General features: G+C 55.2%; 1 protein-coding gene and 1 long non-coding RNA gene across 5 annotated transcripts; one reads left to right on the top strand and one right to left on the bottom strand.

Moving 5' to 3' along the window:
- Positions 1-39,104: 39,104 nt before the first annotated feature.
- On the top strand, positions 39,105-69,046 carry WNT4 (Wnt family member 4). 4 transcript variants are annotated; one of them, XM_070458884.1, is made up of 5 exons: positions 39,105-39,334; positions 55,509-55,744; positions 64,746-64,877; positions 64,993-65,135; positions 66,074-69,046. In XM_070458884.1, the coding sequence occupies exons 2-5, from the start codon at positions 55,597-55,599 to the stop codon at positions 66,539-66,541; spliced, it is 891 nt and encodes a 296-aa protein (XP_070314985.1). In that variant the 5' UTR covers positions 39,105-39,334; positions 55,509-55,596; the 3' UTR covers positions 66,542-69,046. The 4 variants fall into 4 exon arrangements, with proteins under 4 accessions (XP_070314985.1, XP_070314983.1, XP_070314984.1 ...); XM_070458882.1 differs by lacking the exon at positions 39,105-39,334 and adding an exon at positions 40,117-40,420 and having other exon boundaries at positions 64,788-64,877; XM_070458883.1 differs by lacking the exon at positions 39,105-39,334 and adding an exon at positions 40,125-40,420 and having other exon boundaries at positions 66,173-69,046.
- On the bottom strand, positions 60,264-64,750 carry LOC139032215 (uncharacterized). Its single transcript, XR_011484740.1, has 2 exons — positions 64,485-64,750; positions 60,264-62,790 (listed from the first exon to the last, which is right to left on the bottom strand). It is a non-coding gene; the product is annotated as an uncharacterized lncRNA (long non-coding RNA).
- Positions 69,047-70,129: the final 1,083 nt, after the last annotated feature.

Here is a 70,129-nt window from a genome sequence, read left to right as displayed (position 1 = left end):
AATTTTCCTCCTTGCTAAGACTGCTCAGACTCTTTGAAAGAGCGCTTTCCTGAAAACTTTTTCCCATCCTATGGCTTTCACTTATACCTGATTGGCTACACTTAGGTGCAAGGGGGTTGGGGAATGTGGCCTTTCATCAGAGCACGTAACTGTCTGAAAGAAAATCTGGCTGCTGATAGTAAGGAACCAGAGGAGGACAGCTGTAGGGGAGGCCACGGACAGGCTCTAACACAGATGGGAGAACTTTCCAGCAAAGAAAAGAAATGATAGGTTAAATTAGATAAGGCATAAAGAATTAACCTATTAGCAATGAGGTTATTGACATCCTTCTGCAGGATGAGGGGAAGGGCAAGTGGTAATGCCTTGAAGCATGAAAGAGGGAAATGAAGGCATGTTAGTGACCAGACTTGAGAGGTTCCAGGTAAAGGGATGAGCTTAGTGTCTAGAGATAAGACACAGGATCAAGGGTCCTTTATTTTGAGATATGAGGAGTTAAGCATAATAACCCAGGCTACAAGGACTGAACCGGAGAAGTGGGGTGAAGGGGTCAGAGAGAATGGGAATTATTGAAGGTGCAAGACCCCAGGGGAAAAGAGAGAGAAGAGAGGTCTAGAAGACAGTGGAGGGAGCAGCCACCACCAGACAGACGGTCTCAACCTGGGGGCTGGATGGTGGTGGGATTGGGCAGGGGGACGGGCATGGGCCAAGCCTTCAGGGAATGTGGAGGGTGGCAGGGAGGTCAGGGAATAGCAATGAGGAGGATCCCAGCCTGCCAGAGCATGGCAGGGTTAGGGAGGAGTGTGCCCAAGGGAAGCAGGGTCCCAGGAGGGGAAGGGAGCTGGTGTCAAGCTGAGGAGGGGGTGGAGCAGCTGTGAGTTGTAAAGACACCCAACACCTGCACAGAGGACCAAAGGTCTGGCCAAGGACAGCATCTCTGGTGAGGGCAAGGCAGGCAGCAAAGTGGGAGAGTAAGAGGAAATTGAGGTTTTAGGACCGACTGCGTTACCTCCATTTTACAGATGAGAAAACAGAGGCCCAGAGAAAAATTACCCACCCAGAATCACACAAAAAGTGACCGAACTAGACCCAGGCCTTCGCTCTGGCCACTCAAGTGTGCACAGGTTCCTTCCCATCTGTAGGCCTCAAGTTTTCCCATCCATTAAACGAAATCAGCTGATGTGGTGACTGGACATTAGCTGTGACCCATGAAGATTTGGGGGCTACACAGAAGTTCTTGGGGTAAGAGATCCCCTTCCCCCAGCCCTGCCCTTTTAACTGAGTCACCTCCGAAATGACATAACTTTTAAAATTCCTGGGCTTCCCTGGTGGCTCAGTGGTAAAGAATCTGCCTGCCAATGCAAGAGACGCAAGTTCGATCCCAGGTCCGGGAAGATCCCACATGGCTTGGGGCAACTAAGCCCGTATGCCACAGCTATGGAGCCTGTGCTGCGAGCCTGGGAACTGCAACTCCTGAGCCCACACGCCACAACTCCTGGACTCACACGCCACAACTCCTGGGGCCCCACATCCTAGAGCCTGTGCTCCTCAACAGGAGACGCCACCACAATGAGAAGCTCATGCACTGCAGCTAGAGGAAAGCCCGCGCAGCAACAAAGATCCAGCAGCCAAATAAAGTTCTTGGGGTGAGACTGTGTTGGGTCCTGACCTTAGGGGGACCGAGGCACAGGGAAGGTGGCTAGGCAGGAGCTGGTGGCTGATGCAGGTGAAATCGGGCTGCCGCCAGGACCTTCACACAGGTGCACCCTTTCACAAGAACTGTATCACACCTGCCGCGGTCACCCGCCACAACCAACTCTGCACAGTGAGTGGTCCTCAAAGCCGAACGCTGATTCCCCCCTCCCTCCCTGTCCCCATCCAGTTCCTCTCCAAGCTTTTCAAGCCATCTTCCCACGGCCAGTTTGCTTCTGGTCCCTCCCCTGTTCTAAAGTCTTCCATGGCTCCCCACTGACTACACAAAAAATCAAGTTCTCATCTAGCACTCCAGGCCTGTGTGTCCCAAAGCCACTGCCCGCAGCAGCAACACGCCAGCCAAGAGTCCTCCACTCCAACCCTATGCTTCTCAACTCCAGCCCTGGGTCACACCACTGCCCCAGCCCCACCCCTACCTACTAGGGAGTGGCTTCTGTTCTCTGCCGGTTCAAATCATACAAACCTAAAACCATACATCCAATGTCACCATGTCATCTAGGTTCAAAATAAAATCATTCAGAACCCTATGCCCTGTACTTTGGAAAGTCCAAAGCCCTTCGTGAAATCTTCAGGACCTTGTGAGAAGGTGTACGGCTCCTGCTTCCTCTCATTCCTAACTCTACCCTTGGCATGAGCCACATCTCCACTGCATCCTGATGTCTTTAACATACACACACACACCCCTGCCGCCCTGGTTTCCTCATCCCCAAAGGCTGTGCATGCAACAGACCTCACTGAAGGGTCAGGGAAAGGAGAGAGATTTCTGGACCCAGCTGGCAGCAACACCAAAGTGACTGTTCTCTTACTGTAGGGAAGGTTCCCTGGCTCAGGCTGCCCCCACATTCCCAAGCACCTCTCTACCAAGGAACCGACTGCTCATCGCTACTCTGCTCTGAGTCCTGGGCCTCCCAGAGTCTCTCTTCTGCAGGCCCGGAGATGACTCCCAAACTTTGCTCCTCATGGTGTGATCACTCACCTATAGCCAGACATCCTCAAATGCAAAGTCAAGTGGGCCTTAGGAAGCATCACTACGAACAAAGTTAGTGGAGGTGATGGAATTCCAGTTGAGCTATTTCAAATCCTAAAAGATGATGCTGTGAAAGTGCTGCACTCAATATGCCAGCAAATTTGGAAAACTCAGCAGTGGCCACAGGAATGGAAAAGGTCAGCTTTCATTCCAATCCCAAAGAAAGGCAATGCCAAAAAATGCTCAAACTACTGCACAATTGCACTCATCTCACATGCTAGCCCACTCCAGTGTTCTTGCCTGGAGAATCCCAGGAATGGGGGAGCCTGGTGGGCTGCCGTCTATGGGGTCACACAGAGTCAGACACAACTGAAGCCACTTAGCAGCACACGCTAGCAAAGTAGTGCTCAAAATTCTCCAAGCCAGGCTTCAACAATACGTGAACCATGAACTTCCAGATGTTCAAGCTAGATTTAGAAAAGGCAGAGGAACCAGAGATCAAATTGCCAACATCCATTGGATCATCATTAAAGCAAGAGAGTTCCACAAGAACATCTACTTCAGCTTTATTGACTACGCCAAAGCCTTTGACTGTGTGGATCACAACAAACTGTGGAAAATTCTTAAAGAGGTGGCAACACCAGACCACCTGACCTGCCTCCTGAGAAATCTGTATGCAGGTCAAGAAGCAACAGTTAGAACTGGACATGGAACAACAGACTGGTTCCAAATCGGGAAAGGAGTACGTCAAGGCTGTATATTGTCACCCTGCTTATTTAACTTATATGCAGAGTACATCATGAGAAATGCTGGGCTGGAGGAAGCACAAGCTGGAATCAAGTTTGCTGGGAGAAATATCAATAACCTCAGATATGCAGATGACACCACCCTTATGGCAGAAAGTGAAGCAGAACTAAAACCCCTCTAGATGAAATTGAAAGAGGAGAGTGAAAAAGTTGACTTAAAGCTCAACATTCAGAAAACTAAGATCATGGCATCTGGTCCCATCACTTCATGGCAAATAGATGGGCAAACAATGGAAACAGTGACAGACTTTATTTCTTTGGGCTCCAAAATCACTGCACATGGTGACTGCAGCCATGAAATTAAAAGACGCTTGCTCCATGGAAGAAATTATGACCAACCTAGACAGCATATTAAAAAGCAGAGACATTACTTTGCCAACAAAGGTCCGTCTAGTCAAAGGTATGGTTTTTCCAATAGTCATGTATGCATGTGAGAGTTGGACTATAAAGAAAGCTGAGTGCTGAAGAATTGATGCTTTTGAACTGTGGTGTTGGAGAAGACTCTTGAGAGTCCCTTGGACTGCAAGGAGATCCAGCCAGTCCATCCTAAAGGAAATCAGTCCTAAATATTCGTTGGAAGGACTGATGCTGAAGCTGACACTCCAATACTTTGGCCACCTAATGAGAAGAACTGACTCATTGGAAAAGACCCTGATGCTGGGAAAGATTGAACGTGGGAGGAGAAGGGGACGACAGAGGATAGGATGGTTTGATGGCATCACTGACTCAGTGGACATGAGTTTGAGTAAACTCCAGGAGTTGGTGATGGACAGGGAGGCCTGGCATGCTGCAGTCCATGGGGTTGCAAGGAGTCAGACATGACTGAGTGACTGAACTGACTGAACTATTCCTTGTTTAATCTTCACAATAATCCCATTTTACACCCAAGGAAACTGAGGTTCAGAGAGCTGAGATGATCAGCTCAAGCTCTTGCAGCTGGTTAGGCAGAGCTGTAGATTCGAGCCTGGATCCATCGGGCTCCAGGTCAAGGCTCTTTCCACTCCCCAGGCTCTCACTGCTCCCCGCTTCTGCTGGGGACGGAACGGGGGCCACCAAGACCTGTGCCTGCCTCTCTTCTCTACCTCCTACCAGCTTTAGGGCCTGTTTTCTTTCCCCACTCATGGGTTCCCTTCTGGGCACCCATAACGTGGTTATGGTCATGATGACAGTCTAGATGGGGCAGCCCCTCCTTGCCCTCCCCCGCGCCCCACCATCCCCACCCTTAGGTGTCGGCAGAAAGGACTGGGTGTGGGGCCAGGAGGGTAAAGTCCCGACTGCCTGGCTCAGCCTACCCCCGGAGACGGACCCTGGGCACCATCCAGGGACTGAACAGCTGGTTCCTGTGGTCCCGTCCACCCCCACCCTCTCCTCCCCGCTGGGGCCCTGGCTCTCTGCTCCTCTATCCCAGGAGTTGGTAGCTTTGCAGGGTCTCTCCCTTCACTGCCAGCAACACACTCCAATTTGACTCCCTTAAGCTTGCAGGGTGGTTACTGAGGGAGAAGGAGGGGAGAGCTCATGGAGTGAAGGGCTGCTGGTGAGCCAGGTCCTGACTCAAGTCAAGAGAAGGAGGGCTTGGGTCTGTCCAGCAGCCCCTGCAACATCTCATCATGTGCTCTGAATGGACCAGTTTCTGTGGCTGAGGGAACACGCACGAAGACCAGGCTGGCTCAGGTAGCTCCCAGGTTCCACCTCTCAGGGGAAGAGGCGCACGAAACAGTGGTCTAAGAAGGCACAGGAGGATCCCGGGGACTCCGGGTGCTGGGTGCTGGCTGGGCCCAAACCCAACCCACTGCTTCTACAAGGGACTTCAGACGTTGTTTCTTCCATCCACGCAGAAGAGGCTTCTCTGGCTTGGTACTAACGCCTCAAGCATCATACCAAGAGTTCCCCTCGAGCAGGAAGGCTGTGCTTCCACGGTGGAGACAGACAGGGAGGAGACAGGGAGGACAGAAGGTGTGCTTTTAAGCACTGGCGATGCGCTGAACACACAGCTGGCCTCTTCCACACGGGGTTCCTTGCAAGTGAGGGAGGGCGATCCTAGGAGTGCAGACAGCCTGTGCAAAGGCGCGGAGGAGTGACTCAGTACAACTGCCCAGCAGCTCCTGCCTGGAAACTAGGGCGGCTGGGCAGGGGAGGAGGTTGGAGGGGTGGGTCAGGGCCCGATGGGGAAGGCCTGGAACACCATGCCAAACGCTGGCCTCAGGACTTCCCTAGTGGTCCAGTGGCTAAGACTCCATGCTCCCGATGCAGGGGGCCTGGGTTCAATCCCTGGTCAGGGAACTAGATCCCACATGCCACAACAAAGAGTTTGCAGGCTGCAAGGAAGGCTGAAGATGCTGCATGCCACAACGAAGACCCGGAGCAGCCAAATAATAAATAAAAATAGATAAGTAATTTTTTTTTTAAATCTGGCCTCTCGCCAGAAACTAGGCAGCCAGCCATTGGGGCTCGACACAGTCTCCTCCATCCCAGTGAGGCCCAGGCTCTAACCACAAAATGAGACCCTCCTAGTAAGTTATCTTGCCTGGACCACAGTCGGGGGCTCTTCCAGAAAACTCCCCATCACCCAAGTTCATACCCTCCACCTAGTGAGGCCTTCATCCGGACGCAGCCGATTCCGGTGCCTGGAAGGGCTGAACAGACAAGTGAGGAGAGACAGGTAGCGAAGGACACAAGCCCAGAGGCGAGCCTGTCTGAGAAAAGCAGGCAGGCAGCACTGAGCAGAGATGCAAAAACAACAGTGTTAATTTTTAAACTACTTTTATGGAGCTGAGAGTGAGCTGGGAAGCAAAATAACCACTGCTTTTTTTTAAGACATACAATATTATTCTTAGTTTTAACACAACTAAGACGATGATTTGCCTGGTGGCCACGGATCTGTTTTTTGATTTGATTGGTGTGTTAACAAGTGCCAGCCCCAAATCCCTCTGCAACTGAGCTGTATAGACGCCCACACATCCCCGTAGATGTGTCATCTCTCGGCCCAGTCTGCCCAAGATGCCTGTGACCTGCAAATGTGCTACTGAGGTGTACACAGCCCTGACCCAGTAGGGCAGGACAATCAAGCCCTGGGGTGTGGAGTGAGTGGGACTGGGATGGGCCCTAAGGAGGGGCTTCAGGACATTATCTAGAGAAAGTGAATGGCCAGGGGATCACCTGGATTCAAATCACAGCTCCACTTATAAGCCATGAAAACTTGGCCAAATCACTTCACCTTTCTGAGCTTCAACTTCCTCGGCCGTTAAATGGGACTGACAACATAGACCTAACTTGGAATTGTTGCAAATATTAAGAAATCGATGTAGGGCCTTCCCTGGTGGTCCAGTAGTAAAGAATCTGCCTGCAATGCAAGAGACACAGGTTCGATCACTGGTCTGGGAAGATCCCACATGCCTCGGGGCAGCTAAGCCCACCTGCCACCACTAGGGAGCCTGCGCCCTAGAGCTGGGAAACTGCACCAGGTGAGCCCATGTGCCAAAACTATGGAAACCGTCATGCCCTAGAGCCCGTGCTCCGCAACGAGAAGCCACCGCCACAAGAAGACTGCACGCGCAACAAAGAGCAGCCCCTGCTCTCTGCAGCTAGAGAAAGGGCCCACGCAGTGATGAAGACCCATCACAAGCAAAAATAAGTACAATTATTTTTTTTAAAAATCCGTCTCGCAATGCAGAGGATGCTGGTTCAATCCCTATGTGCTTAGTCACTCAGTCATGTCCAACTCTTTGCGACCCCATGGACTGTAGCCTGCCAGGCTCCTCTGTCCATGCGGATTTTCTACGCACAAATACTGGACTGGGTTGCCATGCCCTCCCTAGTTGGGAACTAAGATCCCATGTGCAACTAAGCCCACGTGCCAAAACCAGAGAGTGCACGTGCTGCAACGGGAGATCTCCCATGATATCATTAAGACTGACACAGCCAAATAAATGAAGAAAGTATTTTTAAAAAGAAAGAAATTGGATGCAAAGGCCACAAGCAAGATGCAGCACACATAGTTGTTGTTTAGTTGTTCAGTCGTGTCCCACTCTTTTGCCACCCCATGGACCGTAGCCCACCAGGCTCCTCTGTCCGTGGGATTCTCCAGGCAAGAATACTGGAGTGGGTTGCTGTTTCCTTCTCCAGGGGATCTTCCTGATGCAAGGATCAAACCCATGTCTTTTGCATTGTCGGGTGGACTCTACCCACCGAGCCACCGGGGAAGTCCAACACACATAGTTAGATCCACAGAAAATGGCCACTTTTCTTTCCTTAATCAGCCCGACTGGTTGGCTGAATTTTCTCGTCTTACCCAGCATGCCCACCCCACCCCCTCCCAAGCCCCATCCTCAAAGCCAGTGGGGGATCCCATCCCCTCATACGGTGACTACTGGAGGAGGCTCGCTGGGTGGGTCCAACCAGCCTCAGAAGGCGTACCCCCAACCCCCACCTGGAGCCCATGGCGTGAGGTGCCGAGGCTGCCCCCAGAAGGTGGCCTGCCCTGGGTCACAGGCACAACAGAGCCTGCAGCTGCCCCCGGCCATGGCCCCACCGTCGGGCGAGCCCGTGCACCTGCAGCATCTCGACAGAGCCAGGGCTGCCCGCGCCGCCAGGGCCGCCAGGGCACCTGATGGAGACTGAAGTCTGAACCTGCCAGGGCTCGCAGGAGCCAGAACCGCAGGGCTCCACTCCCTGGGCAGGGCCACCCGGGACTTCAGAGATGCTGGAGGCTGCTGCAGACGGCAAAGGGCTCCATCCTCCCCTCCGCTCGGGGCAGTCACCGCGCGGCTCACCCCGCCCCCTGCCCCTCGCCTGCTTTCTCATCAGCTCCAGGCCCTTCCCTCCCTTGCGCACCCACCAGGGGTCACAAACTGCTGAGTCGGGGGCCAGGTCCAGCCTGCAGCTGGGTGCCGTGGATAAACACAGGGACTCCGGAAACAGACTGGCCGGGGCAGGCATCTCGCTCCGGCCCTGACTAGCCACCTGTCCCTGGATGAGTTACACGGCCTCCCTGTGCCCATGTCCTCACCTCCCAAAGCAGAGGCAGACGCCTCATAGAACTGCTGTAGGAAAAGGAGCTTGGAACCCGCAGTAAGTACTACCAAATCGTGCCTTTTTAAGTTAAGCCAAGAGTTTAAAATAAGGACATTTCACAGAAAAACCCGGATTTCTCACTTTTCTTGAAAAATCAAAAATATGGGAAGACACATTCCTGCAAGGCACCAACTGGTATTCCTACTGGACCAGTGACTCTCCGTGCTGGCTATACCTTAGAGCCACAGCGTCACCTGGGCAGCTATTAAAATATGTTGCTGTCCAGACCCCACCCTGGGCCAATTAGGTCAGATTCTTCGGGGATGGGGTCCCGGAATCCTATGTTCTAAAATGCCCCTGGTGATTCTGGTGGGTAGCCTCATTTGTTTTAGGCAGACCATGGACTTTCCAGTTGGCCATGAGGACATTTGCACTTCATCGTTTCACCATGGTTTGTTTTATTAATAATTAGAGAGCAATTACTGGATCCCTGCCCTTTTTAAAATGGGAAATAGCAGCAGACCCACAGAGCCATAAGTTTCCTCTCAGAGACTTCCCTGGTGGTCCAATGGTTAAGAATCTGCCTTCTAATGCAGGGGCCACGTGTTCAATCCCTGGTCGGGGAACTAAGATCCCACATGCCGCATAGCAACTAAGCCCACAAGCCACAGCTACTGAACCTGCAAACTCTGGAGTCCACAGGCCATGGGCCACAACCAGAGAAGTCCGTGTGTGGGAACAAAGACCCAGCACAGCCAAAATTTTTTAAATAAATAAATGGGCTGAGATAAACTCCTTAAAAAAAAAAACTCTCTCACATCTGACCAGCTTAGCTCAGTCATGTGCCTGCCTGACCCCCAAAGGCAGCAGGCTGTGACCCTGGCCTGTGCTTGGAGAGTCTCCACGGCAAGCTGCATCCCACATGTCACCTCAGGACAGGCGACTTCCAGGTCTTCACCTCTAATCCAAACTCGTCACGTCAGGAACACATCATGAACTCTTCCTGTTCAGTGCCTTCACCTTCAATGCCTCTCCTGCCTTCTCTCCCAGCAAACTCCTATTCATCCTTCATGGCCCTGCTCAAATGCCACCTCCTCTAGGTAACCCTCTTCAATCTGTCATGTTGAGTTGAAGTCTTCTTCTTCACAGTTCCAGAAGCATATTGTTCATCTCCCTATCTGCACACTGAGGCCCAGTCTTCATTCCTTAGAGATCTGATCCCACTACACTGGGATCTAATGGGAGGCTCTGATGAGGTTCTCTGTGGAGTCCCTGAAGCTAGCTGAGGACCTCGTTTCCTGCACTCTCATCCTCTTCATTCACACAGCTTCCCTTGCTCATGACTCCCCTTTGCACAGCCCCTCATGGCCTCGCAGCCTCTCTTTATCTCCTCCAGCTTCATATCCCTCTCCTGGTTGCCCCGGCCTCTGCTCATCTCAGAGCTGAAGTATGGGATCTGCTCAGGTCAGTTCAGCTCCTCTCATCAAGTCACAGCGAAAGACTGGCCCTGGATTGGCTGCCTTTGGCTCTGGGTCCATTCTGGTCCAAATCACTGTGGTGGGAGGATCAGGGGTGAAAACATGAACTCCTTGCGCAGGGGTGAGGATGGGAGAGCTCCCTCTCCCTGGAGTCATGACCACTGCAGGCTCAGTGATGCCCCTGCTGAGTACACGTCCCTGCAGGGCACCCGGGCCCGTCTGCTGACACCCTCAGTGACTCCACTCCCCTCTGCTCTTCTCCCCCGCACTTTCAGTCTCCCCAGTCACCTCTCACACCTCCAGGCTCCCTGCCCACCCACTGACAGCTCGCCAAGCACCATGCCTGTCTCCTCCTCCTCACCTTGTGAATGAACCTGTCCAGAGCAACTTCAGAGGAAGTCTGGGGTAGGTTTGCCAGGTTAAATACAAGATGCTCAGTTAAATTTGAGGTTCAGATACACAAGAATGATTTAGGACAAGTAGGTCCCAAATGGTGCATCAGTTCAGTTCAGTTACTCAGCTGTGTCTGACTCTTTGTGACCCCATGGACTGCAGCACGCCAGGCCTCCCTGTCCATCATCAACTCCCAGAGTTTACTCAAACTCATGTCCATTGAGTCGGGGATGCCACCCAACCATCTCACCCTCTGTCGTCCCCTTCTCCTCCTGCCTTCAGTCTTTCCCAGCATCAGGGTCTCTTCCAATGAGTCAGTTCTTCACATTAGGTGGCCAAAGTATTGCAGTTTCAGCTTCAGCATCAGTCCTTCCAATGAATATTCAGGGCTGATTTCCCTTAGGATTGACTTGTTGGATCTCCTTGCAGTCCAAGTGATGATCAAGAGTCTTCTCCAACACCACAGTTCAAAATCATTAATTCTTTGGCATTCAGCTTTCTTTATAGTCCAACTCTCACATCCATACATGACTACTGGAAAAACCAAGGCTTTGACTAGACAGACCTTTGTTGGCAAAGTAATGTCTTTGCTTTTTAATATGCTGTCTAGGTTGGTCATAACTTTTCTTCCAAAGAGCAAGCGTCTTTTAATTCCATGGCTGCAGTCACCATCTGCAGTGATTTTGGAGCCCAAGAAAATAAAGTCTGTCACTGTTTCCATTGTTTGCCCATCTATTTGCCATGAAGTGATGGGACCGGATGCCATGAGCTTAGTTTTCTGAACGGTGCATGAGATATACTAAAAAATAATAATAATAATAAAGAAGAAGAAGAAGAATTTGCTGTTTATCTGAAACTCAAATTTAAGGAGCTGTCCTGCATTTTTATGTGCTAAATCTGATCACTCTAAAATGAGTCCGAGGCGAGTCCCAGTTGGAATTCTCTCTCCTCCAGGAAAGCAAGTCCCTTGATACATCTCAGTTGAATTACACCGAATGTGCCTTTTTGGAGAAGCTGGTCTCTCTGGGGTGATAACAACTAGCTGGGTGTCAGAATTCCAGAACCGCCTCTCCTATGTGTCCATTAGGACCCTTGAACAACTTAAGAGAAAGGGAATTCTTTGGCTCCAGTGATTGAGGAACCCAGGGATGAGCTGGCTCTATGAGGCCCCATCAGAGGCTCAAACCGACCTCTGAAAGCTCCTCTCTCTCCAGCTCAGCTCCCCTCTCCTGCATGCCAGCCCGACTCACGTACAAGTTTCCCTTCCAAGCGCAACACTGCAGGCCGCTGCGGCTTCAAGTTTAAATGCTTCAAGTCATAGTGTGTAGGTCTTTCCCAGAAATCTCAAGGAGATACCCATTGCATCTCATTGGCTCTAAGGGGGTCACTTTCCCATCCCTGAGCCAATCCGTGCTTCCAGGGAAATCCAATGTTCTGATTGGCCAGATCTGAGTCACACGCCATCTCTGGAGTCAGTGGGAGGAGCCAGTCTCCCAGAGCTCTATCAGGGTGCAGTCCCGCAGGAAGAAAAAGTGGGTTCTTGAGGCAGGAAGGGCAGGTGACCACCAAAGTCCTGCAGTGCACACTCTCTGCTCATCACACTCCCACATCTGTGATTCTAACAGTTTCAAGAGGAGCACGCCACTGCCACGTAAATATTTTTCCAGCTTTTACATTCAATACTGGTTAGATGATACACCACCTAATGGTTTTTTAAAATGTAAATTCAGAAATGACTTGAAACAAACTTGTATTTTATTAATCACTTCAGCATCGTTATATATGTATGTATTCAGCCTGCAGACAACGCTTGATGCCTGACGACGCACTATGACTTTGAGGACACCCTTCACAATTACCAGTTTGCCTTTCCAAGAATGAACCCAGACAGTGCACCTACAGAGCCTTGGGGGAATCCTCCAGCCCTGCATTTGACAAGGCTTCTCAATGAATGACAGACGCCTCTCCCACCTTGTTGCAGCCTCTTCAGCAGGGGTATCACTGAGGAGTCTTTGGTGGTAGACGGCAGAAATGAATCTTGTTAGCTTCAGCAAAAGGAAAAAATGTTGGAAGAACAGCTCCCAGGAGGTCACAGGATCCACTGGAGGCCAAAGTCCCCGGCTTGGGACCCAAGGATACCGTGGCAGTTAGATAGCAAAAGGAACATCAGGTTCACGACGGGAATACTATGGTGAGGACCTCAACACAAGAGATGGTGGGCCAGCCTCTTCAGCTCAAGATTTGATCTCAGTAAAGGAGCTTGTGTTTAGCCCACCTTTGGCTCAGGAAAAGGTGAGACCCCTGCCATAATTCCAGGAAAGGAAACCAGAGTGCTGGCCTGCGGGGGAGGAGATGCTGACAGCGAGAAGAGAGGAACACACCCCCAGGGATGACACACCCTTCAGGTGGTGTGGACTGGGGTACGCCTTCCTCAACCAGGAGTGTGGCAGTCAATTATTTTGCTATTAGAGTTGCCACCACTTTTTTTTCTTCTTCTTTTTGGTTATTCTGGAAGCATTCATTTGGATTTTTCCCTGCTCTGGTTTTCTGTATGTTTCCATAATCTTTCGGCTCCTGGGTGGTCTGGTTTCCGACAGGCAGCAGCGTCAGCTGGTTCTCACAGAGACCATGCGCTCATGGAGGAAATGTGGCTTGAGCCGATGTCACCACACCCACAGGAAGGAAGTGACAGCTGTGCGAGGTGGAGAAATGTATGTGCTGCGTCCGTATGGGTGACTTTGGTTACCAGGAACAGAAAACTCAATTCAAACAGCCATAAATAATAGAGGCAATTTACTGGCTCACATTGTTTGGAACGTCCTTCAGGAAAGGCTTGATCCAGCAGCTTAGCAAGGACCCAGGCGCTTTCTCTTACACAACTTGCCTTTTTCAAGATTGGCTTCTTTTACAGTCCCAAGACACCTCCCAGCAGTTCCCAAGAAAGAGACTGCCTCATTCGTGATCAGGAGGGTATCAGAGAGGCATCTTTGTTCCAGAATTCCCAGGAAAAGTCCTAAGATTCACTCTGAAGTGACAAGTCTAGATCACATGCCCAGCGCTAAACAAGTCACTGAGCCAGATGTTTGAAGTGCACTTATCGACTTAGCCCTGCTCCAACCTGACACCAGGAGTGGAATCAGTCCGTGCAATTACATGGCTCCCCAAACCAAAATTAAGGGTATCTGAGAGGGCAGGGGAGTTCTGGGAAAGCCATGCACATGGGCCCACTGCACTGAGCAGCCACATACATGAAAATGAGCTGATTAATCGTCGTAATTGCAGCTCCCATCATGAACTGCATTAAGCACTTCACATGCATGAGTTATGCAATTTAACAAATCATCACTGAACCCTGGGAGGTGGCCTTTTCATTCTATTTTGCAGAGAAGGAAGCAGGTTAAATGAAGTGACTTGAAGCATCATAGCTGTTATGAATCAGAGACAAGATTGTTGTTGTCGTTGTCGTCGTTGTTGTTGTTCAGTCACTGAGTCACGTCTGACTCTTTGTGACCCCATGAACTGCAGCACACCAGGCTTCATTGTCCTTCACTATCTCCCAGAGTTTGCTCAAATTCATGTCCACTGAGTCAGTGATGCCATCCTACCATCTCATCCTCCGTCGTCCCCTTCTCCTGTCCTCAATCTTTCTTAGCATCAGGGTCTTTTCCAATGAGTTGGTTCTTCCCATCAAGCAGCCAAAGTATTGGAGCTTCAGCTTCAGCATCAGTCCTTCCAATGAATACTCAGGACTGATTTCCTTTAGGATTGACTGGTTGGATCTCCTTGCTGTCCAAGAGACTCTCAAGAGTCTTCTCCAGCACCACAGTTCGAAAGCATCAATTCTTCGGCGCTCGGCCTTCTTTATGGTCCAACTCTCACATCCATACGTGACTACTGGAAAAATCATAGCTTTGACTATACGGACCTTTGTCTGCAAAGTGATGTCTCCACTTTTAAATATGCTGTCTGGGTTTGTCATAGCTTTCCTTCCAAAGAGCAAGCATCTTTTAATTTCATGACTGCAGTCACTGTCCATAGCGATTTTGAAGCCCAAGAAAATAAGATCTGTCACTGCTTCCACTTTTTCCCCTTCTATTCCATGAAGTGATGGGGCCAGATGCCATGATCTTAGTTTTCTGAATGCTGAGTTTTAAGCCAGTTTTTCACTCTCCTTTTTCACTGTAATCAAGAGGCTCTTTAGCTCCTCTTTGCTTTCTCACATTAGAGTGGTATCATCTGCATATCTGAGGTTATTGATATTTCTTCCAACTGTCTTGACTCCAGCCTGTGCTTCATCCAGCCCAGACACAAGATATGAACCCCAAAATCTATCTGATCCCAAAATCCATGCTCCTGTACCCCACCCTGCCTCTTAATAATGGTCTGGGCACTTCCGGAGACTCAAAAAAGGGGTACATTTATTTAACTGGACTTAACTGAGACCTACAATGCATCAGGCATCCTGCCAGACTCTGAGAAGTCAGAGGTCAGTGAGGTGTGGTCCCTACTCTCTTAGTGAGGCTCATGGCCTAGAAAGGGACACAGGCACAAACCTATAAACACAACCCAATGAGAAGCACTGTTCTTTGATGTGACGGGCACTTCACATACATTATCTCATTGAATCCTTAAATATACTCTGGGGAAGATGGTCTTATTGCTTCTGGATTTCTGAGTTAACAGATGGACAGTAAGGGCAAGCCACTCCAGGTCACTCAGCTGGCTGGGCAGCTCTACCTGGTCTCGCTTTCTGGAAGCTGAGGGGTCACCTGCAGAGGTCAGCTCAGCAAGAAGACAGCCGCATCAGGTCCAAGTTCACTGAGAATTCGTGCCCTGGAGGATGGGGGATGTGCTGTGGATTGGGATGGGCTGGAGAGAAATAAATTTTGCAGAGCAGAGAGAGTCAGAGTACATATTCAAGGTGGGTGGGCTAGCCACTGGTGCCAGCCACTCCCCCCATGTGCCCTGGAGAATTGTCTTTGCAATATTCCCACCTCAGGGAATTCCCATCCCAGAAACCCAAATAGGAAAGCATGTATGACTCTCTTGATATTGCTCAACCCCCAGGGTTGGCATAAGAGAATTTTAATAACAACAATTCATACCCCTTCTCAGTGCCAAGCCTTCATCTGTCTTCATCTGTCTTGGAATCACCCTGCAAGGCAGGCATGGGGAGGAATGTAGACATCATTTTACAAGCAAAGAAACTGAGTCCTAGAGACAGAACTCAGAAGTTATGGGGGCTGGAATACAATCCCCAGGCCTGGCTCCAGGACCCTTGCTCATCCTGAGACAGACGGTCCCCAGGCTGTCATGGGTGGAGAAGGCTGTGTTCATCCGGAATCACCTCTTCTAGGCTTCTCTCGGTCTAGCCCACTGACTTGGGCTCCTGGCTATGGGCGTTCTAGAAGCTTCAGGCGGTTCATTGCAGGTGTTGCACCAGGAGGGAGCTAAGCCCACTAAGCATCTATAATCCTGCTCCGCATTTCTCAAAACCTTCATGGAAGAGATGATTGCCGAGAAAGACCAGGGAGAAGACGAACACAGGTTTTGAAGACAGGCAGACTTTGAACCCAGGCTCGACAGCTCACGTGCTGTGTGACCTTGGGCAGGTCGTCTCTTGTCTCTGAGCCTCAGTCTCCAGAGCAGTTAAATGAGAGCTGATAACCCCCACTCCATGGGTTTCTGTGTCAGCCAGAAATCTGGAAGCCGTCCTTCAAATGTTTATCTCCTTTCGCTCCTCTCCTACTCAGTCTAGTCCCAAATTTTGTTCAGCTCCGAAATGTATTTCACATTCATCCTGTCTCCTATGTCCCTGCCTTCATTCGCGCCACCGTCAGCTCCTGCTACAGCCAACCGTCTCTCAGTGCCTGCTTGTCCCCTTCAGTCATTCTCCACAGTGTAGCCAGAGAGATCTTTATAGAACACGTATTCAGTGATATCACCCCCGGCTAGAACTCTCCAGCAGCTTCCTGTTGCTCTCAAGGAAGCACCGAAATTCTCACTGCTGCCTCCATGCAGAGGCCGTGGGCTGACCCTGTCAGCCTAGCCTCCCCAGAGCACTCTGCACCCGGCTTCACAGCCTTCTGCTCCTTCTGCCTGCGACCCTTAACCAGAAACTGGTTAACTTCCACCTCTGTGTCACACCCTATTCAGAGGCTAATTCCTCAGAGGGCTTTCCTTGATTTCTCGGGCCTGATCAGACTCCCTCATTGACTGACCTCACCCTGTATCTGTGGCACCAGTCACCGTTACCACTCAACTGGTCCTTGAACGTCTGTTTTCTCAGTCACGAACAAGGTATATTTGCCTCTTCTTCAAGAGAATGCCGCCTCCCCACACACACCACCAGTGGTCTCAGAAGTGGGTCCAGGAACTTTGCTGGAGGCTCAGTGGTTAAGAATCCACCTTCCAATGCAGGGGATGTGCGATCAATCCCTGGTCAGGAAACTAAGATCCCACGTGTTGCAACTAAAGATCTAGCAAGCTGCAAAGAAGATCAAAGATTCCCCGCGCTGCAACTAGGACCAGGCTCAGCCAAATATATATAGGCTCCCTCTGGGAAGAAGGCCACCTGCCGATGCAGGAGACATAAGAGACTCGGGTTAGGTCCCTGGATCGGGAAGATCCCCTGGAGAAGGGCATGGCAACCCACTCCAGCATTCTTGCCTGGAGAATACGCATGGACAGAGGAGCCTGACAGGCTACAGTCCATACGGTCACAAAGAGTCAGACATGACTGAAGTGACTTAGCATGCACGCATGCACATATGTGTGTGTGTGTGTGTGTGAGTGAGTGTTAAAAAAGAAAGAGTACATAGGTAACCAACAAGGGCCTGCTGTGTAGCACAGGAAACTACCCTCAATATATTGCAATTAGCCTATAAGGGAAAAGAATCTGAGAAAGATTTATATATATATATATATATATATATATATATATATATATATAACTTTATATATGGATATATAAAGTTCTAACTTTATATATATATATATATAACTGAATCACTGTGCTATCCACCTGAAACTAACACAACATTGTAAATCAACTCGGCTTTTTCTTTTTACTTTTTTTTTCTTTCTTTTTAACTCGACTTTAATAAAAAATTTTTAAAAAGAAAGGTGAGGGTCCTCTTCCTCTCCCATCTCACAGATGCAGCCAGGTTGAGCAGAGAAGTGCCTCCCTGATGTCCCAACTCCAGGACCCTCCTCCCTGGCAGGGAGACCCTCCCGCCCCCGCGGGGCCCGCCTCTGGGACAGCAGACTCCCCTCGGGCCCTCCTGCTGGCGCCCGCCCCCCTCACTCTTGGAACCCAAGGCCTCTCGTCTCCCTCCTTCAGTTCCCGGAATATTCCAGAGCTGACCTGTCACCCAGGTGCACACCCACGTAGCCACGGCGACTGTTTACCCTCTGCCCTTAGAAACCATCTCTGGCTTGCGGCAGTGGGCACCCAACACAGCTGCCCTCTGCCCGCAGCCTGGCCGAACAAGCAAAGGTGTTTCCTGCTGAGGTTGGCCTTGCCAGGCTGGGTTTCCTATCCGTCCACACACTGCCCTCCCCCACGCCCCCCACTGCTCCTGTCCCCCCCTGCCCCGGCTCCCCACAGCTCCCAGAGCATCACACATGCACACTCTGGCCTGTCTGGGAGCCAAGGGGAGAGACAGTCAGAACTCACCTCTTCTGGCTCCTTCGGTCACACCACCCGAGGCATTGGCAAACACCAGGCGGACGGCAGAGGTCAAGTCCTTGAGCTCCAGAGGCACGGAGACCTGGGTCCCGATCCCCTCTGCAGCTGCCGCTCTGTGACCTCGAGCCAGGCGCCCCACCTTCCCGAGCTTCCATTTGTCCCTACGTAGCACGAGGATGCTAAGCACAACCATCCCTTTGAGCTGTTGCGACAATGAAATTGGCAAAGTGCCTGGCACGCGACTTAACACTGACAGACTGGAGGGGCCCCGGTCCAGAGGTCAGCCCTTTCCTGCGGGGGGGAGGGGTGGACAGTGAGGGTCAGTTCTTTCCTGGGGAGTGGGAGTGCTGTGCTGGGAGAGTCCAGTCTCACCCTGGGCTAAATTCTGCTTTTAGGGGTGGCCACCTAGTTGGAGGAGGGCTTCCCAGGTGGCACTAGTGGTAAGGAACCCGCCTGCCAGTGCAGGAGATATAAGAGATGCGGGTTTGATCCCTGGGTCGGGAAGATCCCCTGGAGGAGGAAATGGCAACCCACTCCAGTATTCTTGCCTGGAGAATCCCATGGACAGAGGAGCCTGGTGGGCTACAGTCCACCGGGTCGCAAAGAGTCGAACACGACTGAAGCGACTGAGCATGCCTGCACGCACCTGGTTGGAAGGGAACCCACGAGTTTGAGCTGGAGCCTAATCTGTGTAGCCAGGACCCTGTATTAACTCCACCTGTGTTATCTGGGGGGGGGAGCTCTGGGATGGCCAATGGGATGGGGGTCTAAAGAGCCCCCAGGTTGTCCCAGGACACCGCTGACAGATGCCTCTGCGACTGGGCCCTGTCCTTGCCCTTTCAGGATCTTCAGAGCCATACCCACCTCCTGGCACCACTCCAGAAACACCACACACACACACCCGATTTCCCCAGAGTTCTGCCCTTTCCTAAAGAGTCTGTTCACCAACCTGTGAACCCGGGCTTTGGAGTCAGCAAGCACGCGTGTTCTACTGTGTGGCCTTGGACGAGTCACCTCGCCTCTCTGAGCGTCATACGACAGGGAAAACATTACCTAACCCCCTGGACACCCTGAGGATTAAACATGGAAACTTAAAGAAGCTCTGGACCCGGCAGGCCCTACATAAACGATGAACATACGTGGCCAGGAAATGACACATTTTCGTCCCGCCACCCTTCCCTCACTTGCTGTCTAAGGAGGGTGCAGGCTTAAGCCAGAGAAGCTGGGGAGAAGTGAGACATGAAGGAAGCTAGTGGCCAGGCCCAGAGTGGCCTGGGACCCAAGTGGGCACAAGATGAAGCTCTGCAACTTGCCCGCCCCGCCTGGCCCCTTCTCTTTCCACTCTGGGCTCGATGTGGACACCCCAGCTGGTACGTCCAATTTCTGTCCACACCCCCTGCTGCCAGACATCTGCTCTGTGGCCATCTCGGCCTCGCAGGGCTCATAGCTGCAGTGCAGCCCATCCTCGGGAGAACACGCCCGGGGAAGGGGCCCCCAGAGACCCCAAGAGCAGGCTCAGAGCTCTTCAAGCCAGCCGGGCATTCCAGGATCTGGAGGATGGTCCACCAGGGGATAGAGTATGGGCTATGAGTGGGCACATTCCCATTGGTCCCTCACTCTGGGGGATGGAGTGTGAACCAGAGCAGGGTCCAGCAGCAAGGTCAGCACTTGGCTAACGTAGGTCTATGGGCAGTTAAAACCTGTCTCAACCCCTGCCCTCGGGATGCTTATAGTCTAGCAGAGAGAACAGACATTAAGCAAGCAATTACTAGAAAGTGGGATCCATGGACTTCCCTGGTGGTCCAATGGTTAAGACCCCGTGCTTCCACTGCGAGCCCCATGGGTTCAATCCCTGGTCGGGGCAGTTCCACACATTGCATGGGAAAATGCATTGCAGCCAAAAACAAAACAAAAATAAGAAAAGATCCCTGATACAGATGTCTGAGAGAAGAGAGAGCCTGGCTTCACCTGGAGGGAGGAGGGTCCACCCTCTGCTACCCCATGCTGCTGCTGAGGTGCTCAGTCGTGTCTGACTCTTTGGACTGTAGCCCACCGGCTCTTCTGTCCATGGGGATTCTCCAGGCAAGAATCCTGGAGTGCCATTCTGGAGTCCCAGAATACTGGGTTGCCATTTCCTTCTCCAGGGGAATCTTCCCAACCCAGAGGTCAAACCCAGGTATTCTGCATTGCAGGCAGATTCTTTACCACTGAGCTACCAGAGAAGCCCCTGCTACCCATTCTGAGGGTCCAAGGCCACTCCTGCTACACAGCTGCCTCCTGAGACACCCCAGGACAGAAGGCGGGGGGGGGGCACACCCACAGCTCAGCACCCATCCTGCCGTGCTCTGGGCCCTCTGCCTAAGGCCAGTATTTCCCAAAGGATGGACCCCGCCTCAGACCTGCTGCTGATGCCTGTCCAGACCCACCAAATCCCATTCTCTGGGGCAGGACCCAAGTCAGTACGGTGAGGAAGAGCTCTGGAGCTCTGAAGCTCCTCGACATTTGGGAACCACTGTTGGAGGGAACACACCCCATTCCTGCACTGATTCAGAATTCTTTGACAGAGAACCTCCAGGGGGCCCAACACTGCCCTAGGTCCTGAGGATAAATCTGTGAATGGACACAGCCCCTGACCTTGGAGCTGCATCCTGGTAGGGGAGACAGTAAGACAAATCGATGCACGACGAGATCATCCAGACGGTGGTCAACACTGTGAGAACAGTAAAACGGGGGCAGAAACAGCAGGGAAGGCTTCCTGGAGGAGGTGACCTCAGAAGTGAGACCTAAAGTCTTTCTGCATCCTCACCCTCTCCACTTGGCTGCACTGTCTCCCTTGCATGGTGGGCCTCCCAACTCTGAGAAGCCAGGAAAAGCAAGAACGATGGTGGAAAGAAGAGCATGCTCCACCCCGAGAGAGAAACCTTCACAAACTCAGCGTGGAGGGAAGTGGTGATACAATGCCCACCACATATAAATAGGCCCGTCCGCTCCAGAGTCACCCTGGAAACCTGCGGTCAGTTTGGACTTTGCTTAAGGCCGAGCTCGCTTGCCACCAGGAGCCCAAAACGGCTGAACAAACTTCAAGCTTCACATGGGGCCGGCCTCTGATGAGTTCAAGGCCAGAGCATTTCTCCAAAGTCAAAACCGCAACAGGAAGACACAGAAACGGGCTTCTGAGGAGGCCCGGCCTGGTGCAAGGGCTCTGGTCAGGTTTCCCGAACGCCGCATGGAGTTGCAAAGAGGGCAGCTAGAAATGACCCCAAGCTCTGAACTCTCTGCTCTGCCCAGGTGTGCCACCTTGCCTGAAATCTCCCCACGAGAAGCTGCGGATTGGGGGTAAGCATTGCCCTGCAACCCCCCTCCTGGAAGAAGCCATGCATTTAGCCCCTGAGATTGGAGGGGACGGGGGGCAGGGGGGGTTACCGTGCAAGAGGAAAGGCTCGAGGGTTTGGTTGTGCTGACTCGTGTCTCAGATTTTCTGTGATTATTTTGATGTCAGATCATTTGTTCCCGTTTCCCACGGGAACTAGCTTGTGACTTGTTCGGATGGTAGGATCTTCCTGGGGCTTCCCGGGTGGCACAGTGGTAAAGCATCGCCTGCCAATGCAGGAGGCACAAGAGAGGCAGGTTCTATCCCTGGGTCAGCAAGATTCCCCTGGGGAAGGAAAAGGCCACCAACTCCAGTATTCTTGCCTGGAGAATCCCAGGGTGGTGGTGGGGAGGGGAGTGCCAGAGGAGAAGGGGCCCTGGGCGGGGCTCCTGGAGCCCAAGTTCTCTTAACTCTGCCTCTGCCACTGGGGTTAGCCTCTCTTCCTGTCCCTGAGCCTCAGTTTCCTCACGGTGGGGACTGTGGCCTGAATCAAGTGCAGGGTCCCCAGGCTGACTCTCTCCTCTGATCAGGGGGAGGGATGTGGGCTCCGGAATGCAGGTGGTGGCGGCCCTGAGCAGAGGGAAGGACCCTGGGAGCGAAGTGTCGGGAAGCGCGGACTGCCCAGCACCACAGCCACCTGCTGCCCAGCCGCCCACTTCCTGCCCCCTTCCTGCCCACGGGCCCCCGGGGAGCTTGACCCAGAGCAGAGCTGAGCCCACATTCCCACCGGGGTGGCCGCCAAAGCCAAGCCCCAGGACACGGCAGCCTCCTGCAGGGATAATGAGAGGCTTAGGCAAAGCTGCCGGGGCCATCACACGACCTTGACTGGCAGTGGACAGAGGGACCAGCCCAGAGGCCTGGGTACTGTTTATGCAAGAAGGAACACAGGACGGGACCGGGCTTGGAATCGTCCTCTGTCTCCTATTCACGCTGTGGCCTTGACCAGATCTTTGGCCTCGGAGCCTCAGTTGCACCGTCTTTAGAGTGGGTCTAATCCCCCTTAAAGCCCATGCGAGGCTCCCAAGAAGTCACGCGCCAACTCTGCTTGCCTGGACACCCAGCACACAGGGTGCCTTGTTTTTTGGGTCTCTGTTGCTCCAGGCGGCTTTCTCTAGTTGCAGCAAGCGGGGCTGCCCTCTAGTTGCAGTGTTCGGGCGCCTCACTGCAGCGGCTTCACTTGCGAAGCAGAGGTCCAGGCTCTTAGGCTTTAGTAGTTGCAGCTCGTAGACTGTCAAGTGCTGACTCAGTAGCTGTGGTTCCTCGGCCTAGTTGCCCTGTGGGATGTGGAATCCTCCTGGACCAGGGACTGAACTCACATCCCCTGCGTTGGCAGGTGGATTCTTAACCACTGGATCCTGGTTAAGGAAATCCAGTAGGAGTTTTAGAAAAGAAACATTCCCCTCTCCTTATAAACAGAAGTTGAATTGTGCCCTTGATCCTGGTTCTTAACATTTAACTCCAAGGACTAAGCTTCCTCCACAAGAGAAAGTGGACTTAATTCAGAAATAAATCACCACCATCACCCTCATTTCTGCTACCAAATCTCTGCACATTTGTCACCAAGTAAGGACTTCCCTGTGGCTCAGATGATAAAAGCGTCTGCCTACAATGCAGGAGACCCGGGTTCAATCCCTGGGTCGGGAAGATCTCCTGGAGAAGGAAATGGCAACCCACTCCAGTATTCTTGCCTGGAGAATCCCATGGACGGAGGAGCACAGTAGGGCTACATTCCATGGGGTCGCAAAAAAGTTGGACATGACTGCAGGTCCTCTCCAGTCACCGTCATCAATAGTGACTACCATCTGTGGCCCACCTACTATGTGCCAGGCACTTCTGTCACTGCCCCATCATTTTCAGATCAACCCTTCCTTAGGCCGAGGAAAAGCCCATTTTACAGAAGTGAAAGCCCGTTTTATATCTGTTGGATCACAGAAAAAGCAAGTGAATTCAAGAAAAATATCTACTTCTGCTTCACTGACTACACTAAAGCCTTTGACTGTGTGGAGCACAACAAACTGTGGAAAATTCTTAAAGAGATGGGAATACTAGACCACCTTACCTGCCTCCTGAAAAACCTGTACGCAGGTCAAGAAGCAACAGTTAGACCCGAACATAGGAAAACAGACTGGTTCCAAATTGGGAAAGGAGTGCATCAAGGCTGTATATTATCACTATTTGTTTAATTTACATGCAGAGTACATCATGTGAAATGCCAAACTGGATGAATCACAAGCTGGAATCAAGATTGCCAGGAGAAATATCAGTAACCTCAGATATGCAGATGACACCACCCTTATGGCAGAAAGTGAAGCAGAACTAAAACCCCTCTAGATGAAATTGAAAGAGGAGAGTGAAAGAGCTGGCTTAAAATTCAATATTCAAAAAGCTAAGGTCATGGCATCTGGTCCCATCACTTCATGGCGTATAGATGGGGAAACAATGGAAACAGAAAGACTTTATTTTCTTGGGCGCCAAAATCACTGCAGATGGTGACTGCAGTCACAAAATTAAAAGACTCTTGCTCCTTGGAAGGAAAGCTATGACAAACCTAGACAGCATATTAAAAAGCAGAGACATTACTTTGCCAACAAAGGTCTGTATAGTCAAAGCTATGGTCTTTCCAGTAGTCATGTATAGATGTGAGAGTTGGATCATAAAGAAGGTGGAGCACCGAAGAACTGATGCTTTTGAACTGTGGTATTGGAGAAGACTCTTGAGAGTCCCTTGGACTGCAAGGAGATCCAATCAATCCTAAAGGAAATCAGTCCTGAATATTCATTGGAAGGACTGATGCTGAAGCTAAAGCTCCAATACTTTGGCCACCTGATGTGAAAGCTGACTCATTAGAAAAGACCCAGATGCTGGGAAAGATTGAAGGCAGGAGGAGAAGGGGACAATTGAGGATGAGATGATTGGATGGCATCACCAACTCGATGAACAGGAGTTTGAGCAAGTTCCAGGAGGTGGTGAAGGACAGGGAAGCCTGGTGTGCTGCAGTCCATGTTATCACAAAGAGTCGGATACGACCGAGCATCTGAACAACAACGACAGATGTGAAAGCCAAGGCTCAGAGATGTGACTTTTCTTCTCAGGGGCCACAAAGAGATGGAAAGGAACTCAAGTCCTGCAGTCCACCTGCAAAGCCCAGGCCTCCACTGCTAGGCTACCCTGCCTTCCAGGTGGAGGGAAGCCTCCTCTCTCTCATTGCGGCAGCAGGAGCAGCTGGGGAAACTCCGCAGGAGATTGCAAGGCCTGAGTGTCTCCCCTAACAAATCAGCGTGGGACAGTTTCACTCAGACTCAATCTCCCTCCATCAAGGACTCCCCTCCTCCATTTTCTTTTTTTTCCAAAAAGAAAGACCTATGTTTCAAGGTGGATCCCAAGCCTGCTCTGAAGCCTGGAGGGGCTGGGAATGGAGCTGTCATGGAGGCACCTTTCTAGAGTGATCACATTTGCCAAATCCAAAACGGACACATGAAGCCCGCTGCAGACGAGGGTCCCCCTTCATTTGGGGCCATTGTGGCTCTCGGGGTCCTGGGGCCACTATAGCCAACTTCCTGGGATGCCTCCGCCCTCTCTGGGAAAATGCAATTACGCCTCCAGGCTGTAATTCAGTTGACAACATGTGTGGGCCAGTCAAGGTGATCAGGGCCGTGTGGTCGCTCCAGCCCCTTGGACACCCTGGCTGGGCCTGGGAGCAGGTTGGGGAAGGCTTATTAGAGGAGGGAGGGTGGACAGAGAGGATTGGGGCCAGAAGAGAGAAGAGTACATCTCCTCCAAAGGGGCACCCTAGCCCGAAGGACAAGGTCCGTCTTCGTGGCCAAGCAGACCTGCGTCTGAATCCTTAGACAGACGGATAGATGGGTGAATGGATGGACAGAGTGGATAGATGGGTGGATGGATGGGTCGGTGAGTGAATTGGTAGATGGACAGGCTAGAAATAGATGAAGGGCTAGAGAAATAAAAGAAGGAAGGAAGGAGGATCAATCAGTTCATCCCAAGGCTGCAGTCTCTTTTGCTGTCCCATCGCGTCCCCCCTCCAGAATCCATCCAGCAAGATACATGGGTTATGTCACAGCAGCAAACAGCTCCAAAACCTTAGTGACTCCAAACAATGAAGGTTTAGTTCCTGTTCACACTACATGCTTATGGGACGGTGGGGGCTCTGCTCCATGTGGTCCTCAGGTCGCAAGCCGCTACCATCCTGCTGGTCGCTGGGGGCTGTCTCATCTCATTGGCCAAAGCCTGTCACATCATTATGCATAACTTTAAAGGAATGGACAGGGCATTCGCACTACAGATTTAGAAAGAGGGAACCCTGGATGTTTGTGAACAGCCCTAAGGCCGCCACACGTGCCGTGCCCTGCTCCAGCTGCCCGGGAACACTGGCCCAGGGTTAATGGGATGGAGTCCAGGTAGAGCCGGGGGAAGAACAAGCGCCCTGGCGGCATCTCCCTGAGCATCTTCATTCCCCAGCCCCTCGGCCCTGCCTGCTGTGGGGGGAGACTTCAGAATCAGCTGTGAGCACTTGTCTGCTTTAGAGGCTGGAGTATAAATCCTTCCTGGTCCAGTTTCAAACAAATGTCCTGGGACCTTCATTCCCAATTATGCCTTTGTGGGGGCCATGGGGCTCCTGGGAGAGGGATACAGGGCATCCAAGCTGAAGCTTCAATACTTTGGCTGCCTGATTCAAAGAGCAGACTCATTGGAAAAGACCCTGATGCTGGGAAAGATTGAAGGTGGAAGGAGAAGGGGACGACAGAGGATGAGATGGTTGGACGGCATCACCGACTCAATGGACAAGAGTTTGAGCAAGCTCCTGGGGATGGTGAAGGACAGGGAAACATGGCATGCTGCCAGGTCACAAAGAGTCAGACATGACTTAGTCGGACACAGTCGGACACGACTGAACAACAACAAGCTGAAATGTTCCCTGAAAATGAAAGTCAAAGTCGCTCAGTCATGTCCGACTCTTTGTGACCCCATGGACTATACAGCCCATGGAAATCTCCAGGCCAGAATACTGGGGTGGGTAACCTATCCCTTCTCCAGGGGATCTCCCCAACCCAGGAATTGAGCCAGGGTCTCCTGCATTGCAGGCGGATTCTTTACCAACTGAGCTACTAGGGAAGCCCTCATGTTCCCTAGAGGTTATCTAGTCCAACATTTTCATTCACAGAGAGAAACTGAGGCTGAGGGAGGGGGAGCTGGATTCCCATGGCCCAGCATGCTAAGGGCAAAGCTGGGTCTCCAGACACTCTCTCCAGAGTTCCTTCCTCCCTCCACCTGCAGGCAGGCATCTTCAAAATGGGAAGCAAGGAACAAGGGTGAAATGCCTGCCCTTCCCCAGGCCAGAGTCCCACTGCTGAACTTGCATGAAAACATGGAGTTCAGGCCTGGGAGGCCCTTGAGCCCCTTGCCAGCTGCAAGGGAAGGAACACTGGACTTGAGGCTGGGCGGTCCTGGGTTGCAGGGCCTGTGTGGCCACATCTCAAATGAAGGTCCTTGCACAGGTCCCTTCGCCTCCCTGGACCTTCTCTTCCGACTTTGTGAGATGATGAACAGCCCTGCCTAACTCACTGAGCTCTCAGAAGTGTGGAAATGTTTCTTTCATCATGACATGTCACACAGATGTGTACAAGGCACTGCTTTCATCCTCGTCATCTCCCCAAATGGCCCCATCATTCCGGGACCCCCAGCTGCCAGCGCAAGTCCTGCCCAGAATAGTGTTCAGGCAATGTTTGCATGAACTGAATTTATTTGTTCTTGGTTCATTTCAGCAGGTACCTGCCAAGTCCAGGGCCAGCACTCTGGGTGACCGGATGACAAAGCCCATCAGTCCTGGGAGGAGTCCAAACACATCCGCTAAAGATGCAGGAGAACAGGAGGTCCCAGGTCATCTCGGATGCTGGAGGCTCATCTGTGCATCACTTGTTCACTGATTCATAGCCCATCTCCCCCACCAGGCTGTGAGCTCCATGGACACACAGACCCTCTAAATCTCCAGCACCTTGCATGTGGCTTATCTTCACTGTGTATTGACCAAATAGAGAGGATCTTATGGATCCCAGGTCTGTTCCTCCTGGCAGTCTGTCTCTTGAGCCTCAGGTTCCTCATCTGTAAGACGGGAGCTTGGGAAAACAAACTCAGGAAACATAGACCTTAGTCTGCAAAGTTCGTACATATCACAAGCCTGCAGTGGCATGGCTGTTGGCATCACCGCTATGATTTTTACTAAGGCTTTACTATGATAGAGATGACAGTGATCGCTCCAGGGCTCAGAGGGCTGGAGGGGGGCGCTCCAGCCCCACCCACAGTTAGCCCTGAGAGATCACTCACGTTGCAGTCTGCTGCCGCACTCACAAGTCCATTTCCACCTCCCAGGCTGTGGTTCTTCTCATCTTTTCAATGAGACAACTCGGGGTCAGCTCAATAAGAGAATTCTCCCAGGTCACGTAGCACCTAAAGAGATCTGACCCTGGGAGAGGGCATATCCTGAGGGTCTGCAGGAGGCTGGTCACGGCCAGGAGCAACACTTGCGTTTGCTGCGTTTTCTCATCCCGTCTTAAGGGGGGGGCGGGGGGGGAACGCAGAGGCTGTGGGGCTTGCCTGAGGGCCACAGCTGGCGAGCAGCACCTCCCGCCCCTGCGGAGGGCCTCAGCCTCAGCCCTCCATCCGCCCCCCAGGGCACTCGGATCTGAGCCGGGCCCTGGCCACCCTCTGCTGCTCCCGGAAGTGCCCTGTGTCTGCACCTTGATCTCCGCACCCACGATGCCAGGAAACCCCAGCGGGGCGGCCGAGCTGCCGGGTATTTATAGCGAACACGCAGCAAAGCTGCCACCCCCATCTGTTTACCCAACAACGCTGTGCTAACTGGACACTTTCAGCCCCGCCGGCCACAGACAGACCCTCACCGCCGCCTCATCTATTTTTTGCTCCCCACTTAATTTTGCATCATCCCAGCTTCCAAAATAAACTTCCCCCAAACCAGCCGGGCTCACTCTGGCCCAGAATCCCTCATGGAGAGCCCCCTGCAGCCCCAGCCCCCACATCAGCCCTCAGGGCAGAGCCAACCAGACCCAGCCCGGCCCCTCGGCTGCCTCTCTGGCCTTGATTTAGAAGCAGCTGCTCCTGCCCCGGCGGGTTTCTGACACTCCAGTGCCGGGGTGTCTGTGTTTGTAGGGGATGCTGACTGGGCATCCGCGTGCAGGGTTCCCGGTTGGTGGTCACGGGGGCTGCCCCGGCCCCCCTCAACTGCCCCCTTGCAGACTCACACACATACACACATGTGGGTGTCCACAGGCACATGCTCACACACGCTCACACACGCTCATACACGCTCACACACGCACAGTACATCCTGCAAGCTGCAGTCGCCTCCAGGGCATCCCTCACGTGTTGGGGGGGGGTCTCCTCTCTCTGCTCTCATGCTGACCCACGCTGACCGCTTCCACCTTCCTCACAGGACCCACTCCACCACCACGCGCCACGCTGACCTGCTTCCGTTCTTCAGACACGTCGTGGCCTCTCCCCTCCAGACTCCTGCATCCGCTCTCCCCTCAGCCTAGAACAGTCTCCCTCTCACCCTTGGCTGAGCTAAGCTTCCTCAGCCTTCAAGCCTGAACTTAGACATCATCTCGGCAGGGAGGGACCAGCACAGGGGAGCACATTCAGCTCTCTCGTCCCCAGGAGGAAAGCTCCTTCGCCTCGGGATCCGACTCTCTCTCTCGTCCCCAGGAGCAAAGCTCCTTCGCCTTGGGATCCGACTCTCTCGTCCCCAGGAGGAAAGCTCCTTCGCCTCGGGATCCGAGAGTCATTTCGTCCAAGCCCTGTGGCAGAAGCCAGAGACGCCGCGGTCATTACAGTTACCGTCCAGGGAGTTTTCTCGTGGCCCAGTGGTCCGGACACCACACTTTCACTGCCACGGCCGGGGTTCAATTCCTAGTCGAGGTGGTAAAGCCCCCAAGCTGCATGGTGGTGGTGACGTCACTCAGTCGTGTCTGAGTCTTCGCGACCCCATGGACTGTAACCCACCGGGCTCCTCCGTCCATGGGATTCTCCAGGCAGGAATACTGGAGTGGGTTGCCATTTCCTTCTCCATGAGATCTTCCCGACCCAGGGATCGAAACTGGGTCTCCCACATTGCAGGAAAACTCTACCATCTGTGCCACCAAGGAATCCTAAGCTGAATAGTGAAGCAAAAAAAAAAAAAAGAGTACAGAATTACAGTTCCAACTTTACAAACTCCTTAAGCTGTGGGCGTTTCAGGCAAACAATTTAAAAGATCATTTATTTCTTCTGAGTTTTTTTGTATGGTATGAGAACAGAAAAGGAACTGATGTTTGTCTGGTATATCTATTCCCATTTAAAGGGCTTCCCTGGTAGCTCAGCTGGTAAAGAATCTGCCTGCCATGCAGGAGACCCTGGTTTGATTCCTGGGTCTGGAAGATCCTCTGGTAAGGGGCAGGCTGCCCACTCCAGTATTCTTGGGCTTTGCTGGTGGCTCAGCTGGTAAAGAATCTGCCTGCCATGCAGGAGACCTGGGTTTCCCATTTAAAAGAAAGATAGGGACTTCCCTGGTGGTCCGGTGGTTGAGAATCCACTTTGCAATGCAAGGGACATGGGTCTGAAAAGTAAATAAATAAAAGATATTCATTGGCCCATTTTCGTGAATGAAGACACTGAGGCTTGGGGACGTGCACTTCGCCTGTTCACTCAGCACTTCCTGACTGAGCTCCCACCACATGCCAGGTATACAGTGGCACTTGGACATGGCAGCCGTGATCCCCACCCTCTTGGAGATCATAACCCGCGGGGAGACACATTACACAGATAATCCTACACAGAACTATTTAATAACCATTGTGATTAGATGGATAGGGCTTCAAAGGAAAAGTCCAAAGGGCTGAGAGAAAGTATGTAGCCAGGAGACCAAGGAAGCCTTCTCGGACATGACATGTAAGCCGAGACCTGAAAGGAATTAGCCCAGTAAAAGGCAAGTTGAGGAGCATTCCAGGCACCAAAATGGCACATGCAAAGGCCTGAAGAGGAGAAGGAGGGGCAAAATAGATGGTTTGCTGGAAGCTACATGGCCAGTAAGGGACAGGCCTAGGTCAGATCCCAAGATGAGTCGACCCCAGGGTCTTTGCTAATGCCTCCCATGCATGAGGGCAGATTGCTGCTGAAGGCAAAGAGAATGGAAGCTGCCTCCATTATTGCCTCCTTGTCCAGAATCAGATTTCAGAGAGAAACATGACAAACGGATTAAAAGCACTTCTACTACTAGAGACGCTTCTCAGGTGGCACGGTGCTAAAGAATCCTGCAATGCAGGAAACGCACGTTTGATCCCTGGATTGGGAAGATCCCTTGGAGGAGGAAATGGCAACCCACTCACAGTATTCTTACCTAGAAAATTCCATGGACAGAGGAGCCCGGCGGGCTACAGTCAATAAGGTTGCAAAGAATCAGGCACGACCGAGCGAATGCACACACACACATTTTACTAGAGAAGGTTTGAGAAAATTAAGTCCTCTATGAAGACATCTTAGCCATCCATTTCAGTCCTAGTAAAAACAAGCCAGGAAAAGTAAACGTTCAAGGGCAACTTGGCACCCCATGAAATCATCCTTAGCTGTCGGTGACAACCCGTTACTGTGACCTTAACAGAATGGCTCTTCCAACTTCCCTTGGATAGTTCTCTACAAATCAAACCTTTTGGTTACAGGTGTTCAAGGACTCGTTGGTAATGTGAATTGAGAAAAAGTCAAGTTCATATTGCCCACCCCCAAATTCCCTTCAGGCCAATGAACTGCTTTGAAATTTCACAAGGTGGAAGGGAAGGGTCAGACAGGGCCTTCCCACGCCCAAAAGGGTTTGTTTCTTGGATTGAGTTCTAACAGCAGCTTCCATACCGGCTCAGATTCAAACTTCTGGCTCAAGGCAGAACGTTTAACAAAGCTTCCAAGTTCCCCAGGTGCCACTTGCTTCCTGGGGGCCCTAAGGGACCAGCATCACATCTTGCTCACACCATCTTCTAGAGTCTAGCAGAAGGCTCAGCCACAAGAAGTGTCTTCATGCCAGCCCTGCTTCTGGAAGGAAAGAGCAAGCTCCCTGCTGACTCAGTAAGGTGGGGTTGGGGCCCAAGGGAGCAGACCAGAGGATAAAGGTTGTGAGGAATCAGCTTCCACCAGTCCAGATGGGAAGAGCAGACCAGAACAAGAGCCCTGTTGGGGACCAGAAACACAACCTAAGGCTAGGTGGGTGGACAGGACCCCAGGTCTGCCAGCCAGAGAATGCAAAGGGACCCCAGACTGATGGACCAAGGAAAACATCCCTTGTCCTGACCTCTGAGGACCCCCTCCTGCAGGGAGGGGGGGGAGGTATGTGAGTGGAGTGGAGAAGGTGTGAACAACTTCTCCTGGGCAGGGGCAGAGGGCACAGCAAAGTTAGAACTGCTCCAGGGTGAAACAACTACCACTTCAAGCATAGGATTTAGATTCCTGGAATCACATGGTATCTGAGGTTTGTTTTTCTCAGCTCTCAAGAAGACACTTGAGAGCAGAGAGATTAAGAAATTCCAGGGTTCCAAGTAGAGAAAATGGGCTTGACCTAAAGCAGGAGAGCCCGCAGTTAGACGTCATATGGGAACGGCTGGCCATCCGGGTGACAGCATCCTGGAATGAACTCCCGATGGCGGTCTTCGCCCCTGCGAGAGGAATGCAGAAAGACCTGCCCAGCCTTGTGAGGCCCGATCAGAGGGGCCCAGCTCTCCTGAGTCTGACGACCCCTCCTTCAGAGCCGAAGATTCCGTAGTGGGTGTGCTCGTCATCTAATTGATGCTGACAGAGCAAGAAGACAGAAATGTTTTAATGCTTTTCCATGACTTTACATTTCATTCATCACAGAATCATCTGTAAAGGATCCACCTGCAATGCAGGAGCCACAGGAAATGCGGGTTCAATCCCTGCATCAGGAAGATCCCCTGGAGGAGGAAATGGCAACCCACTCCAGTATTCTTGCCTGGAGAATCCCATGGACAGAGGAGCAGGCAGCAGACAGTCCTTAGGGTCACAAAGGGTCAGACGCGACTTAGTCAGTCAGCAACTTAGCACGCACCATGAATGTTTGAATGCTCTTCTGTGACTTTGCATTTCATTCATCACAAACTTATCTACAAATATTGAACAGTTAATCAAACAGCCCAGCACCATCTATGAAGTCTTCTGGCTTCCTTCCCTCCAAAAAGACAAGTGAACCAACCAAAAATTTGAGTTGAATCTCTCAGCACATGAACTGACAGGATATACTGCCAGCACAGAATGCGGACCCTCTACAGATTAATCAGCCTGATGTCTGGAACAATCGAGGCCCTAAAACAAAACCAGAAAACACAAGTGGGGAATACATCGGCAGGCTCTAGACCAAGAAAAATTAAGAAATGTAGCAACTAAATATCATAGGTAGAACTTCACTGGTGGAGTACAGTGGCTAAGACTCCATGTGCCCGGATTTGATCTCTGGTCAGAAAAACTAGATCCTATGTGTTGCAACTAAGACCCAGTGCAAATACATAAATAAATAAATACTTCTAAAAATAATAATAAAAAAAATAAATATCACAGGTAGATATTTGACCTTGTCTTGAGTCCTCACTAGACGAACCGTCTGTAAAAAGACATTTTTGAAACTACTGGGGACATTTGGTTAGGATGTGAGTGTTAATTTCATTAGGGGAGATAATAGCATAGTGATTATGGAAGAAAATGTTCGTGTCGTGTATTTTCCACAGTGGTGTATTGGTACACATTTAATAACCAACTCCCGGGGGTGGGGGTGAAGGGAGCTCTGGTTTGTAGCATCTGTCCATTTCCATGGTGTAAATACTCCCACCCCAGCTGATGTCAAGCAACCAGCTTGACATCACGGAATGCCAAGCAGAGAAGAGGCCACACAATCAGCCAGCCCTCAGCAGCCAGGACCAGCTGGCTCCGAAGCTCCACTGGTTTTAGAGATCTACGCTGAAGTTATATGCAGGAGACACGACAAGATATCTGGACTGTGTGTTGAAATAATGCCCTAAAGAAAAAGAGAAACAGATAACAAAAGAGAGGGGAAATGAAGCAAATGGAACAAAATGTTAACAATGACTGCATCTGGGTGATGGATACACAGGGGTTTATTAAACTACCACTTTCTTCTACTGTGTATATTAGAATATTATCTAAATACAGCATTTAAAACTAAAGCATCATCGAATATATATAAGCCAGAGAGCTTTATTCCAAGGCTTGTAGGTATGCACACTGATTCCTGGACTCCTACCCTAACTCCACAGCCCCCAGGGATCTGAAGATAAAGAATGGGAACCTCAGGCATTGACATCACATGCCTGAATCCATCTATCAATCCATCAACAGGTCATAACCAAGATGTCTCCACGGACCCTCAGCTAGGCTGAGGGTGGAAGGAGAGCCCCCGAAAGAGAAGAGTGACACGGGGTCTGATTGGAAGTCCTGGGCTGTACCATCTGCTGACAGAGTGGGCAACTCATCCCAAGTCTCTGAGTTCCTGTTTCCTCGTTGGCAAAACGAGGGTAGGAATGGCCTGCAGTGAGAATTAAATTGCAATTCACAGGCCCGGCTCCTGACACACAGTAGGATGCTCAGGAAATCCCGCTTCCTTCCCTCCCCCAGGGCTTGGCGGGGCTGCTGCATGGACACGTGTGAGCCATTAAAGATGTGTAGAGGTCACTTTCTTTGCCAGAGAATGTGGGTGCCCTATTGCCAAATCTCCCCATTTTTCAAGAGAAGCTGGGGATCCCGCTTCTTATGTGAAATCTCCCGATCTTGAAATGTTGTCAACAAATTCATATATTTAAAAACATTGGACAAGCCAAGCAAAACACACCTGCAGACCACTGGAGTGTGACTGCTGGTTTAAACCATAGAACAAGTAAAGAGCTAACCTGCATTGACGCCGAGCCCTGTGTGTGGAAGAAGGCTTTACACACAGAATGGCACTGATTCCTCACGATCTCCCAATCGTAAGTCTCCCTTATGATCCCCAATGCACAGATGAGGAAACTGAGGCTTAGGCTGGCCAAGAGATCTGGCAGGGCTGGAAGCAAACATAGGTTGTCTTGAGAACTCAAAGTTCTACTCTATCCCCCTCTCCAGATTCCTAGAAGTGTCTTTTGAGAACAAATGGCAGACCCAGAGAGAGGCAGGGCACTGCTCATGGCCACAGAAACGCACTGGGCTGGCAGAGACCCATCAGGTTTCCTGTGGCCTTCTGGAACAGGACCCCAGAGTGGACTTCCCTGGAGGAGGTGACTGTGAGATCCAGCCAGCCAAGCCTGAGATGGTGGCAGAGGAAAGGCACCTTCTACTTTTTATCTCCTTGGACAACATATGGATAGGCTTAAGAATGTTCTAGACCACAAGCCTAAGCCCTCAGTTTGTCCATCTCAAAAATCTGGGAAGCTGGACAGGAAAGGCCACTCACCAGCAGACCATATGCTCCGTTACTCGGTGCGTCTAAGATTGGGCTGGAGACGCAGCCAACCACGTTGCTTTGGACTCATTCACCACGAGCTGGCAATAATTTAGATAGAGTCTGTGATTCTTTCTGATTAAAAACCTGGCCATGTTTCCCATCCTTGGTGAATTTTCATCGTTTTAGCAGTAGAGGAGAACTCACTCCAGATAAAGGGGCCACTCCAGGAGAAAAGGGAACCCTCCTACACTCTTGGTGGGATTGTGAACTGGTACAGCCACTGTGGAAGACAGTATGGAGGCTCCTTTAAAAACTAAAATTAGGGCTACCATATGATCCGGCAATCCCACCCCTGGGCACATATCTGGAGAAAACTAACATTCGAAAAGATACTCCAATGTTCATAGCGACACTGTGCACAACAGTCAAGACTTGGGGGCAACCTAAATGTCCATCAATAGATGAATGGATGAAGAATGGTACAAACATACAGTGGAATACTACTCAGCCGTAAAAAAGAATGAAATCATGCCACTTGCCGTAACATGGACGGACCTAGACATTATCATGCTAAAGTGAAGTAAGTCAGAGAGAGGAAGACAAATATCATAAGAGATCACTCCATGTGGAATCTTAAATAAACCACAAATGAACTTATTTACAAAATAGAAATAGACTCCCAGACATAGAAAACAAACTTATGGTCACCAAAGGGGAAAGAGGGTGGGGGTGGAATAAATTAGCAGTTTGGGTTTAGCAGATACACAGTACTGTATATAAAATAGAGAAACAACAAGGTCCTGACATACAGCAGAGGGAACTATACTCAATATCCTACAATAAACCATAATCAGAAAAACATGAAAAAAGAACAGGCATAATTACATATATCTGAGTCCCTTTGTTGTGCAGCGGAAACTAACACAGCATTTTAAATCAACTGTACTTCAGTTAAAAGAAGAAAGGAGGACACTCCAAAAGTGCAGGAATTGTTTCCTTCAACCCAGGATCAGGAAGCAACCAATACTCGTTCAGATTCCGTGTGTGTGGAGCAAGCAACGCAGTGGGCACAGAGAGGAGATGTGGGGGGGAGACCCACCTCAGTCCGGGGAGATTTCTAGTAACTGCCAGGAGGAGCCTAGAGAAACCCCATAACCTTCCTCTTCTGGGCCCGGATTTAATCCTTTTACATGCGGAGGACTCTTGTCTACTAAACAGTGTAGGGGTGACTCAGCACCCAGGACACCTGCGTCCAAAGCTTGGCCATGCTACTCACCTGCAGCGTGAGCGTAAGCAAGCCCCCTGGGCCTCAGTTTCTCAGATGTGAAATGGGAGTCACAATAGTGCCAATGCCAGAGGTCCATAGATCTATCTTACGGCACATTAGAGCAGCACCTGGGCTTCACCACCTCTGCATGGGGATAACAACAACATCTATGTACGTCCTGGGCTGCCTTAGTGGTTCACACGGTAAAGAATCCACCTGCAATGCAGGTGACCCGGGTTGGATCCTGGGGTCAGGAAGATTCCCCTGAAGAAGGGAATGGCCACCCACTCCAGTATTCTTGCCTGGAGAATTTCACGGACAGAGGAGCCTGATGGGTTACAGTCCATGGGATCACAAAGAGTCAGATACGACTCAGCAGCTCACACGCACACACACACAGCTCCCAGGACCATGGCCAGGATGAAATAAATTCATATAAGCAAATCTTCTGGACCCATGGCTGGCACAGAGAAAGCCACTCGAGACGCTGTTGCCATCACTGTATGTGATTACAGTTCAGTTCAGTTCAGTTGCTCAGTCGTGTCCAACTCTTTGTGACCCCATGAACTGCAGCACGCCAGGCCTCCCTGTCCATTACCAACTCCCAGAGTCCATCCAAACCCATACCCATTGAGTCGGTGATGCCATCCAACCATCTCATCCTCTGTCATCCCCTTCTCCTCCTGCCCCCAATCCCTCCCAGCATCAGGGTCTTTTCCAATGAGTCAGCTCTTCGCATCAGGTGGCCAAACTATTGGGAGTTTCAGTTTCAGCATCAGTCCTTCCAATGAACACCCAGGACTGATCTCCTTTAGGATGCACTGGTTCGATCTCCTTGCAGTCCAAGGGACTCTCAAGAGTCCTCTCCAACACCACAGTTCAAAAGCATTAATTCTTTGGCGCTCAGCTTTCTTTATAGTCCAACTCTCACATCCATACATGACCACTGGAGAAACCATAGCCTTGACTAGACAGAACTTTGTTGGCAAAGTAATGTCTCTGCTTTTTAATATGCTGTCAGGTTGGTCATAACTTTCCTTTCAAGGAGTAAGCGTCTTTTTATTTCATGGCTGCAATCACCATCTGCAGTGATTTTGGAGCCCAGTAATTACAGATGAGAGAACTATTGAAGATTGAACTTTTGATTGACTCCTATTTATATCTTCACAACTGAATCTTGAGAGCTAGAAGAGCATTTTCTCAAAGAGACTTTCGCATGAAGACTTTCCACTGACTCAGACCGGAGGACTCCTCCCCCGCCCTTATCACAACCAGGGCGGGCCTTTCTGGCTGGGACCGCAGTTCCCTCCCTCCATCCTCCTGCCCCGGCTCATCTCTCTCCAGCTCACAGGACTCACACCCACCGCTTCGTGTGTGTCTCCCAGCAGCCTCCGGAGAAGGTGGGTCAGGTAACATTGTCCCCACTTGATGGCCCAGCAGCCCCCCAGATGTCAGGGCCATGTGCTGAGGGACAGGAGCCCAAACACCAGAGCCCAGGCCCTGGGCGGCAGCAGCAGGCACCAAGGCTATGGCTCCGCAGGCCCGGGACCACCACTTCCCTTGGGCAAGTCATGCCTCTAACCCTCATGGCCTCATTGGCCAAAGGGAGAAAAAGACCTTCATCCAGGCCCCTTGTGAGGACTGAATACATGACAGCACTGCGAACAACACCTAGCACATTGAGGGCTCAGTATCTCAGCAAAATGAGACACGCTATTTTGGCATACTCCTGCTTTATGCCTGACTCCCGGTAAACCTTCCCGTTCGAGACCCTGGTCACTCTCAAAAATGTCTCGGTTTGGAAAAACATTATATGGTCACTCTAAAATAATTGCCTGTAGCTGATTAAATTATTATTACTATTACTACTATTATTTTCCACCATACCACACTGAGACTCTAAGAATCAAACAGGTCAGTAATTCAGTGCCTCCCATGGGTGAACGTGAGCCCTGCCCTGGGGACCTCAAACTCTAGCCCTCCAGCTAAGCTCTCACCACAGGGAGACGAGACCCTGGGGCCAAGGCGATGTGCCACCTGGAGTCTGTGCCCCCTCTTGATCACTCTGGGTGCCCAGGGGGCCCCAAGCCCAATACCAGGAGGACCTGGGAGGGTCTCTTCTGTAGATTCAACCTCGGAGGTCAGATGGCACCACTGACATGCCCAGCTCGGTGGCGGAGGGGTGGCTGGGGGCAGCTCTCTCGGGAGTGGGGCGGTGTGAACCCTGCTGGCGCGTGAGGGCTGAGATGCCCACACACGTGTGCACAGGGGCCCCTGCCCCACAAAGCTCCAGTGTGGGCTCCGAGGAGTCCGAGCAGTCTACATTCAGAACTGGCCTTCCAGGTTGTTATGAAAGTGTGCTTGTCAAGGTAGGAGAATAGAACATATTTTATTTCACATTTTGTTAGCTTGATTTATAACTTGCAAATATTTAGACATATGGTATGTGAGCCTCCATCTGCCCTCTCCCTGGGCCCCGCAAATCCCTGCCACCTCCTGCCCACTCTCAACGCCAAATGTTTACCGAGCCCCTCCTCCGCGCCGGGCCCAGGGGACTCCATGGGGTGAAGGGCACCCTCCTGGCACCCAAACGTGACCACCTCCGTGGGCGCACACCCCGGACTCCTAAACCAGTGAGGAGCACGGAGTCGGGGGAGGGCGAGAACCTGGTCTACAGCTCTGCCCCAACCCTAGTGAGGCGGGCAGCTTCCTACCCCTCTCTGGGCCTCAGTTTTCCTGTTTAGACAACAGATTTCATTCTCCCTAAGAGGCCCTGGTACCCAGGCTGAAGCAGGGTGAAGGAGGACACAATTAGATCAGGGACCTGGGGAGGGCGGGACCTGGCGATGGGCAGATAACTCTCTCGGGTTACCAAGGTGTGGAACTGAGCACTTTGCACTGGCGGGTCACAGACCGCGATCCCTTTCATCTTGTCCATTCATTCCCCAAACACGGCAGCCACCCACGCTGTGCCAGCTAGGGGCTGATCTGCCGGACCTGGGACGATCAAACAGGCACACAGAAAACCGAAAGGCAACGCAAAAGACTGGCGAGTGTGCTAAAAAGAGACCTTCTCTAATCTCCTTCCATCCTCGCCATCCTCCAGCTCCTGTCCATTTCTCGGATGAGAAAACGGAGGACCGGAGAGGTAAGGGTCTAGGTCAACACCCTGCCGCTTAGGGCGCGCCCAGATCTTGTGGCCAGCCAGAAGCGAGGTTTCAGATTCCGGCAGTCTCCGGCCACTGTCCCAAGCTGCCCGAGGCATGGGGAGGCCCCGTCCAGCTCCCGGAAGGCTGGAGGGAGGTGAGGGCAGGGAGGGGCCGGGCCAGAGGACGCGCAGGCCGGGAGGCAGGGAGGGGCCTGGCGGCGGGTGCGAGGGGGTGGGGGGAGTCGGGCGGCACCCACCTCCCGGGTGCGCAGCCTGGGTGCTCGGCCCCGGCGCCCGGAGCGCCAGCGGCTTAGGTGCGCGCGGGCGACAGCCCCGCTCTGGCGACTCCGCCGCGGTCGGGCCGGGGTCGGGCTCCCAAGCGCCGGCAGAGGGGTACGGCGGGGGGCGGCGCTGCAGTGCCCGCAGCGGCGGGCTGGGGGAGCTGTGCCCGCCTGTCCCCCAGGCTCGGCTGGGGACCGGCAGCCGGGGCGCCACTCCCTCACCCGGCCAAGCCAGGCGACGCGCAGCCAGGCGTGCCTAGAGCGGGCTCCGGCCCCAAGGACTCCCGGGCACCCGGCCGGGGAGGCCCCGGGAGAAGCCAGTCCCGCGGGCCAGGGCGTCCACGGGCGCCGCCGCTCCGGCCCGCCCCCGGGGGTGGGGGGTGGGGGGGTGTCCCGGGCCGCTGGGCCCGCCCAGGTAACCCCATCCTCGGCCCGCCCCCGGCCCGCCCCCCCGGCTGCCCGGCCTCCGTCGCCGCCGCCGCCGCCGCCGCATCCCGGCTCTGGGGCGGCGCTGACAGTCTGGTCCGCGCCGGGCAGCGGGCGCAGCAGCGGGCAGGGCTGCCGGCAGGCACGGAGGCAGAGCCCCGCCACGCGCGCCCCGGCCCGCGCCCGGCGCCGCGCCCCAGCCCGCCCGCGGGGCGCCCACCTGCCGCCCGGACGGGAGGTCCCCCCACACCCGCCCCCGCGGCCGCAGCCGCTGCCCGGGGCCGGGCGCCCGCGGCGGCACCATGAGTCCCCGCTGGTGCCTGCGTTCACTGCGCCTCCTGGTCTTCGCCGTCTTCTCGGCCGCCGCGAGCAACTGGCTGTAAGTCCGGACCCGGCGGGGCCGGGCGGGGGCCGGGGCGGGGCGGGCCCCGGGGGCCGCGGCCGGTGCCAGGCGGCGCGGGGGGCAGCGGGCGCGGGGGCGCCCGGCAGGTGTCTCGGCCGCGGGACGCGAGGCTCGACCGCCCTGTGCGCCGCCGCCGCCGCCACTGCCCCGGCCTCCCTCTTAACACCCCTCTGCCCGCGTCCGGCTCCCAGCTCAGGGGCGGCAGGGGTGACGGCAACCGCCCGCACCCCGAGGCGGCCTGGGGAGCCCGGGAGTGCAAGGGGCGCGAGCGCGGGACGGCGGCAGGGGCGGGGTGCCGGGTGCGGGGCTCAGCCGGGGCTGGACTGACAGGTCGCCGAGGAAGCGCACGACGGGCGAGGACCCTGGCTGCTAATAGCAGGTTAATCCCACCCCCAGAAGTCCAGGAGTGAGCTCCCCGCGCCGAGCTGCCCGCGCCGCGCTGCCGGCTGGGCCGGAGGCGTGCAGGGACCTGTCCTGCTTGGGGGCCCTAGAGCCGGGATAGAAGCAGGGAAGAGACCGGCCGGCCTCCGGCAGCTGGCGCTGGCCGGCCTTGGTTCTCCCTGGGGCGGGAAGAAACTCCGTCCAGAGCTTAAAGAAGGCAGCAGCCCCCGGCTCCCTAAGTCTCACCTAAGAAGGGAGGGCAGTGACCGCCGGTGACCTGTCTGTTTCTCCCTGATTGGGCCTGGCTCCTGGGACTCCCTGGGAAGGGGCTGAAGGTTCGCTGGAGGCAGTGGGGGATTCTAAAGGGATGAGCTTCCTTGAGTGGGTGAACAAGGAAGCAAGAGGGCCCTGGACCCCTTCTTCATCCCCCTTAGTGATGGTTTTCACCCCTGCCCCAGGCTTCACCCTGGTCCCCATTGCTTCTGCCCAGAACTCTGCCCCCATCGGCCGCTGTGGGCAGTCAGTGGGGAGCCAAGCTCCAATATTGATCTGAAAAGCATGAGGTGGGAAGGGGGATAGCCAAGAGTGTAGCTGGGGTTTCCATGGAGACAGCGGGAGAGGAAAAAATTCTCTCTGCATCAAGACCAAAGAACAAATATCTCCCATGAAATTGCCCCGAGTGTCCAATGGCTGTTGCTATGAGGTCATTGCGGCCGCTGGGGCCCTGCAGGCTGGAAGGAGTGCGTTCGCTGGGGTCAGAGCCACCCAGGGCTTGGGGGACGGAGGTGATGTGGAATTCTCCCAGCTGTTCTGAGAGGGAGAGTGAGCGACTCCAAGGCAGCCCGAAGTGGCTGCGGAGTTTTTGTTTTTCTTGGAGACTTAATTTGATTAACACTTCAGGGGCAGTGGCAAAGTGTATAGAAACCAGGGTACCACCACCTCCTCCTGCTACCCCTCGGCAGGCCAACCCCGCCCCCGAGTGGGGCCTGGGGGTCACAGAGCCAAGGCAGGGGGCTGATCAGGACTTGGGGAAGTTCATGGTCCCTGGAAAGCATGAGTTCAGAGCCGGGGTCTCCAAAGCCAGCAGGAGCAAGAACTGGGTATGACTGGCCCAGGGCTGAGGGCTACAAAAAGGCAGAGGAAGAAGCAACAATTCCAGGGTCTGACCCAGGCCTTCCAGGAAGAGCGAGACATCCTCAGTGGAGTTCTTCAAGAGCATCTAGTGTTGGGGCCCATTTTACAGATGAGGAAACTGAGGCCCCAGGAGGGGAAGCTACTTGCTCATCTCAGAGCAGAGAACTGATCCCAGATGCTCTGACTTCCAGGCAGTGACATACCTCCTTCCCTGAAGCCGTCCCCAACTTAAGCCAGCGTGGCCCAGGTAGTGTCACTACCCACCTTCAGCCACATCCAAGCCCCAAATCCCAACCCAGGAGGCCACCCCAGCTTTGGGTCATGCAAATCGTGGGGAATTCTAACAGCTCAGTTCTCCTGCTGCACTGTGGGGGGTGGGGTGAAGAGGGGCGGCCTAGGAGGAGAAGAGAGGTTGGCAAACCTGTTCTCTGCGGCCGCAGTGGTTCAGGTTGCCATGCAGCAGGTCTCCGGATGACCCAGCTCACTCCTGCTCCACCCCAGGCTGCAAGCCAAGGGTCTCTCTGCTCGGCCCAAGGCAGGAGAAACAAGGGGCTTCCCAGGACCCCCGCCAATCCAGAAAGGCTGTGATGGAGAAGAGATCTCTGGGCATATTCCAAGACTGGGTCCATCCCCAGGCAAGGGCCTGGGCCAGTTCTGGGGGAAATAGATGTCACAGCTGGGCCTCCAAGGAGCTTGGAGGAAGACAAGGTAAAAGCAGACCACAGATGAATGAGACCGTGAATATGCGGTAGCTATTGGAGGAAAGAGATGAGTGTGAGCTGGAGCAGCCACGGAGGGGACTTGGCCTGAAGGTTGTAGAATCCTGACAGTAATAATTATAATAGATCCTCCTGTGCTGTCTACATCCTGACAACATCTGAATCCCATTTTACAGATGAGAAAATTGAGGATCACGGAGGTAACTGCCCCGAGTCACCTGGATGGTAAATGGCAGAGGCATCTAATCCAAAAACTGCCTGTAGAAGTAAAAGTTTCTGGGAGGCAGATGTCCATCCAGGCACGATGGCTGGCACTGTCTTTTCCAGTCATGCTGGAGGTCTGGCCCCAAGAGGATGGCTGGCAGCACTCTCAGAGGGGCAAGGCCGGGGTGTCCAATCCCCTTCCAGTACCTTGAATCAGGCCTTCCGGCCAGGGCCGGCTGGCTGTCCGGTTGCAAGAGCTGATGCTGCCTGTTGTCTCTGTAAGGCGGGTGGCCTGGCGGAGAGGCCAGGTGTCCCGCTGCGTGCAGCTGTTGGGCAGGATGGAGCTTGGAGCTGGGACGGCTCTGTAGCCTGAGGCCTGGGCAAGCCCAGAGAAGCTAGAAGCTGTTGATTAGACTTGTGTCTGGCACCAGGAGTGAGTTGACAGCTTGTGGCAGCTCCCACCACTGAGGGAGGGAGAGAGGGAGGGATGGATGAGACGGTCCATCAGTGGAAGGCCTGGATCTTCCACAGACCTGGGCTTGTAAATGTCTCCGAGTGTTTCCCCCGGCACTGGGGCCATGCTGGAAGTCAGGAGACTTGGTCCCCAGAGCTGGGTGGCCTGGGATGGCCTCTTTTTCCCTCTGGGCCGCAATCCTCAGCAGATTGTTCTGAACCCAAGATGGAAGTACTGGAAGAGTTAGATAGATAAACTAAGATAGAACAGATACACTAAGGTTTTATCATGGTGGATTTCCTGAAGAAAGGCGGTGATGTGCCGAGCTGGGACCCCCTTGGAGGCCCAGTAGGCACGGCCAGGGGGCCTGTGCTGCATTCACAGGTTGTCCAGCAGAGTGGCGAGGGCAGATGGCACACAGTTCCATCCCAGGTCTTCCCCTGACCAGAAGGGTGACCTCGGACAAAGTACTTACCCTCTCTGAGCCTCGGGTTCTTCATCTGTAAAATGGGACCCACACGTGAGGGTGCTGAGGCTACAGAGCCTGTGCGCACCGCATGCTGAGCACAGAGCCAGCGATGGAAAAGGCAGCCATGGACGATGCTGCTGGAAACGGTGGCAGCCGTCACTGAGCTGTACTTCTGGTTACAGAGATGATGGAGAGAAAGGGTCTTGGGAAACCGCCGTCCGCATCCTGTGACCTTGATCACACAGGGAGGATCCCCGGCTGCTGCCTCCCTGGTTTTCAGCCAGGGCCCCTGCGAGAGCCTCACTGAGCCAGGAAGGCCAGCCCAGCTCCTGGGCAAATCCTGCTGGCCAGAGGGGATGCTACCCTTCGCTGCCCCTGGGGAAGGCCTATCACTCCACGCTGGATCCGACTCCCCAGAGATGTGCAGCCCCATTGCCAAGCCGAGTTCCCGTAGGCCTGCTGACCCAGCAGGGGGCAGGGTGCGGTGCCACTCCCCGGCCCACGAGCGGAGTGACGCCTGGCACTCTGGGGACAGCTCTCCGGGCCAGGTGAGGCCAGAGCCAGCCAAGACATGCAGTGCTGGCCCCATAGCTAAAGGCATGGTCTGTCACCCCCAGGAACTGTCCCTCTAGTCTCTGGCTAAAACCTGCTCCCTTCTAAAGAGCAAAAGCCCACCCCCTTGGATCACCTCCTATGGCTCTGGCGTTGAATTACAGTCACTGACACACCCATAGCGCTTTACAGTTTACACTAGGATTTCTCACTATTGGTACTTGGGGCCTGTGGTGTGCATTGTTGAATGTTTAGCAGCATCCCTGGCCTCCCTACCCACCAGACACCTATAGCACCCTGCCCCCTGCCCTCTGCCAGCCAGGGAACCACCAGAAATGTCCCCAGACACTGTCAGATGTCCCTAGAGGGCAAAATCACCCCTGGTTGAGAATCAATGACTTACGAAGCATTGTCACACCCACTTCCTTATAAGAACCACATAACCTCTCCCCCTTCCCCTTCAGAGGAGGGAATCCATATTCAACCCTACTTCAGAGGCCCAGAGGTGCAGTGACTTCCCCAAGGGACATCCCACATGGCAGAAGCAGTACTTGACTTGCTCTCAGATGCCCAGATCTCGTGGTGTTCCATCCTCTCCTTAGAGAACTGTTTCCTATCATATATGGTTGTTGTTCAGTCTTTCAATCCTGTCCCACTCTGTGCAACCCCCATGGACTGTACCTAGCCCCCCAGGCTCCTCTGTCCGTGGAATTCTCCAGGCAAGAACATGGGAGGGGGCTGCCATTTCCAACTAACGTGGCTCCTTCTGCCACGTTAGGAGCCTCCGGGGGCCGAGGCTTTGGCACAGACGCCTGCCGGCAGCCTCAATGCCTGGCACACGCCTGGCCTGTAGCAGCTTCTCAGTCAACATTTCATGAACAAAGGGAGGACAGGCCTGTTCACTCCTGAGGATTGTAAGTTGCTGTCACATCAGGCCCCATCTGATGTGGGCCCTCCCACTTGGAGTGGGAGGGAGGCTCTGCCCTACTGCCCCAAGCTGCGGGTGATGCTCAGATGTGCCAAAGTGGGTATCACCCAGCAGATGCACAGCTCTGGCCCGCAGCTCTGGGCCAGGGCACCCGCTCAGAGCCAGGCTGAGAGCACTTTCTCCCCTCACCCCCCTCTCAGGGCCCCGGGACCAGGCTCTGCCTGAGGGGTTTGCTCAAGCAGCAATCACGACCCAGCTGTCTGCCGTGGCTTGACTTTCTTCCCTCAACCCTGGATTAGCAATTGAGCAACTCAGCATCTGACAAGACAGTGCTCCCCAAACCTGTTGAAACTCGCCCAGCTCGGGCCCTGTGGGTGCCTTGGGAGAGCTGAGCATTTGCACCAAGACTCATCCTCGCGTCCACTGCTCTGGGAAGAAGGGCTTGACCTGAGCCAACCAGGAGTAGAGTTGGCCAGGCAGCCGCCGATGAGGGAGGGAGTGGGGGGGTGACAGTTGCCCACCCCATCGCCCCCACTCCAAACAAGCCTGCAAGAGCCGCTCGCTCGGCGGACTCAGCTGGGAGGCGGAGCTGTGACCCCATGGTTGCTGTCCAGATTTCCACAGGAGTTGCCAGGTTTTATCTCTGAGTCCTGAGCTGCATCTTCTGTGATCCAGCCAAAGCCGGGAGAAGGCTCGCTCCCTGCCGTGACCCCCAGCTCCCCCCTTCCCCCTCCCAAACCCCTCTCCGCCTCCCCCGTCTCCTGGCAAACTCAAAACCAAACTCTTGTTAGTTCCCTGGCCAAGTCAGAACCCCCGCAGCGGAGGGGACCTGGTCTGAGAAAAGAGGAGAAGGGCGGAGGGGTGGGGGGAGTAAAAAGAGGGAGGGAACCCCCCGACAGCTCTCGGCTCACAAGGGAACTTGGAGAGGCCCCTTAGGAACAGCATGAAGCCGCCGATGAGCCCGGAGGGGCCTCTTTGCCGCTGTGACCCCGAAGGGTCCTCTTGGACCGTTTCTCACTGTGTTCACACACAAATCACTGCAGAACTGGATCTCAGGAACTCCTCTCCAAGGACTGGAGACCTCAGGGTACCCCCTTGAGTCAGTGATGCCCGGCTGTTCCGGCACCCTGGGGCCGAGAGGACGGAATCTCAGCCATCAGAGTCAGAGGTTCCTGTGAGTGCTCAAGTCAGCCTCCTCCTAGGACACCGAGCCTCCAGGCAGGAGGGCGAGTGCCTGGTGAGCCCTGTTTGATGGCGACGCCCACTTCCTTGTCCAGACCTCTTCTCCATCAGGCGCCATGCTAGGCACCTGGGGGTCCCAGGGCACAGCAGTGGTAGAGCTGGAACCCCACTCAAGGTCTCTGACTGCCTTCCAGACCTTTCCCTGCAGCAGGTGAAAGCAGGCCTGCAGCCCACCCCCCTTGCCCGTCATCCCTGCTGGAGGTGATGAGCGACAAGGGAGGAGCCCAGGTTTTCCTGCCAGCCCTGTTGGGGTGCGAGTGTGGGCTTAGCCGCCGGCTCCCCCAGGCCTGGGCCTTGAGCAAGGGTGCACCAAGGCCGAGGAACTCGCTAGAAACCTAAAGACACAGGGCATGAGCCTGACTCCAGAGAGCCCCCCACACTGTCCCCGGACAGCTCACGAGGCTTCCCCATCCCTCCTGCCACCCCTCCCCCAGGGTTCCCCCAGCCCAGCTAGGGGAGGACCACTCAACAGCTTGATGGCTCCAAGGCAGGCAAGGTACTCCAGGGAGGAGGGTCGAATGCATCTATGCAAGGGAGACTCTCTGCTGGCAAATTCGGGGGCGAGCAAGGTCAGGAAGTGCCTTAAATTCAACGCCCACTGGGCCCACAGCCACACCTTCCCCCAGAGAGAAAAGGAAACTTCTTCCTGCCTGGCGCAGCTCAGGAACCAGCCAGGTTCAGGTCTGAGCTGCTATTTGCTGGCCCTGAGTCAGCCACCAGCTCCCCCAGGACCTAATCCTGTGAGATGGGAAATAAGAAATGGGGGGGGGGGGGGTAGGAATGGCAGGTAGGGAAGTGGGGGCAATGTGGGGCTGGGAGTAAGATGTCGAGACGGAGGAAGAGACAGACAATTCCGGGACTGTAACACTGCAACGATAACCCATCTTCTTTCCATCGAGGTAGAGATGAAGAAACAAATGCAAAATACTTCAATGCTGATTCATCACACATGTTCAGCTAGATCACCCCATTCTGCGTGCATGCTATAACTCCTTGCTCAATAGATGTTTCTTGAACACATTTTAAAAAAATAAAAAGAGAGACAGAAGATCAGGGTGCTGAGGCTTCTGAGGATGGGGAGTAAAGGGAGCCAGGGATCAGGAGACGGGGGTGGGGGGGGTGCGGACAGCACCCTAGGGGACAGGAGCGGGGCCTTGGGCTGCAGGGAGGCTGTCACTCCACTCGCAACTGAGGAAGAGTGCTTGGAACAAAAAGAACTTGACGTGGGCATTGAGAGCTGCATGGAGCTGGGCTCTGTCTGGGAGAAGAGCGGCATGGAGGCAGCACCCACCACCCCACAGCCCCTGCGAGCATCTCCGGGGCCAGCCCCTCCTCGCCGGCTACCCCTGCAGGGCTTTCAGGCCAACAGCAGCAACTCCTTCCACTGCCTGAGAAGCTGCAGGGGTCATGGGCCCAGATACTGCCCAGGCAGCCACGTAACCTCCGAGGCGTCATCCTCTCCAGCACCCCTCGCCCCTGAGAGACGCCTTCGCTGTCAGGCAGGGAAGATACGGAGTCCCTAGAAAGACCCATCAATGGAAGAATCAGACTACCTCCCTCAGACCCGTGCCCACTGATGCCAAACCACCAAGTCCTCTGTGCCCTGGGCCGTGGCGGGAGCCCGATGCGCCAGCCCAGGCTTAGAAGCCAGAAGGACCTGTGTTCAAGTCTTGACCGACCCTGAGCAACCGCGCAGCCTTGAAACACATGCCTCTCTGAGCCTGTTTCCTCACCTATAAAACGGGGGGATGATACCCACCTGGAGAATCCTGTGTGAATTTACGACTCTATATCCACGTAAGGTGGCTTACCCGGTGGCTCAGTGGTAAAGAATCCACCTGCAACGCAGCAGACACAGGCTTGATCCCTGCATCAGGAAGACCCCCCTGGAGGAGGGCATGGCCACCCTCTGCAGTATTCTTGCCTGGAGAAGCTCGTGAACAGAGGAGCCCGGCGGGCTACTGTCCACAGGGTCACAAAGAGTCGACATGACTGAAGTGACTTAGCATGCATGCATCCATGTAAAGATATAGTGGAGCACGTGACTGTTGTTTTGAGGAGCAAAGTGACAAGGGACGTAAGGTCCCTCTTCCCATCATCTAGTCCCAAGAATGGTTCCCAGGTTCCCTGGACACACCGCTATCCATGCCATCCTCACGCCAGGGTCCCCAGCTCTGAATCTCCTAACAGCACCATCCCCCGATTCCTCAGACCCCCCATTCCTAGAGGACCCATCTGATGGGCCAGAACCACTGGCAACACACCCTCTCTCTCTGAAGACTGGAGATCCCGTCAACCATCAACGGTTGGGATCGAGGCTGAAGTGACCCACTGTCCCTGAAGGGCATGTGTCCTGCCCTCTGGGATGCTCAGCTGAAAAGAAGGGCTGGGAACCCAGGTGGGAGGGAGCCGATGGAGCCAAGCCAAAGAAGACAAACGAGCCGAACCACCCTGGGGTCCCCCGGAAGAGGCTGCAGCTCAACGGACTAAGGAGAGGCGTTGAGAAGGCAGGGATGCTGATGCTGCTGATGAACATGCATACTAATGATAAGGAATAACAACAATGTAATCGTGTTGCCAACAGGAGAAAGCGTACCTGCTGTGTGACTGTTTAACCCACCTCAGCCTCCAGAGACCCAGATTCTTCTCCCCATCCTAAAGGGGAAGACACGGAGGCTTACATCCCCTCTCTTGCCGCCAGTGACACGGAGACGGGATGCCAACCCAGTCCGTCCTTCTCTCTTGGGCGGTGCCTCGCGCCACCTGCCACGGGCAGGGATGAGTGTCTCGGGACAGGGACGCTACGGAGACGGAGACTGCGGGGACAGAAGCCCCCCAAGGCCTGAAAACAGCTGGGGATGTGGAAGGCTCCTGGGAAACCAGGGACTCCCCACCCGCCAGGAGCGCCGGGGGGCCCAGACGGGTCACAGACCCTCTCCCTCACCCGGCCGCATCTCCCGGGCGGGCAGCTCTCCGATCATCAGGCACTCGGTTCCTTCCGGCTCCTCCTCCCAGTCTCTTGGCCTCCTTCCTTCCTGGTGTCGCCCGGCAGGCACGACTGCTCCTCGGGAGGCTCTAAATGCGGCCTGGGCAGCAGGGAGGCCTGAGGGAGGAGGGGGCAGAGAGAGGCCCGGGCCGGCCTCCCAGCCCCCACCTGCCCGCCTCGGGGCCAGGACCCACAGCACTGATCCGCCCGGCCTCCCAAACGCTCCAGCAATTTCCCGTCCCCTGTCCTCCTGACGCGCAGAGCCAGAGCCAGGGCAGGAGGTGGAGAGGTGCGGATTTTCCTCTAGGAATTTGTATATATATATATATATATATATATTTTTTTTTTTTTTTTAAAAAGCCAGCAAACCTGGAAAAGCTTGGGACAAGCCCAGCTAATTTTAGTTTCTAATGAAAACAGCAGGTGGCTGAGAGGATCTGATCTCCCTGGCAGGGCCAAGGGCCCTCCGGCCTCGCAGGCGGCAGGCACGGGCTGCGGGGAGGGCCTCCTGGGAGGAGCCTGCTGGACTCCAAGCCCCCACGGGAGGAGACGGGCACGCGCTGGCTGGCAGCAGGGCAGCCCAGGGTGGGGGGGGTGGGCGGGGGGTAACCTGATCGATGGCACGGCTGTGGCTGGAGTCCTGGGTGGCCCTGGGCAGCGAGTGGTAAATGGCTAAGCCTGTGCTCAGCAGCGGCCGGAAGAAGCCTAAATGGGGGCGATGCAACTCCAACGAGGGAAGAGGCAGGGGTGGCCGAGGCCCTCCACCGGCTGGCCCCACGCTCCGCATCTCCCCCAGGAATGGCCTGTGCACTTGACATCTGAGCCGGGCCCAGCCAGCGAGCGGCATGCGTGTCTCTGGGGGAAAGGTTGAGCCACCTGAGGGTGTGGGGAGAGCATTCCTGAGGCCCCTGGGACCAGCTGGGCCTTGCCCGCTGGGCTCTCTAAGTCCTCCAGAGGCCGAACGGCCAAGGAGCCCCCTAGTTCTTCCGTCACCCCCGCCCTCCCCTCTCCTGAGCACTTTGCAGGAGTGGAGCTGGGGGACCTCGTGAGCACAGGGCCCTCCATCTATGCTGCAAGCACTCACTGAGCACCTTCTACGGTCACAGCCTGTGCTGGACGTCGGGGAGGCCGCAGACTGGACACACACGGAGCGGGCCGTGACATCCTGCAGCTGTCAAGCGAGGCAGATCCACAGCTGGGGTACAGGCGGGGAAAAGGGCCCCGTGTGAGCTGGGTCTGCGTCCCAGCTTTGCTGCTCACTGGCTGTGTGACTCTGGGGCGCCACGCCCCCCCTCTGGGCCTCCGTCTGCCCATCTGTAAGACGAAGCCAGGCATCCTAACCGAAGAAGCAGCGCGGGCCACAGCCCATGAGGCTTGGGGTCCCGGGCCCCGCCCCTTCTCCAGTCCCAGTTCCATTCCCAGTTCTGACGTCCAGCCCTTTACAGGCAAGAGCGTGGGATCTGTGAGAACCAGAGGGGGGTTAGGGCTCTGCTTCTCAAACCATGGGAGGGGTCAGCTGAGGGGCCAGATGAAAGCAGGGGCTGGGGGTGGTGGGCATTGGTGCCAGCCTTGGGGGGCAGGGACCGCTCTCCCCAGCGGAAGAGCTTTCTCAGCTTCTTCCTGGAAGCCGTCCCGGTGACTCACGGCCGTGGCAGGCCGGCAGCTCACCCCTAAATCCCTTGCACTGTTATTTCAGCCTGTGTCCCTCGTTGAATTCTGAGTGGCAGCAGGGGCAGGCAGAGGGCAGGTGGGGGTAGGGGGCTCCTCTGGCCCATGTCCCCGTCTTCAGTGGCAGGGGCTCCATCTATCAGCCTGCATGGGATGGGGCCTGAGGCCTCTGCAGCTTAAACGCCTCCATCCCCGCAGGCTCTGACCCTTTCATCTGCAGTGGTACCTTTAGGAGACAGCTCCGATGGGGCGGGGACTGGGCCAAGGTCGCACCACAGGCAGGTGGCTCGGCCAGGCCTCCCCAGCTTGCTCGCCTTGCCCGGAGAACCCCCGCCGTGGACACAGAAGCCAAGCTTCCACACCACCTGCCCTGCCCTTCCCCCAGCCCCTCGGCCAGACACGAGAAGGGGGCAGAACAGAGGTGGGGGCCGGCCATCTCTGTGCCCCCATGTCACCGCCCCCCACCACCTTCTCCTAGAAGGCAGCCCTGGCATCTGAGCAGGAAAGGATCCAACTTGTAGGCCCAACTCCTAGTCCTCCATCACCCCGCGGCCTCCCAACGTGGACCTGGCCCATGGCCAGTAGCCAGGCTCTTGGCGCCCCCTGCAGGCCAAGAGCGCCAAGTGGTGCCAGCTCCACAGCTGGGCCGGGGAGACAGGGCCCCCTCCCCTTGCAGAGGCACCCTCCCGCGGACCCTCAGCCATCTTTCCACCCCGTCTCCCTTCTGAGATTCTCAGGCATCTTGCCCAGGCCTCATAGGGACGCTACCAAGCCTCTGTGCATTCTCCAAGCAGGACCCGGTAGCAAAGACTAGGAGCCTCCCAGGAGGCAAGGAATGGGGGGAGAGTGAGGGAGGGGGGACTGCCTCCCGCCAAGACCACCCACCTCCCACCTCCCGAGCTACCAGGGAAGGGCCAGAGCCTCAGCGTCGTGGTGCACCCAAAACTCAGCTGAGAGCAAGATGCAGCAGCCTCATCTCACCAGGTTAACTTCTCCCAGTGGCCTGGGGATGGAAATCATTACCTCCACTTCCAGGATCAGGAAAGCCAGGTGCAGGGAGGCCGGGCAAGCAGGGGGCTGGTGCAGCCGTGAGGAGGAGAGAGGGTGCCAGAATCAGGGTCCCAGGGACTGGGAAGGGAACACCACCAGTGGTCACGCACGGGCTTCCCCTAAAGCCCCCTCCAGGTGGGTGCAAGCCTGGCTTCACAGCTCCTGCAGGGAATGCGTTAAAAAGCCCATACACCCATCAAGCCCCGCCTGGAGTGGGGCCCAGACACCTATGCTTTCGGCAAACCCTGCAAATGTTTTGCTGCACAGATTTGAGAACCATCACTCTGATCCAGCCCCCATGTCCGACAAAAAGAATCCAGCTGCTGATGGTACACTGCCAGTGGGGAGAGTTTGGCAACCCACAGGTGGCCCACCATCTATCTACACCTTGGCCCACATCCTTAGGTCCAACGAACCCAGCTCCCAGCAGCCTCTGCCCACTGGTGACATTCCAGTCCTTGAGCCACTTAAAAGAATATTGGCTCTACCAAAGGCTTTGAAGTCGGGCAAAACCAGAGTCAAGTCCTGACTGCCTCTTACTTGCCACGTGACATTGCACACAGGGCAAAATATTTCTCTGTGCCTCCGTCTTTAACCCCTGTACAATGGGAGTTCATTGGCTTGCTGAGGATTAAATGCAATCATGTAAGTAAGTAAAGTGTTAGGCTTTACTGATTAAGGGCCATTGATGCTGTTGTTTAGTCACTAAGTCATGTCTGACTCTTTGCAACCCCAGCACGCTAGGCTTCCCTGTCCTTCACTACCTCCGGGAGTTTGCTCAAACTCATGTCCATTGAGTCAGTGACGCCATCCAACCATCTCATCCTCTATTGTCCCCTTCTCCTCTTGCATTCAATCTTTCCCAGCATCAGGTCCACTCTTTGCATCAGGTAGCCAAAGTATTGGAGCTTTGGCTTCAGCATCAGTCCTTCCAATGAATATTCAAGGTTGGTTTTCTTTTTTAGGATTGACTGGTTTGATCTTCTTGCAGTCCAAGAGACTCTCAAGAGTCTTCTCCAGCACCACAATTCAAAAACATCCATTCTTTGCCATTCAGCCTTCAAATTAGTTATTCTCATTGCCATTGTTATAAAAAAATCTCCCATGTCTTACTAGGATTTCTATGTGATTTTCTATCTGGGTACCATGCATTTATTCATTCCTTCACTCGGCAAACAGATGTCAAGTTCACACCCCATCGTCTGAGGCCCCGGGTCAGACCATCTTTCACATACAGAATCCCTGTAGTGCCCAAGGACAGTCCTTGACTTGGCCACAACTGGTGGTCAGTCTCCCCCTCACATTACAGGTGGGGAAACTGAGTCCCGGAGAGTGGCGACCTTCCCCCTTTACCCTTCTTCTGATAGAAATCTGTGCAGCTTCCCTTGTGAGACGTACCAGCATCTTCACCTCCACCCCCGGAGAACCATAGCTCTCACATCAAGGAGACCTGGGTTGCTGGGTTGTTTCACTGTGGAGTCTGGTGCAGTGGGGCACCCCTCTCTTTATATTCAGAGCCCCTGATCCGTGAGGTTGGGGCTGAGGCTGAGGGTAGGTAGAGCAGGGGTCTGAGTCTCCTGTGGGAAGTTGGTGGGAAGGCCCCTTTCCTTCTCTGAGCTTACCAGTGAGGTAAGGAGTCTGGACCAGACCATCTGTCTCATTCCCAAAGGCTGTGATTCTGTGCGCTCCACTGAACCTCCAAGAACCTGGGAGGATCCAGGTGCACCTACCACTAAAGAGGTAGAAAGAGAGGCAGGGGAAGGAAAGGAGGCCTTCCAGAGTCACCACTCGGCTCTTCTTCCACCATCAGACTGCTACTTGTGTGCCTACTGTGTGCACTAGCCTCAGCCAAGGATGCTGGGATGGGTGGCTGGGGGCAGGTTGAGGGGCAGAGTTTGGAGCACAAGCCTCAGGGTCATCCAGACCCAGACTCCGATGCAGGTCTGTTCTTCCTTACAAGTTGGGTGACTGCGACGGCCACCTCCCTGCTTTGAAATACTACCTGACACTTAGTAGGTGCTCAGTGAATGCACACCCTTCCCTTGAGAGAGAAACCACTTTTCTTCGTCACAGGGTCTTTCCCCAGCTCTGCTCCCACCCCAGTGAGCATTCTTGTATCTTGCTCCGGGGCCCCTTGCATCCTGGCCCAGATCACAAAGTCATCGTCATTAGCCAGAGTAGAGCCCTCCTGGGCCCTCACGGAGGAGGACAGGCAGGGGAAAGGCCCATGGGGTTGGAGGGGTCTGAGGCTTGGCTCTTTCACTTGCTACCTGGATCCCCTTGGGCATGTCACCCTCTTAGCCTTTATGTTGGAGTCCATAAAATGGGCACAGTAATTGTCAACTCATAGATTGGGGGTGAAGTGGGTTTGATCCCTGGTTGGGGAACTAAGATCCTACGTGCCATGTGGTATGCTCAAAAGATTATAAAAACAAAACAGCAATGCTCTGTCTGTCCTCCGCTGAAATGGATACAATGAAGCCCCCTCTCACACGCGCCTGGTGCCAGGGTGCCGTGACAGAAAGCCGTGTTATCTGGCCTGAGATCCCCTTCCAACCCTGTGAGGCGGGGCAAGTACTGGTGCCTCATCCCCGGGCGGTCAAGAATCCAAAGGCTGAGCAGGAAGCCTGGCACACTTTTGTTTTCAAAGCTCACACTCCCTCATGCCCGTCCCCAGCCCCCCATCCTCACTGCACACGTTGTCCTAAGTGCTGCCGCTGGGATGCTGGTCTCTGCCTGGGGGCCCTGGGAAATGACTGGCAATGAGGACTGCAGCCTTTGTAGCCAGAAGGTGGGCTTAGGTCGCAGGGGTCCCTGCCTGGGGATGAGGGAAAGAGACACACCAGACCAGACAGTGGCTCCAAGGCTCCAGACAGAGGGCATCTCGACATGCAGGGCTTGGAGTGGGGAAGGTCTGGTGTGACATCGGGGACCAGATGCCAACCGCCCAGGGGCCCCCCAGGCGGGGAGGGATCCCACGGAGGCTCTGTCAGTGGCTCTCCTAGGGCTCCCCCAGCTTTGTTTAACTCCAGCGGAGATGAAAGCTTTGTACAAGATAGCACTTCCGCACTTCCGCCCCTCTGGGAGCCAGGCAGGAGGGCTGTCCCTGAATCCAGAGAGAAGCCCACCTCCTCCAGGGACTCATCGCTGGGACAAACTGGCTCCCAGAGCCCCGGACAGGGCGGGGGTGGGGGTGGGGGGGCTTCAGCCTGTGCGTGGAAGGAGGAGGGGAGGCCCCCTGCCTGGTGTCCCACCCCCACCCACGCCCTCTCCCCAGGTACCTAGCCAAGCTGTCCTCAGTGGGAAGCATCTCTGAGGAGGAGACGTGCGAGAAGCTGAAGGGGCTGATTCAGAGGCAGGTGCAGATGTGCAAGCGGAACCTAGAGGTGATGGACTCGGTGCGCCGTGGTGCCCAGCTCGCCATCGAGGAGTGCCAGTACCAGTTCCGGAACCGGCGCTGGAACTGCTCCACGCTCGACTCGCTGCCGGTCTTCGGCAAGGTGGTGACGCAAGGTGAGGGCGGGGCTCGCGGGGGTGCCGTCTTCTGGGGGGGGGGGGCGGGCAGGCGGGGAGGGGCGTCACGTGCTTGAGAGTAGCTTGACCGGTCCATCACTCATCACAGGATGGCAGGTGGATGGCCGGGAGTGAGCAGAACGCAGCGGAGGCGGGGGTCCGAGGCAGGAGGGCCTTCGTTCATTGACACTGTAGTGCAATCCTCCGGGCAGCATCCTCAGTCCTGGGGTCATCATCCCGTTTCAGAGTCAGAATCCAAGGCTTGGGTAGGGGAAAGGATGGAGCTGCCTGGAGCTCCTCAGAGGGTGAACAGCAGAATCAGAAATCAGATCTGGGGGCCCCCAGACCTCCAGCCCCACACTGTTTTTACCTTAGCGCTCAGCCTGCCTTAGGCAAGACCACCTTGTTCGTCAGTACCTTGGACAAATACTATTGGGAACCCGACCATGCCCAGCTCTGAGACCCCGGAAAGAACACCACCCGGATCCTGTCCTCCCGGGCTCAGGTCAAGGCAATGCTGACAGCCCAGCTGTGGCAGTGGCCCTCACACCCGTAGCACCAGCAAGGGACCTAACGGTTGAACTGTTTTAAGTAATACGAACTCATCTGGCCCCTTGAGATAGGCTTCCATCTTGCAAATGAGAAACTATGGCACCCAGAGGCTAAGTCACGTGCTTATGGTCACAGATAAAAGCGGCTGAGCCAGGCGTTGAGCCCACGCGGTCCAGCTCCAAGTCGCGCTCTGTCTTACCCACGGTGAGGGGACACAGGAGCCTCGGGAGCCCGGGGTGGACCTGGCCCCAGCCAGGGCAGGTGCTCAGGGGGGGAGCTTCCCTGAGGAGGTGGGCCCTCGGCTGATACCAGGAGCATGAGAAGGCCTTCAAGCCAGAGGAAGGTGGGCCAGGGCATAGAGAACGTTCCAGGCAACTGGAAGACTCCCCAGGAGGGCACCAGGTCAAGCCGCTGTCCTCCAGGGCGCACTGTGAACCAGCTTCCTCTTTTTCTACCACTTCTGAGTGTGAAACTGACACTCTGGGCCACGGACCGTCCACGGGCCCCTTGATGTGCCTGGGCAGCAGGAGGGCGTTCCTGGGCCAACCTTTGTCTTGGCACCTGCGGTCCTGGAAGGCTGGGGCTGCCGGGCTTGTGGCAAATCATTTAGATGTTGTTGGAAACCGACTGCGATAGAAATTTGGAAGCTTTTCTCTGGAGAGCTGGCAGGGGCCAAAAAAGGCACGATCCTGCTTGGCCCAACTGCACATTGCTGCTTCGTGGAAGGAGCAGAGCCCCAGGGCGCAGCCGGGGAGCCGAGGCCCTCCCAGGACCAAGGTGTCTTGTCTGTCTGCTGAGGCCCAGATCCTAGGCTCAGCAGCAGGCCCTGGGCCTGGGAAGCGCCTGGCACACAATAGGTGTTCTGTGTTCCAGGTGGGCTGGTGAACAGATGGGCAGGGTTTCACGCGCCAGGCCCTCTCAGACCCCTGTGCCTTTGCGTATGCTGTCCCCTCCACCCAGACACCCCGTCCTCTTTCTCCGCCAGTCTTTGTCTTTCTCCCTCCTCCAGTCTTCCCAGCTCCTGCAGGCAGGGGCGTTGCTTTGTTCCTCGGGGCCCCAAGGCTCTTGGATCATGCTGGGGTGTTTTTTTCCCCCTTTTTTGGTAACTGTTTTTTGATATAATTTCAAACTTAGAGAAAATTTGCAACAGTAGTACAAGGAATTCTCATATACTCTTTTTTTTTTTTACGACTTTTTTCTGATATGGGCCGTTTTTAAAGTCTTCATTGAATTTATTACAATATTGCTTCTATTGTTCTGGATCTTGGGCTGCCCTGAGGTGTGTGGGATTTTAGCTCCCCGACCAAGGATCAAACCCATGACTCCCGCACTGGAAGCTGAAGTCTTAACCACTGGACTACCAGGGAAGTCCCCCCATATACTCTTTATAAAAAGATTTCTATGTGACGGGTTTATTCAGTCAGCTTTCATCTTCCTATTTTTTTTTAACTGAGGAATAATTAACATGCATTATATTAGTTTCAGGGTATAATATAATGATTCAATAATATGTATATATTACGAAGTGATCACTACAGAAAGTCTAGTTAACATCCATCACTACACAGATGTAGACATTTTTTTCTTGTGGTGAGAACTTTTAAGATCTCCGTTCTCATCCACTTTTAAATACAATATTACTATCTACAGTCACTGCATTGGGCATCATGTCCTCATGTTGCATTTATTTTTATAACTAGAAGTTGGTACTTTTTGACCCCCTTCACCCATTGCCCTCCTTCATCTCCTGCTTCTGCCTCTGGCACCAATTTGTTCTCTGAATGTATAAGTTCTGTTTTTCCTATGAAGAATTGCCATCGCCTCTTTATCTAGAGTCACCAGCTATTCACATTTTAATCCATTTGACGCATCAATTTCTCTCTCTCCTTCTCTCACTCCCTTAATACACACACACACACACACACACACACACACACACACACACACTTCTGTCTACACCACGTGTGCCCACACGGTTTTCAGTACACCTTTCACACTGACCTGTGCTGGCTTTCTCCCACACCACCCCCACCCCCCCATCCCTAAACCTAGAACTCTTTGAAGGCGAGACAGATGTCTCATTTACCGGCTTCCCAGCTCATGGCCGAGCCTGGCATGGAGGACACAGTCGGTGGATGCCATCCAATGGCAGAGAGCAAGTCAGGGCATGGACTCAAGGGGCAGAGGAAGGGAGGCGCGGATCGGTGCGGCCTGAAGCCGGTGAGGGACCCTGCTGAGATGTGCTTTCCTCACCTGTGTCTGCTCCAGGAACCAGGGAGGGGGCCTGACCCTCCCAAGCAAGCTCAGGGAGACGCCGAGACTCGACCAGGTTTGGCTGGAGCCTGCTCAGGACTAAAAGTCCAAGTGACTCGGTCAAGCGTCCAGTCTCCTCGGGGCTGAGTCAGGGCAGGCACTCACCAGGCAGATGTACCAAGCCATCACACCAGGCCAGGGCCGTCATGTTTTGGAGGAGTCTGAGCTCTTCCCACCCGTCCATCTCCTCACTGTTGCATTTTCCATTTTCTTCCCTGGTAAAATGCCTCCTGGGAAAGCCTTACTCTATCCCCACTGAACAAGAGAAGGAACCCGTCCCTCCCGGTGTCGATGAGACATGGGGAAAGAGCGTGGGCAGCATGACCTTGGGGGAGGGACCGCCCTCTGAGCCTCGGTGTCCTCACCTGTCAGTGGGACCCTCCCCTGCACTCACTCATAGGGCATCACCATCTAGGGTGGACCTTGGCCCCAGAAAAGTCACCCATCATCACCAGATGCTGTAATTTTGGGGGCAGCACTGACCTGGGCAGGCCTCTCTCGCAGTTCCCAGGTTTTGGGGTCAGGGAACTTGGCCAGTTCCCAAATTCATGAGCTGCCCGGCTGGGGTCATGACCTCAGACCTGGAAAGGTAATAGGTCACAGATCCCTCTAGGAGCCAGGCCATACTTGGAGGAGAAAAGGAGCCCCATTTGTGGAGGGCATTGCATCATATCCAACCACCCTCAGGACAGCTCCAAGTGTGTTAGTTTTATTCCCACGTTATAGCTGAGAAAGGAGGTGCAGCAGGCAGAGGGTGTAACTCACCCAGATCTAGACCTGAGCCAGGCATGAGACCCTGGGCAAGATCCATCCCCTGTCCAAGCTTCAGCGGCACATCCCTTGGAAAGGGGGCGAGGGGGCAACCCCAGGCTTCCCATCAGGATTCAGAGGTGATGTCTCCAAATGCCTGAATGACTCCCGGGGGTGGGGACTGCCCGAGGCGGCACGGCATGGCTCTAACCCTGCACCCCCTCCAATCCCAGGCAGTGGACCCCCCTCCGCTCCTGGCCTAGAGGCAAGACGGACAGTGACACTGGTGACCCATGAGGACAGTGTGTAAGGCAGGGCCAAACCACGCGCTCTGGGCTGAGACTACGCCAGAAGTTTGGTGAAGCTGGCAGGGGGCGGGGGGCAGCCAGGAATGGGGCAGGCGGAGGTTCTTGGCGGGGCAGGCACTCAGGGCCAGATGTGGGATGGCCTCTGTGCGGTCTGGTCACTGCTGGATCCCCACGCCTAGGGCAGCATCTGGGCACGTAACTGATAAACATTTGTGGAAGGAATGACGAAAGCCCAGGGCCTGAGTGGGGAGGGAGAGGCCGTGCGGTCTGGTGAAAGTTCAGGGTCACTGTGAACAGGATGGGCGGGGGTCTCTGAGCGGGGCGAGCCCGAGCAGGATGCAGAAAGGTGGGGAAGACGCCAGCTCCTCGGCTCCCCGCTCCTTCCCTCTGTGGAGGATGCTGGGTGCCACCCCCCCTGCCACCTCTTTGCACCCCATTCTGTGAGCCCCACCGCACCCCTGTCCCGAGAGAGTGGGCTCCCTGAGGTCTGCGGCCCTGTCAGGCCCTGGCTGCCACCTGGACAGGTGATGAGTCGTAGCCAAGTGAAGCTTCAGCCCAGGCTGTCTTTCTTGTCCCCGAGTTCAAACCTCAGGGCATTTTTTTTTTTTTTAATATTTATTTGGCTGTGCCGGGTCTTAGCTGCATCATGTGGGATCTAGTTCCCTGACCAGGGGTCAAACCCATGCTCCCTGCATTGGGAGCTCAGAGTCTTAGCCACTGGACCACCAGGGAAGTCCCGGTGCCTCTTCCTGGAGGCAGCATCAGGTTGGAGGTGGGAAGCAGATGCTCCTCTGGGCTGCGACTCACTGACACCTGTGCTCTCACCTTCATTCTCGATGTTGCCATCACGTTGGGCCAGAGAAGGGGGCGACACGCCTGTCTCCTGGGGACTCTCGAGCCAGCCTTTGGTGCCATCAGATAAGTCACAAGAGGCCTAGGGAGGGGGTACCCCGGAGACACTCCGCACCAGGGGTTGCTTGAGGACAGGTTCCTCTGGGCCTCCCTGGTGCTGGCATAGGGCCTGGCTCACAGCAGGTAACCATCTGGTGAAGGAGGCGGTGTCTCCACCCTAAGGAAGCTTTTGGCCCGGTGGCCAATATACAGACAAGTGGCCCTCGGGGTATAACTGCTCTACTGATACTTGTTAGTAAATGAATAAAACGGCATTAATTTCACCCAACAATAACATTCACAGTAGCTATTGTCTCAAGCTCGTACTCTGGGCCAGTGACTAAGCATTTCCTATGTTTGACGTCAGTAGATTTCCAGACCCACCTGAAGAGGTCAGGACGATGTCAGCCCCATTCTTTGGACACGAAAACCGAAATCTCACATCTAGGAAGTGACCGAGCCGGGCCCAGACCTCAGGCCTGCCTGGCTGAGCATCCACGCTCCTCCCAATAACCCCTTTCCATTTCCAGAGAGCTGAGAAAGGCTTGTCATTGCCAGTTCTGTACTGGGAGGCGGTGAGGGATAGTGTGGCCCCTGGAGCTTCCCATCTGGCTCCAGACAAGCCACACAAGACACTCAGAAGCCGAAACAGTCAGAGTGGAGAGCCAGCCAGTGAGGGCACCTGGGGTCCTGGGACTCCGTGATGAGGGGTGGGAGGAAGCGCCAGGGCCTGGCCTCCCGGGGCAGCATTATCTTCCCCATGTTAGAACTGGAAAAGGGCACGACATGGCTCTGTCCAGGTCCAGCGCCTTTACTCTTTCCCGGGTCCTACACTGTGTTGTAAATCCAAAGAGGCTTCCTGAAGGAGGTTTCAAGAAAAAAAAAAATCCGCTTTTGCCGACAAGATAGCAAAGGAATTGGACAGGCAGACTAAGGGGCAGGGATGGGGAGAGACCAAGGTCAGGACTCTCTGGGAGGCCAGCCTGCCCTGCCCCTCCTCCCTAGGACTCCCGCTGGGCCCGCTTCGGAAACATGTGAGTTATGCTCGGAATGACAGTGCCACAGGACACCTGCCTGGTGCCCCGGGGGATCCCCATGCCCGCGGTTTCCTCTCCAGCCCAACTCAGCCTCTCTTCCAAACACTCCCTCCTGCTCCAACGTCCGTCCTTCCAACATCTGGGGAGACAGTGCGCGTGACGTGCTCGAACACACAGGCCCTGGTTCCTGCTTGTCCACTGGCTGACTGAAGGACCCTGGATAAGCCACCCAGCCTCATTTTTCCCTCCAGGAGCAGAGCTGGAGATAGCTGGGTGGCTCAGGTCATCATGAGCACATGGACAGGCCCTGGCACGTGGGAGGCCCTCGGAAAGGGTAATTATCCCTGGATCCCGAGGACAACTCTGAATTTCCCAGCTGCAGGCAGCCTTCGCTCCTTGGAAAAGAGGGCAGTGAGGTGGGACCCAGAGGACGCTCAGGATTTAGACCCTCGGAGCCAGGGAAGGAGGTACAGGAAAGAGCAGGAAGAAAGGGGCTGGACGTGGAACGGAGCAAACGGCTTTATGGAAATGGCAGGAGCGGCGAGCAGCTGCTAGCCCTCTCGAATGCTCTGCCTTCCCCTCGCTGGCTCTGCCATCCCAGGAGGACAAAGCCAGGACTGTCCTCCCCCTGCAGCTGGCACGCGCAAACCCGCAGACCAGTTATCTACCAGGCCGCTGGGGAGCTCCCCTCGGTGGCCCTCACCGCTGCACCGCAGTCCTTTCCTGTGTCTCAGCGGTCTCTGCCGGGTGTCCCACGGGTGAGCAAGGCTCCAGCCGGGACACAGGGGAGGAGCTGGGAGGAGCCACAGCGCTGGAGGCAAGGGACGGGGACTCAGGGTCGGTCAGAAGAGGCCGCCACAGCTGCCATCAGCTCTCAGGACACAGGGGCTCGGTCACATCCTCCAGGCCTTGGGGGCGGGAGGGGGGGCTCCTGTGCTGAGCACTGCTCACCATCCCCCCAGGAAGAACCCATAAACGGAACTGGACAGGTCCCACAGCTCACAGCTTCGTAAACGGAGGTGAGATGAGATGGGCTGTTTATTCCCGAGGACTCTGGGCTCCTCTGGGGGGCAGGACCGTGTCAAGGTTGAAACGCTGGAGCCAGGCTGGCGGAGTCTGAATTCTGGCTCCCCCGCTTCCTGGCTGGGTGTCCTTGGACCAGTCGCTTCACCCTTCCGTGCCTCAGTTTCCTCATCTGTAAAATGGGGAGCAAAAGTCTCTACTTCATGGGTTTATTGTGCTCAGACAGCGCCCAGCACAGAGTGAGCTCTCTCTAAGCTTCAGCTCATGCTATTATCTTCACTCCAGAACCTCCTCAGTTCCACCCAAGCGGTAGTGCCCTTGCTACCAAGGCCAGAACAAAGGGGCCTGGAGTTCTGGCAGATGGGTGTTGGTTGGGGATGAGGCGGGGGTCTCCCTGACCACCTCACGGGGCACCCTGCACCCAAGGCGACTAGCACGCAGGGGAGAGGGTAGGCCCAGAGCTTGGGGCAGGCTAGGGGCTGCCTGAGGGCCCAGAGAAGCAGAGGAGACAGGACTGCACCCGGCCAGGAGCCGGGGCCACCCTGCCAGTCCCTTCCACCCTACCTCCTGCCTTCCCTTCCCCCGTGGTCTTTGGGGCAAAGATTTGTGCTGGTTCAGGCCTGGAAATACCAGAAATACCAGAAACTAAAGTCGTCTCTCTTTGGGCGGCCACAGCACAAAACCAACCAACATGATCCTGCTATTAACCTCGATTAACTTGGAGAGGATTTCGTCTCAGGCTGTCAAGGCACCCGTGGCTCTGGCCAAGGCCCCTCACGCTGGCCCAGAGTGGCCAGACCACGGTAGCAGGCAGGCCGTGGGGAATGGGAGGTGGGTACAATCCCTCGCTCGAGGGCCGGACCGAGAACAGGGCGTCCTGAGCCACGGGGGCCGGGGCTGCCCCCCACCCCTGCCCACAGACGCGGGCACACAGGAGGTGATTGTTTCCGCCTGACCACGGCGACTGCTCCCCGGGGCAGCCGGGAGCACAGGCCTGGGTGTCGCAGAGGTAATTGCCAACCGCGAGCCCAAAGCCTGCCCCCTCCGCTCCTGCGGACACGGACACTCCAGCAAGAGACAGAGGGACAGTCACGGGCACACAGAGGCCCTCACAGGGCCCAGGAGAGGTGCAGGGCCCGTCCGGTCACACACCCAGCCAGCTGTGTGCACACGCGTTACACACACACACAGATATACCCCCCTCCCACCACCCCCACCCCCAGAAGAGCTTGCATGGCAGCTATACCCCCTGAGGCACAGTCCCTAGGAGGATAAAAACACCCATTCAGGCGAGAGACCAGGCAGACACCAAAATAGAACCACCAAGAAGTCAGGGGGCCACAGGGAAGAGACAGGGAGCAGAGGCAGACGGACCGGAGCTTGGGTCCTGGTTCTGTCACTTCCTGACCGGCGACTGGGACCCACTTCCCCTCCCCAAACCCGCACCGGGCCATCTGTGAAAGGGGCGGCTCTCGGAGGTAGAGGGCACCCCTCGCTGGCAGTGGCCCTGCCTGGTAAGCAGTGGGACCGCTGTTATTGCCATTTACCCTCAAATGTCTAAAGGAGCAAGGTGGTCTCAGAAATGGGCCCAGCCTCAGCGGGGAGGGGCTAGGGCAGCTTCGCAGGGCGGGGGACCCTCTCGGAGACTTTAGAAGAGGCACAGGAAGAGCCAGGCAGACAGGCCCAGCCAGGGCCTCCTGCAATCTTGGTATGTTAATTCACCTCATCTCCCGGAGAGGCCGTGAGAACAGGATCTGGGGGTAGCTCAGAGCACTGAAGCTGGACCGATACCGCTCACCCACGAGCTGTGAGGCCTGAGACGAGTTGGCTCATCTCTCTGAAAATGGGGATGACAGGTGTACTCACCTGACGGGTGTGGGGCAGACAAATGCCCGGCACGTGTGAAGACCGCAGAGCAGTGCCCGGCGGGTGTTGATGTGCCCGGTCGCCGGTGTGCTGAGGGTGTCAGCACAGCCTGGCTCGTGGCTCCACAGAGTTGCTGCCTTGCTGTCTGTCTCCCTGGCCGCCATCGTCCAGGAGGGTCCCATCTCCCCCTCCCCTCTATAAAGGAGGGTGCCGGGCGGGAGGAGCGCTGGGACCCAGCCCTGCCCCCTCTGCCTCCCACAGGGACTCGGGAGGCGGCCTTCGTGTACGCCATCTCTTCAGCAGGTGTGGCCTTCGCGGTGACGCGGGCGTGCAGCAGCGGGGAGCTGGAGAAGTGCGGCTGTGACCGGACAGTGCATGGGGTCAGCCCGCAGGGTGAGTGGGGGCACAGGGGAGGGCGTATGCGGGTGGCCGGGGGTGGATGGATGGGGCACCTGGGCCGGGCCCTCACTCACCCGTGGTCTCGGGTGCCGCCCCTGCCCCCCGCCAGGCTTTCAGTGGTCAGGATGCTCGGATAACATCGCCTATGGCGTGGCCTTCTCCCAGTCATTCGTGGACGTCCGCGAGAGGAGCAAGGGGGCCTCGTCCAGCCGGGCCCTCATGAACCTCCACAACAACGAGGCTGGCAGGAAGGTAGCGTGGGCCCCCCTCCCCGCCGGGGAAGGACAGACTCGGGAAGGTCCCCAAACGCTCCCTGCAAGGCCCCTCCTGTGGGGCGTGGGGGGGGGGGGGGGGGGGGCGGCGGCGAGAGGGCAGCCAGGTGAGCAGGCCTCCCAGAGGTGTGAGGGCCAACCACACGCGTATGTGCACACAGGCGTGTGTCTCCATCCGCCCGTCACACACACAGCCCCCACCCCTAGCTCTGCGTCCCTGCCAGGACCGGGGGCTTGACTGTGACCCCGTCTGCCATCTCAATGCCTACTCCTCAAGGTTCCTGGAGTGGCTGGTGCAGTGCAGCCCTGTCCTTCCCGCCCCCCAGCACATCAGCTGTCACTGTTTCCAATGACACTGCCCTTTGAAAGGCCCCTCCTTCATCAACCTCAAGCGGCCCGGACGCCAAGGACAGTATCTTGGACTGTTCCCCGCTTAGCTGAGCAGCTCCTGTGGCATACAGAAGGGGCTTAAAGACAGAGGAAGAGCCCCCCCCGATAAATCTTTCTCCCACGCGGCGGCATCCCAACCTCGCCCGCCCCCTTCCACGGTCCACGCCCCACCCCGGCGGCCCCTCCCCAGCCGTGGCCCCCTACCCCCGCCCCTCCCCCTCAGCGCCTGACCGCCCCTCTCCCCTCCACCTCCCCAGCCCTCCCTCACAGCACCTGACCGCCCCTCTCCCCCCCTCCCCCAGCCCTCCCCCTCAGCGCCTGACCGCCCCTCTCACCTCCCCCCCCCCGCCGCGCCCCCCACCCCTGCCCCTCCCCCTCAGCGCCTGACCGCCCCTCTCCCCTCCCCCAGCCCTCCCCCTCAGCGCCTGACCGCCCCTCTCTCCTCCCCCCCCCCCCCGCCGCGCCCCCCACCCGTGCCCCTCCCCCTCAGCGCCTGACGGCCCCTCTCCCCTCCCCCTCCCCCCGCAGGCCATCCTGACACACATGCGGGTGGAGTGCAAGTGCCACGGGGTGTCGGGCTCCTGCGAGGTAAAGACGTGCTGGCGAGCCGTGCCGCCCTTCCGCCAGGTGGGCCACGCCCTGAAGGAGAAGTTCGACGGCGCCACGGAGGTGGAGCCCCGCCGCGTGGGCTCCTCCAGGGCCCTCGTGCCGCGCAACGCGCAGTTCAAGCCGCACACGGATGAGGACCTGGTGTACCTGGAGCCCAGCCCGGACTTCTGCGAGCAGGACGTGCGCAGCGGCGTGCTGGGCACGCGGGGCCGCACGTGCAATAAGACGTCCAAGGCCATCGACGGCTGCGAGCTGCTGTGCTGTGGCCGCGGCTTCCACACGGCGCAGGTGGAGTTGGCCGAGCGCTGCAGCTGCAAGTTCCACTGGTGCTGCTTCGTCAAATGCCGGCAGTGCCAGCGGCTGGTGGAGCTGCACACGTGCCGGTGACCGCCGCCCGGCCCGGCGCCCAGCGACCGCCTCGTGGCCCCGGGGAAGGCCGATAATTTAAACAGTCCCCCCTGCCAGCCACCACCCGCCCCAAAAGATACTGGTTGTTATTTTTTGTTTTGGTTTGGTTTTTGGGTCCCTCCTGTTATTTATTGCCCAAACCGGGCGGGCGGCCCCAAGGGCACCGACCCTGGGGCCGCCCTGAAGCCGGGGCCTTTGTGGCTGCCACTGACCAAAGGGACTTTGCGCGTGCCTCCGGCTGTCCACATGTGGCCGCTGCTGACCACTCACTTGTTATCTGTACCTGTTTTTCTACTTGCGGACTTCAGGTGGGTAACGAAGAGTGTCCCAGCCACCCGTGCCGACTGACCCTGCCGTCCAGGGAGACGGGTGGCAGGGGAACGGTGCCGTCTAGATGGCAGCCGCACCCCCCCCCCCCCACTTACACGGGGGCCCCTGGCAGCTTTGGCCTCATCATCTCTCAAGCCCCCTGGAAAAGGAGTGGGTAGACACACCAGGTCTCCATGGGCAGCCGGCGGTTCAATCTCTGTAGGCCCCTCTAGGCAAGAGCAGCAGATGAGGCCAGGACCAGTGCAGGCTGCAGCACCCCGACCCTCAGAGAGGGAGACGCCCCCCATTCCCCCCGGTCCCTCCCAGACAGGAATATAGCTGCAGCCTGGACCGGAGACCCCAGCTCAGCCTTCATGGAGACTCTTCACGGGGCTGCTCCTCCGTGAAACTAAGAACGTTAATGTCATACACGGGAAAGGGCCATGTGTAAAAGCCCTCACCCGACTTTCACTTCGCTCTCTTAGCCAAATCTGTTGAGCAAACACTGTTCTAGACTCTGTCCTGGGCCGTCTCACTGGATGACTGCGGCAGTCCTGGGAGGCCAACCAGACAGGGACGCACGCTTGTGCTCGTTTCACAGGACGAAGGGCAAGGCTCGGCTGGGTCCAGGACCCATAGATGCGGACACGGAGCCAGAAGAGCCCTCCAGCCAAGCCTCCTGGGAGCCTGTTCCCAAAGTCCCAGAGACTGTAGGGCCCCCTTGCGTCTGAGACTTGGGGACGGGACTCCAACAGCAGGAGCCACAGACCACAGGCCGAGCTGGAGCCCACGTGGTTCCCCAGGGAGGGCAGAGCCGGCTCGGAGGGAAGCAGGGGCCAGCAGCCAGGCTGACAAAGCGAGGTCTCAGCGCAGAGGCACCCCTGCTCCCAGGTGCCGTGGGGCCTGAAGCAGTGCCCTCGGAGCCAGCCCCACAGCCTAGGCCTGGCCCTGTGCACCCATCAGGCCATCAGGAGCCCGGCCCAGACTTCTGTGGGCAGGGCCTGCACATGGCAAGCCCTGGCCTGACCCAGCTGCTTCTCAGGTGGGCTCCTGACCAACCCCCCCCAGGGACATGACTCCCAGCCTGCTCTCCAAGCTGCCCCAACATGGAGGCTTTCTGCTCCTGGTTTGAGGTTTTGGGGTTCAGGATTCCCCCTTGCAGGGTCTCAGACTCCCAGTTGTTGGCTCCAAGATTCAGTATCTGAATTCAAAGCCCCAGATCCACAATACAGGCTCTGGCCTGTTAAACTCGCTTCTCCGGGCCTGGAGGTTTGTGCCTCCTGGTGTTGGCTCCCTCACGAAGACAGGGTCAACACCCTTGGCCCCTAGCCAAGCTCTCTGTTCAGTGTCCATCCGAGAAGAAGGCCAAAACCAAGTGAGATGCTGGACCCACATTCAAACGTAGGGATAATCTTGGGGCAGGCAGGCTCTGATGTGGATGAAAGCTGAGCTGATTCAGTGTCCCCACGGTTAGCTGCCCAGCTGGGCTCACTGCTCCTCTGGCGGGCTCTGTTCAGCTGTCTGCTCAGCGCCAGGGAAAAACACTATCCCTCACTGGCATGGGCCAGATCCACACAAAGGAAGCGGTGAAGACCCCTCCCCCACCCCAGGTCCTGTCCTCAGAGGCAGGGGCATAGTAGATTCCAGCTGGATGCTGGTATGATGGGCACTGCCCCAGGAAGAAGTCACAGGGTCTGTGCTTGTTCACAGGCTTCACCTTTCCACCTACCAGGGGGCTTCTCAAAGCTGATCCTCCTGTGGCTCTCGAAGGGTGTAGCCTCAGTGAAGCAGACTAGATTCTAGCAACCTCTGCCCAGCCCCTACCACTGCTGCCACCAGCACCCCAAAGCTCCATGGCTGCAGGAAAATGGAGCTTCCTTGGACACATCCCACTCCAGACTGTCCAAATAAAGAGGAACCAGCACAGGACTGACACAGTCACCCACTCTGGAGGCTGGCCAGAGGGTCCAAGCCCTGCCCGAAACCCTCCCCACTAGTCCCATCACAAGGCAAGGTGTCCTGAGGCCTCGGGCTGGACGAGTCCTAGCTCTGGATGCTGCTACCCCCTGCTGCCCCCACCCCATGTCCTGACTTTTATACTAGGCTCCTTGCCTTTGTGACATCCTCATGAAATAGTCTGGTGCACGATAAAATGATTATTTCTTTATCTTGCAATTGTGGCAGTGACTTTTTTTTTTTTTTTTTTTTTTGTAGAAGAGGGACCAGAGAGACTTGGGGAAGGATGTGGGAAAAGCAGATACACAGTAGCCAGTTCTATATATGGGGACCCTCTTTGCTCCCTCTCCTGAGTCAGTGATTGGATGGCTCTAAGGACCTACTGGCCTGCTTTCTGGAATTCACCTTTAACACACAGAGGCTGTATCTGCATTTCACTGAGCCATGATCAACTGTTCAAACCTTGGCCTGATCCAAGGTCTCAGAACCCTTCTTGGGCATTGATGTGAAAAGGAGGGACAGATACGATGGACAGAGGAGGGTTTGGTAAAGTGGTTGGGATTGAGGAGGTGGGGGACAAATGGAAAAGAAGTTAGTTCCTGCCTAAGGATACAAGTATTCAAGGCCCGTGGCTAAAAGTAAACTCCACGATTGGAGCCCAGTCAGGATGAGGAGTCTGGATGGAAAACTCCACAGAACTCTGTCACAGCTGTGGGCGAGGCCCAAGGTGGCCTCTCAGGAACCCAAGTCCAGTGGATGAAGTCCTCATCCTTACCAAGGGGGCCATGGTCCTCCACCCCCATCCCCACCCTGGAAAACAGTGAGGCTACTATGTGCTTGGCTTTCCAAACATTTAGTGGGGTATAAAAGGGCCAAACCAAAGTGCTTTCAGGATAGCAGGGCTACAAACAAATTGGTGAAGGACTGGGGGAAGGGATTCGGTCCAGAACAGGACACATCCTCAAATCGTGGTCAAATCCTTGGTGATACAGAGGGTCCAAGATGGTTGAGCAAAGCGGTGGAGATGTCCCTGCCCAACGACTCTCTAGAAGCGGGAAAAGGACCCAGGCTTTGCCATTCAAGGGGCCTGGGTTGGAATGCCGGCACTGCCACTTCTTCACTACATGGAACCTTGAACAACTCATAGTCCCTCTCTGGAACTCATTTTCTTCATTTGTAATATGGGGCTGTTCCCCCTGCCCCAACTTCATTCATCATATAGGACTAAATAACGATAGAACCTATTTCTTGGGGATGTCAAATACAACATTTGTTGTAAAGTTCAACAAATGACAGCTGCTA

This window comes from Odocoileus virginianus, chromosome 30, assembly GCF_023699985.2.
Source record: "Odocoileus virginianus isolate 20LAN1187 ecotype Illinois chromosome 30, Ovbor_1.2, whole genome shotgun sequence".
Lineage (NCBI taxonomy): Eukaryota > Metazoa > Chordata > Mammalia > Artiodactyla > Cervidae > Odocoileus > Odocoileus virginianus.
Note: the sequence above shows the minus strand (reverse complement) of the source record. Positions and strands in the feature narration are given on the sequence as shown.

What these genes read in the sequence shown, in the direction of transcription:
- WNT4 (XM_070458881.1), top strand. Translation starts at nt 40,344, where the DNA reads ATGAGTCCCCGCTGGTGCCTGCGTTCACTGCGCCTCCTGGTCTTCGCC. An exon ending in CGGCAAGGTGGTGACGCAAG is followed by an intron (nt 55,745 to 64,745) that starts GTGAGGGCGGGG and finishes TGCCTCCCACAG; the next exon opens with GGACTCGGGAGGCGGCCTTC. An exon ending in GCATGGGGTCAGCCCGCAGG is followed by an intron (nt 64,878 to 64,992) that starts GTGAGTGGGGGC and finishes GCCCCCCGCCAG; the next exon opens with GCTTTCAGTGGTCAGGATGC.